At 34.6% G+C, this 72089-nt stretch overlaps 4 protein-coding genes and 2 long non-coding RNA genes across 9 annotated transcripts in view; 2 read left to right on the forward strand and 4 right to left on the reverse strand.

The window, feature by feature from the left end:
- Positions 1–300: 300 nt before the first annotated feature.
- LOC117683966 (uncharacterized) lies at positions 301–1907 on the reverse strand. Its single transcript, XR_010714417.1, has 2 exons — positions 1443–1907; positions 301–975 (listed from the first exon to the last, which is right to left on the reverse strand). It is a non-coding gene; the product is annotated as an uncharacterized lncRNA (long non-coding RNA).
- A 23105-nt stretch (positions 1908–25012) lies between these two features.
- On the reverse strand, positions 25013–41584 carry LOC136275731 (uncharacterized). The gene is made up of 3 exons (XR_010714233.1): positions 41489–41584; positions 40883–41002; positions 25013–25194 (listed from the first exon to the last, which is right to left on the reverse strand). It is a non-coding gene; the product is annotated as an uncharacterized lncRNA (long non-coding RNA).
- Positions 29568–37920, reverse strand: LOC136275332 (uncharacterized). The gene is made up of 2 exons (XM_066084159.1): positions 36366–37920; positions 29568–29969 (listed from the first exon to the last, which is right to left on the reverse strand). Exons 1-2 carry the CDS (start codon positions 37497–37499, stop codon positions 29568–29570), a joined length of 1536 nt encoding a protein of 511 aa, XP_065940231.1. The 5' UTR covers positions 37500–37920.
- LOC117690164 (ATP-dependent DNA helicase RecQ) lies at positions 41450–43805 on the forward strand. The gene is given in 3 exon segments (XM_034473532.2): positions 41450–42059; positions 42062–42215; positions 42525–43805. Coding segments are annotated over 3 exon segments (1533 nt in total). The 5' UTR covers positions 41450–41782; the 3' UTR covers positions 43627–43805.
- Positions 43806–45561: 1756 nt separating this feature from the next.
- On the reverse strand, positions 45562–51391 carry LOC117690163 (uncharacterized). The gene is made up of 6 exons (XM_066085213.1): positions 50065–51391; positions 49156–49605; positions 47960–48784; positions 47209–47324; positions 46757–46974; positions 45562–46635 (listed from the first exon to the last, which is right to left on the reverse strand). Exons 1-6 carry the CDS (start codon positions 50575–50577, stop codon positions 45791–45793), a joined length of 2967 nt encoding a protein of 988 aa, XP_065941285.1. The 5' UTR covers positions 50578–51391; the 3' UTR covers positions 45562–45790.
- Positions 51392–68656: 17265 nt separating this feature from the next.
- Positions 68657–72089, forward strand: part of LOC105320355 (nuclear apoptosis-inducing factor 1) — an 11295-nt gene continuing 7862 nt past the window's right edge. Inside the window, exons 1-5 of one of the 4 annotated variants that reach the window (XR_010714012.1) lie at positions 68657–68806; positions 69174–69819; positions 70232–70378; positions 70947–71021; positions 71788–72089. The exon at positions 71788–72089 is cut by the window's right edge and continues 1423 nt beyond it. Coding sequence is in view for 2 of the 4 variants with exons in the window: in XM_066084727.1 (XP_065940799.1) it covers positions 68931–69130; positions 69749–69819; positions 70232–70323 (363 nt within the window). In the remaining 2 variants the exon portion in view is untranslated. Of the gene's footprint in view, positions 68807–68827; positions 69131–69173; positions 69820–70231; positions 70379–70946; positions 71022–71787 lie in introns of those variants that run through there. The other 3 variants (XR_010714013.1, XM_066084726.1, XM_066084727.1) reach the window with 3 other exon arrangements.

The following is a 72089-nucleotide window of genomic DNA, read 5'->3' on the forward strand; positions in this document are numbered from 1 at the left end:
GGTTCAGAATTCGTATGCAAATTAGCTTCTGGCAAACTGTTTGCAGCAAAGTTGCGGCAAGTTCAGAATTCGTATGCAAATTAGCTTCTGGGAGACTTTTTGCGGCAAATTTGCCGCAAGTTCAGAATTCGTATGCAAATAAGCTTCTGGCAAACTGTTTGCGGCAAATTTGCAGCAAGTTCAGAATTCGTATGCAAATTAGCTTCTGGCAAACTGTTTGCGGCAAATTTGCCGCAAGCTTACAGATAAACATAGCAACTTTAAGATATTACAACATTACAACAAGAAAAACAATTAATAAACACTAATAATCATTTAATTATGAGTTACTAATACATGTACTATGCTTTTCAATCAATTAACAATTAACTTCTACTGGTAATTAACAAAGATGTTTAACTTAAACAGTTGCAGCAAAATTAGAGATAAAGGACACAAGTAATTAACTTTAAATTTTACACATTTTATAAATTTTAAAAATAAACACAAAAATGATGAACAAACCATAATAAAATTTGACAAATAGTACTCAACCGATAGGTGATGATTTGTTGCTGCAGATCGATAAACTTGAATGCAGTTTGATCACAACATGCATGCACAGATGGACTTGTACAAAAGTTCGCAATGAGCGAAGTTCAAACTATATAGTTCACAATTAAGCTCTGCACGGTCACTGGTCATGTTACAATTAATCACGGGTTCTTTAAGGCATTCTCGATGTCTTTTTTATGACAGTCTGCTGTACGTGCTCTCCGATTTAATTTCACACAAATAGCTGAATATCGCAATAATGCCCAAAATGGAATTGTCAGACTTCATCACTGTTGTTTATATATGCTTTTCCACGTAAGTCTTACACAAATTCTGTCTTCACTCTTTTTTGGTTGCATCATTTGATCATAAAATCAGTGAGTAAGTTGTTCATGCATGGTTTTCTTTAGGTCTGTGTAACCCAGTCACCAGGGCAGACACCTATTGGGAAGATAAATGGATTTCATATAAGCACAATTGTTTTTAAATTTAAAGCAGTTTCTAAGAAAAACAAATTAGCCTATCATATACTTACTCAATCTATTATAAATCTATATAGATCTACAAATTTGCACTAGGCCTACTATAACTCTGACTATGTGAGTAGAACATGAATTCTTTTATTTAAGTAATAAAAACGTAAATCATATAAAATGTACTAATTATACACTATGTAATGATAATTTCCTAAATTTGGCGTTGTTTAAATAAATTTCAAATTTAAATTATTTGTTCATGCATCACAACGATGTCAATAACGAGCGTTTTGCTTGATTCGACACCCCACATCGTCATAGGGACGGCCTTATATTGTTAAACTCATTATAAAAGATCACAGTCTTTCGTTTTATATTCCAATAACTGTTTAAACTGCCATTCAACTAATATATTTTCATTACTTCACTTACTTTTTCAAAACCGTGCTCATGATCATGCAGATGGTGCATGCAGTGGCCTTGGGTGTTGAGACTCGATTCATTCACTTATATTTGTCCTCTGTTTAGCCGTGGATTTTCCAAAAGTAAACACTCCATTGAGAATGTTTCTTTTACCTTGTGCACAGCCTTATTCCCTTATTTTCATTCATTTTACCATCTCGGTGATGGCAGACAACATGGCAGCATCGAATGTGAAAATTGGCGGCTAGCTATTGATCGACCAATCAGCGCGCGCGTAGCTAACATTGAAACAAAAGTAAAAGTAGAAACAAACACTGAACAGCAAAACGGTACGGGAAATTCTTCAATCTACATGTTTCAACATCAAGCGGTTTAGATACTCAAATCCAAGTTGACTGATATTTGAACGTAGGAAAAAAGAATATGGCATAACAAAAGAACAGACAGGTTGGTGTTCACGTAATACGTGGGGGTCGGGGGGGGGGGGGTCATTATGAAGCATCATGCGATTAAAGTTGATCTTATTTTCGTAATAATAAAGATTTTTATCGAGACTATCTTAGAATAAAACTTAAATCCGAAAATATTAATTAAATTAATTTTTTCTCTATACAAATGTACAAAATTATAAAAGCAATTCATTATATAAATTGACAGTCTTAAACTGTTAAAGTTGTGCTGAATGTGTATGAAATTGTATAAGTCTTATTTCTGGTAAAGCTTTGGCAAGCTCAGCAAGTAAAAAAAAAGAGAAAAAAGAAATGTTTGTAGTAAACTTCTGGCAAATTTTTAGGAGTTTGCCAAAAGTTTGTCACTACTGGCGAAGAAGCTGCAAACATAATTGGGTGTCTGGTAAACTTCTGGCAAAATATAAGAGGTTTACCAGAAGTTTGCTACTACTGGCAAAGATCGGCAAACAAGTTCTAAAGTTTTCTGGTAAACTAATCAGCTTGCCGAAAATTTGCGGCAAGTTTCCTGCAAATTTGCCGCAAACAATTCATTTTGGTAAGGGTTATAACCCAATCAATCGAAGTAAAACATTTCAGTTTCTCATCATATCATTGCACCCTTTCTCTCGTTTGATATTTAGAAGTAAAATATACGATTATATTTAAGATCGTTCAATTCTAACGGTATTAATTTATTCCCTTCCTCTACAAAATTAAGTCAAGATTGGTCAGTTAGTTTCCTGGGAGGAGCTTTATCATATATGATAATACATGACAAAATTAGAGTTCCAAACCGGCGTACTTTCACTCAAATGTATTCTGACGTGTTCTGTGAAAAATGTTAATGTCATAACGTCGAAGTCAAAACTGTAGATAAGCATCGTTTAGATAAAAAAGATTAGAGGTATTCCGAAATCCGTGTAAAAGGTGTAACAAATGGTGAAATAAATGGTGATGACACAGGATTGTTATGAAGGCGCGTGCCTTTGTTCAATACAGGGGTGAAAAAAACATGTATTTTACTCTATGTATTGATATTTGCCATAATTATCTTTTATTATGAGAAATTCATATCACATCAGTTATTGCAAATTATTGCCACGAATGGTCCGCCTTAAACACGACCGGAATGTAAAAAAGGGGGAAAATGTACTATATAGTAGGTTTTCCGTGGGGGTGATCTGGCTATAAAAAGGGGGAAAACCCACTATATAGTCAGCTTTCCGTGGGGGAAAAACTGCTATATAGCCATTTTTCCGGGGGGAAAAACTGCTATATAGCCATTTTTCCGGGGGGAAAGATGGCTAGGGGGAAAAGGCACTATATAACACCGGTAATTGGAGTATTAAATCATTCATTTCCTTGTAATTGATAACGTCGATATGTATGTATATTACTAGTTCACTGGTTGTCTCACACCAAGACAATAAGGATAAGGTGAGCATTGTGACCCATGGGACTCGTAATATTTTTATGATACATGAACATTACTACATGCATCTATTGAGTTGAATTCTTTAAACATCTTCCCATCCACACAAATTTATATTTTTTTTTATTCGTGAGTTGTGTCAATGTAAAAGTGATTTTCTTGTGGTTGAGAGGAGGAGACGAGTATTGATGTCATCGTAAAACCAACCTCGATGTCTGTTATTGATTAAACCCACACATCCAATGTAGATTTAGGCCATTCAATTCACAGCTTCCACATCTGAGCATGTCTGTGTTCCAACAAATCGATACAGTTTACACATGCACTACATTTCAGCATCAGCTATAGCATGTTTTCCTCTTTCTGTACACAAGATAAATCAATCATCAACATATTTCATCAAATCGTTACTTACACACAAAAGTTAACATAAAAAAATAATATTAATACTTACTTACTTACTTACTTATATCTTCTTCTTTCAAACAACCATTTTTGTAAATACATATATCTCATTTATTTTACATTAACAATTTAACAAAGCAATTGACGTTTTCATATGAAGTAGCATCATTTTTACTCTTTATTAATTTTAAAATTAAGGTTTAATATTATTTTGTCATGTAATAAAAATTAGTAAAGAAGATTTACAAACGCTAGGAAGACAAACGATTGAATGTACACACGAGTTTATAAAAGCTGAAAAGAATGCATAAAATGTCTGTTGAATGTAGCTTCCTAAAATATTTAAAAAGAAGACTGACAAAAATAATGAAAATAGCTATCTATCATTAAAACTTGTTTTAACATAGGTTATTGCACAATACCTTTGTAGAACAGATGAAATCTATAATACAACGCTTTCCTTATCTGTACTTTCTTTTACTCGTGCAATTTGAAATCCTTATAATGATCTATAAACGTATAATAGAACAATGCGGAAAATTTGATCAATTGTCCATTTCCGTGTCATGCAAACCCTCTTAAGCAATGTCCTAAAGCTTGTGGAAATAAACAATTGGTAATGAAGTGCTAATTTTGTTTTATCAATTGAATGAATTTTTACTTCAAACCGAATTGTTGATGGTTTGATAAAGCGAGCTATTCCACTCTTATCCAGCGGGTAAGTGTATGTATGGAATCTCGAAATAACATAATGTTTGATAAACACAAATGCCTTTGAGAGTAGAAATTTTATGTACTGCATAATTAAAATATGCATAATATTTTACAACCACCGTCAATAATAATAAATGAGGGAAGGAATGCTGCATATGTTGTTTGACAATTTCCCTTATATATATATATATATATATATATATATATATATATATATATATATATATATATATATATATATATATATATATATATATATATATATATATATAATTTAAACATGATACATAATGTCCTTCCTAGTATAAATTACTTTAACAAATAAAACTAGATGCGGTCATTAGACAGTAATACCCGCACCAAGTGTTTGCCCCTAAATAACACTGTTTTGTACCAGTTTAATTAAAAATGAAGGCCACATGCAAGCTCCGGTAATACATATAATCAAAGTACTGAAGAAGTGACTGGAGTTGATTTTGTCGATGTTTATTTATTTTAAAATCAATGATATGTTTTTTTGCATGACAAGTACACGTATACGTAGTTTCTAATTTGAATTACGCATATCTTTATAATATGAATTTTTGAACTTTTTCGACTAGAATGTCGAGAAACCTCCATATGAATCGTGTTAAATAATATTTAAAGATAAAATTAATTAAATCAAAGTATGTATCAGTGGTAGAAATATTTCTCGAAAATTGTATGGATCCTAGCAATATTGAACTATAGTCTCGTTCAACCAAACGCTCGGCTGACACCGTAAATCTCCGACAAGGGTTTACGGAGACAGCCGAGCGTCGAGTTGAACGAGAGTATATTGAACTCTGGCGTAGAAATACATACGACTACAAAAAATATTTAAATTGTTTGTACCATTTAAAATCTGACTATTTTTAAGGTATTTGTAAATAAGTTTCCTTGAAAAACAATGCCTTAGCATACATCACATCGAATTCATCAATTATTTTCAAGAACTAAGTCTTGTCAGGAGCAATGATTTGTGCTGAGGTCCAAACACTGTTTCACTTTCGGTTTGTCCGAGTGACTGCATAGGAGAGTTGATTAAAAATCAACTCCCAAAAATTATAATTTTCATAACTGAAGGATGAGATCCCTTCCCATATGATAATACACATGAGCAGCACTTTATGTGCAATTTGGGGTTGAACTGTTTGCAGTGAATTTTCAGTTAATCAATAATCTTAACATTTCATCGGGTACTAGTTTTACCCAGCTCTTCGATTAGATGGGTTCACGTGTATACATAAATGTCTGTGTTTTCCATATGCAGAAAAGGATTAGTTAAGATCAGCTAAAGGAATTCATTATTGTGTTTTAATTGGATTATCATTATGATGTTGATCAATATAGGTAAGCATAATACATGTAGTAGCACAATATAATGAGATGCCAGCATACATAGGTTCTACTTTCACTTTCTAAATGTGATCTCCCTTTGACAGCATACTATATCATCATCTTTTGATATTTAAATAAGCTTATCATCGTTACCTATCCCATCGCATTTGTAAAGTTTCGGTCATTTTAGTTGCAAAAGTTATTTTTTTCATTTGTCAGACTTGCGCTATTGAGTTGACCCCATATTGACCCTGTATAAACAATTTCTTATTAAATTTGTGTATTACATGTAAGTAAGTGTACTAGACACTTATCATTTTTATATGAGATATAATAGGAAGGAAGGAGTATTTCTTTCTTAATGAATTATAATGCATCAAATACGATGTAGGTCATGACCTAATGGGACTGTTCTGGTCATGAAGCGATCAGGAAAATACAAAATATCTTCTAATGTCATTATGATGCATCAAATGGTGTAAAGTACTCTAATGATCCCCAGGTGTTGTCTTTAACCCCCCCCCCCTCCCTTTATGAAATAGGAAATGATGATACACTGTATATTTTGTTAACTTCTGAGATCTGATATCCTCATCCCTAAACCATATAATTTATTCTTGTTCTTTGTGTCATTGCGCGTAAAATTGTATATAGAGTATGCCCCCTTTGGGACACCCTGACATTCTTGAACTAGAAATAATATTCATATGCTACATAGTGTTTGATCCATGTGGGTAATTCCTAGCCTAATGATGTCACTGCTTTGTTTAGGAGACTTTTCAATTACCCCAAATAGGCGAATACACATGCATATAACATTTTGTTTATAAATCTTAAAAATTGAATTAAGCAATTTCCAAAATGTTAATGTGCTCCAGGAGAGAAAAAGCAATCAAGAAATAATTTAAAATTTGCTACTGCACACACGTCAGAATGTATTAAGAAGACTGAATCTTTAGAACCAGGTTAGATTGGGGGGGGGGGGGGGGGGGTGTGAGGGGGGGGGGGGGTGTGAATGTGGAGAATAAAAACTTTTATAATTTGAATCATTTATTGTTTTTAATTTTAACTTGTCAATGAATACTAGTTATTGATCCCCAGGTAGAAATATGACCTCTGATCATATCTCAATAGATCATTTGTCAATTATGCAAGGTGTATGAATAGTATAGAACAAAACACAAACTAATACATGTATATATACATAGGAAGTATTACAAAACATAGATGATTGATCTATATCTGGGTTCTTAAATTGAATCATATATCATGTACATATTATATTATTGTTTCTTTGTTCAAGGCATTTCAGATGGTATGTAGGTCTTGATCCCAAGTGTTCTTCCTGAAATTATCAAATATCATAAAAACCATTGAGATCCCCACCTTAATCGTAAGATATTATTCCTCCTTAGGTCATGGCGCATATCAGATCATTATGGCATGTAAGTCATGACCCTAAGGGGTCATCCTGACCCCCTTAGAATCAGAAATTGTCAATAATCTTTAAATTATTGATGTTTGATGACCCTATCTCTATTTAATCTTTATTATTAAGTCTCCCGAAATTTGGAGACTTATTGTTTTTGTATGGTTCTTAATACATGTATTATTATTCTTCGTCTTCTTTTTCTTCTTTCCCGCTCTGAATTTACTTGTTTCTCAGAGATGGCTGAACAGAATTGTACAAAACTCAAGGATATGATAGGCCTGCATATCTAGTTGTGCACCTGGTTTGATTTTTCTCGTTTTGGGTTAGACAACAACTTTTCGGGGAAGGGGTATCAAAAGGGTGTGGGGTCTAACATTGAACCTTGTAGAAAGAATCGTAGACTCTATTGTAAATGGTAACTTGAAAACAGACAAAGATAATAATATAGGGTTTTCATAATCATATATTGACTGTTACTTGCAATATATAGGGTTTATTAGATCTTAGATATGACGTGTCTATCCATTAAATCATAAAAGGAGTTCTAGGATCTATGTTTTTTTTAAGTGATTAACGTCAATTTTCTGCTACTTTTTGACTCCCTGGATGAAATTTAGATTTTTAAAACCTTACTGCACATCTATAGAACAGTCCCTATCATATCCCAAGATATGATGGGTCTATCCATTAAATCATAGGAGGAGCTTTTGGATCTATGTTTTTTTTTTAGTGATAAACGTCAATTTTCTGCTACTATTTGACTCCCCGGATGAAATTTAGATTTTATTGCACATCTATAGGACAGCCCCAATTAATCCCAAAAGATGACGTAGCTACTCCAAAAGTTGTAAGATGAGTTCTGGGAACCATACTTTTTTTGCAAAAAAAACGTCATTTTAAGTTGCCCACTGATCACCTATAAATAAATAAAAAAATTCTGGAACCTGATCACACCTCAATATGACACCCCAATCATATTCTAAAAGATCATTTGGCTACTGCCAAAAAAAGGACGTTTTTGAAACCAGTTTTTTTGTAAAAAAAAAAACAAAAAAAAAAAACACGTCATTTTTCAGCCATTAAATGACCCCCAGGACAAAATTGAAAATTCCGAAACCTTATTGCGCATCTATAGGATACCCTAAAACATATTCCAAAAGATGATTTGTCTACTGTTGAAAATGTAGGAGGAGTTCGAGGAAGAAGGTTTTTTGTGAAAAAAACGTCATTTTTTTTACCAATTATTTGACCCCCAGGACTAACAGAGAATTTTTGAAACCTTTTTACAAAACAACATGATACCTCAAATCAAACTCCAAGAGTTCAGTTTGCTGGTTTATAAGATGTAAGAGCAGTTTGAGAAAGTAAAACGTGACAGACGGAGGGACGGACGGATTAGGGTAACAACAATATACTCGAACTTTCTTTAGAAAGTGCGGGTATAATAAATGCAATGCATGACTGCCCAAACCTAAAATGCGTCAAAATATTAATGTTGTGTATTTTATTTGTTTGAGGAGATAATATCAGGAAGTTGAATGTACATGTCTCTAACTTGGAACGTCTTGCAAAATACGTTCCAACGAGAAATCCATAAAAACAAACATTGCATTTTAATAAATTCATGTTCTCCAATTTCCACCATACCATACCATACCATTCAAGAGAAATTGATAGTCACATAAGAATTCAGTGTCTTCTCCCACATAAATCAGGTAAGACAATGAACATTAAACTATAATGTTCGACATTTAAAATTCTATGATACAAAGCGTTTTGATGCAGAAATATATTTGTAAACTGTCTAGCAATTATCTTCAGATTGCTATTTGAGCGCCATTAAGGCACCATTTTAATTTTTTACTTCTTCACATTTCAAAACCTCACCGTAAATTAGATGCATTTCTAAGAAAAATAAAGAATGATTTAGTTCAAAGGGAAAAGTGGAGAAAAGTTATGACATTCTTTAATCGGAGCTAGTGATAAATGAGAAAAAAAATTCATCATGCAGTCAAATTATCTCTACATCATTCGAGCTTGACGTTAAATGAGACTTTCACATGAATAGCATTCGGAGACATTTACACTTTGCGGATCACCAAATACACAACACTTTAGTCCTGATTGATAAGAGGGTTGCTCCAAAAGTAGTGTCACGGTTGCAATAAAATCATGAAAACTCGCTGTAATGACAAAATTTTGAATTGTATTATATTTACATATATTTATCTCTAATGTAAGAGATAGAAATGCATTGCATTCCCTTGAGAAGATATTTCTTTTAACAACAATAATTTATAAGATCTATTTATGGTTTTTTTTATCTCCACTTGTATATCTTAACTTCTCTCTCAATTTTCTTTGACAATATTAAAATGAAAACTAATGTTTAGGGAATATCTGAGTGATTCGAGACAGTTAGTGCAATTTACATGTACAAATATTTTAAACAAAAATTAACTTCCTAGTATTTTTTTTTCTGTCCATATGTCAAATTCCGTATGTTATTCTTTTTAAAGGGGCGTGGTCACGATTTCGTTCAAAAATTATTTTTCAGATTTTAATGTATACAATACTTCATTAAGGCAATTTTGATAGGCAGCCAAAATTCGAGTGCCATTCGTTAAGTTATCAGCGATTTACTGAGCTTACAATTCTTTGCTATGTAAACAAATATTTTGTTTACATTCTTAATGTCGAAGACCTAAAATGAATGTGTTAAATATTAGAAACTTTTTTCTGTTGTTGTTAAAATAAATATTAAGAAGATAGAATAAGCCATACTTATCCCGTAAAGTTGCTTTTTAGTGCTCAAATTAATCAAATATTACACATGAATATTTAGTTATGGAGAGAGACACATCATCATGATGGAAACACCAGGAGAGAGAGAGAGAGAGAGAGAGGAGAGAGAGAGAGAGAGAGAGAGAGAGAGAGAGAGAGAGAGAGAGAGAGAGAAAGCGCATATCATGTAATGGTTCGGGCTGGGTGGTTGGGTTGATTATGGGTGCTGAATCTAATATGTTAATATGTTAATCAAAGTAACAGAAATTATAAAAATACATGTATACATGGATAATTAAAAAGATAAATTAATTGGTATTGTCCTTAACTTTGGGACTTAAAATTGAATTAAAATTAAAACTCTCGAAATTAAAAAGATAGAAATGAAATGTATACCCCGGACCTTTTATGTTAGGCGGACCTCTTCTTATATTTATACGGGCCGGACCCTTTTATAGCAAAGGCGGATCTTAAATGTTAAAATTAAAGGTCCGGTCGGACCCTTTTTCGGGGGTAGACCTTTAATTATACGATACCGGCTCCGACCGATCTCATTTTTTTTGTAGTACAATTTATTTTTCACGCAAAAATGGGCGAACGGTAAGAATGGTCAAAAACGCTTTAATCAAAAACATGTAAACTAAGATACATATTAAGTATAACTTATCAAAGTATCTTGTAAGGAAAGTTGTTATATGGAATGACAGAACCAAAACAATATGCCCCGATATTTAATCTCAAGGCCATAAATATAATATCGAAATAAAAAAAATTATAGACGTGAACAATGCCCAAATTGATTTTAAGTTTACAATTCGTTTGAAAATTAATCATCCCTCTGCAATTTCTAGTCCATTCGTTTCCACATCAATGAGAAGTCTTTTAAAATGCTACAAGTAAATAATGTAGTAGATCAATTAAACATAGCAGCCATTTATATATATATATATATATATATATATATATATATATATATATATATATATATATATATATATATATATATATATATATATATATATATATATATATATAAAACATTTAAAAAAAAAGGTATAGAATAGCACTGAAAAACAAAACACACATCTGTTCAATCAGGTGTCGTATTGCTAGATGCATCCGACTTCGTGCTTTTATCGATCGCAAACTTTTCAAGTTTGTGTTTAGTTGTTATCATGTGCTTACAATGACCAATTTTGTTGTGTAATATCAGTAAGAGAGAAGAAAGAGTCTGTATATTTCAATATCCCAACTCTCCGAAGGGACTATATTACGTTCTCAGTAAAAACTGTAAAACAGGATGCAATCGTTAAAAATATTATTTTCGAATGTAGCCTGTATAGATAGATTTTCAGAGTTGTCTACAGATAATCCTAATGGACCCACTGCATTGTATCCACTGTAATGAAATTTTTTACACAGAGTAACCATAGAAATATCTCGGTCAAGTATAATTTTGGGTACAATCGAGAAATATTTGACGGAGTTATGCTCCTTGGACTTCGAAAAATTCTAATTATTTGCAGTTTCTGTTTATTTTCTTCGCAGAGGTTGCACCTACTGTAAAGAAATTTAGTATACAGATTGATCATAAGAATATCTAAGCCAAATTTGATTTTGGGTACAATCGAGACATTATGTCCCTTGGACTTCTAAATTCCAATAATTTGTAGTTCCTCAGTTCATTTCTTGGCAAAGGTTGCATAGATTGGTATGAAATTCGAAATACAGATTTACTATAAGAATATCTAGGTCAAGTTCAATTTTGGGTATGATCGAGAAATTTTCAGAAATCTTATAGAGTAATCTCCCGTAGTATGAGCTCATTTTGAATAGAATGCAAAAAAGGCAGTGTTGAGATAAACAAAATCTAAAAACGAAGCGATATCATTCAACGATCAGGCTAAATGGGCCTCAGAACAGAGAAGAATAAATTCCTATTTGGCAAACAATGTGAGAAAGATTAAATGACCAAGACCTACCGCAATATCTTCAACACATTGACAAGTAAAATAATAAAAAGGATAAACCAAACATTAATTAACGCCGATACTCTTAAAGCAAAACGTCTGGTTCATTTATTTTGATACCTTTTGTTTTGACATCATTATTGTACAATACACAAACATCTGCAAGAATATATTATATGGAGAAACTATATTTATAGCTACTATGCTTAGTGGGCAATGAGATTATTTTCATATTGAAATGACACCATAGCAAAGTCAGAACTATCATTATCTGACATTTTAATTATTAATTCATAAAAGAGACAATAGAAATGGTGTATGAGTACGTGTGAAGGCTAACTAGTAATAACAAATTATTAGAACCTTTCTTGATACCTTAGAGATTATGTGTTGTTAAAGTTGCTTTCTACAATGATCTTTATTATTTGATTTTTTATTTAACTCTTAAATAGGAAATAACATGTTGAAGTTCACACTTTTTTGTATATATTGGTCCTATACTTTATTTTAGTTGGATATTATACATAATCGATTTACAATAAATTGTTTCATTTAATTTATAATCACATATCTCACTCATTAAAAAATTGTTTGTTTTTTTTAATTTTAATTACTGCGACTTATTCCTTGCATTATGAAGTTCATATTTTTGAATGCTTTCACTTAAGTGATACTTTGGTTTCATTGATATTCAAGGGTATCAATTTTCGTGGATAAAGTGAAAATCACAGTTTCAAGGATACGTAAATTCGTGGCCAATGACCCTATCAATACAAAATATTAGTAGGAATTGCAGTTCAATGAATATTTAATTTCAAGGATAAACTTAACAACGAAATCAACGAAAACTGGTATTCAACGAATATTGATGAAACCACAGTAGCTTTTTTATGCAAATAGAAGATTTTAAAAGATTTTTTCCCTTTATATTTCTATATAAAAATAATAATATTATTATGGTCCCAATCTTCCCTCAGGACATCCATCGATCATGATTTGAAGAAACTTGAATCAACACTACCTGAAGATGCTTTCACACAAGTCTAAGCTTTTCTGGCTTATAGGTTTTTGAGAATAATATTTTTAAAGATTTTTCATTTTATATTACTATGTAAAAGTCGACTACCATTATGACCCCACCCCCGGGGAGGGGTCATGATTTGGACAAAATTTGAATGCACAATACATGAATATATCCTTCCACACAAGTTTCTGCTTTTCCTACCAATTGGTTTTTAAGAAGATTTTAAAAGATTTATTTCTATACAATCTTATGTTAAAATTTGATTCCTCATGGTCGCTTCACCCTTCCTTTTTGGAATATTACTTAAACAAACTTAAGAATTTTATTTACCTGAATATGTTTCAACACAAGTTTCAGCTTTTTAGGCCTGACAACCGGTTTTTAAGAAGATTTATATGATTTTTTATGTGAAAATTCAATCGTCCTCCATTGGGTTCCACCTTAACAAAGTTGAATGTTAACTACCTGCGGATGCTTCCACACATATTTCAGCTGTTCAATTGATTTTTGAAAAGAAAACTTTTAAAACTTTTTTTTTCTATATATTCCAATATAGAAATTAGACCCATATTGTACCCCACCTTAACATCGGGGATTATGATTTTTAATTTACACTACTTGGTGATGCTTCAACACAAGATTTAGCTTTGGGGGTAGCTTTTAGCTTCAGATGGTTTTTGGGATGAATATTTTTGAAAAATGTCAACAAACTTCCAATCATTTTTAATTATCTCCCTTTGAAAAAGGGTGAAGCCCTTCATATAAACAAGCTTGAATTATCTCTACCAAATAATGCTTTGTGCTAATTTTGAATAAAATTAGTCCAGTGGTTCTGGAGAAGAAATCGCAAATGTAACAGTTTTATTGACAGACAGAGACAGACAGACAGACAGACAGACAGCGGACGAAAAAGCGATAAGAAAAGCTCACTAAGCTTGAACTTAAACTTGAACTACCGCATATCATTTACATGTACCACATCCGCCACCACAATTTATTTTTTATTTTTTATATATGAATCATCATTTCATCTAAATGCTCCTATTCTAAATTTGAACAACGAGTGCCCTGTTATACTTCCAGAAACTTGCTTGTGAACTCATATAATGGTTTGTTGTTCTCCATTATCCCATCCTTGGTTATGTGACTACGAGCGATCTTTAATGTATATGTTATATTTATGAATTATGAATTTATGAATTATAGTTATGAATTAAACAAATATCACTTTAAACGACTCGAAAAAAACTAACATATTAAGTTTTCTATTTTTATATTAGTTATTTAATTAGAATATGTACTATAAGCGTGTTTTGAACTATCTATATAAAATCGGGCTCGTTATTCGGAATTACTAAAACGAGCATCCAAGAAAAATATCCTGATTTGCTGCGACATTCTTTACGCACTTGTCTCGTCAATATTTATACAAAAAATGAACCCTACTATTTATTACTACAATTTTTTATAATTTAACACTTTGTGGACAATATTATTTTATACGACTTAACACTTTTATCAATTCATGCCTCATTTGAAAGCAGCATAATTCGTGTTTTTATCATGTGCATAGCATTAAATTATGTGTTTAATAATTAAGTTAGGCTCGGGATTTACGTAGATTCATCATCACGTTTCTGTGTTCCCGCCAAAAATCTCTAAACCATGGCAAAAAGCAAACGCCAGAAGAAAATGGTTAGAAGATGAAGTTGAAAGATATCTCCATGATGCATCTCCTATCAAATAACAGTTACTTTGTTAAAAAGCTGCAAACAGATACAAATGTGTTTCGGAAAATGGTTTATTTCAACCACAATGAACACAAGCTTTAGCTGCCAAGACTCCGGTTAAAATCTCAAGTGTAAGAAAGGTACATAGTCGAGAGGACAGCTTAAAAGTCGACGTCCTGGTAAATACAAAGTATCGGTTACATTTTAAATTAGTAAGAAGTCTAACTTTTCAACACCATGCGGATTATGATTGATGATGAAAACAAACCGTTGCGGAGATCTTGCATATTCTAGAAAAGCAAGGTTTTGTTTATTATTGTAATACACAAGTCCTAACAGCAATGCTGAATGTTGAATTATTATACAAACTATAATTGCGTGTGATAAACGTACCGCACAAACACATATTCCCAAAAACTAAAAGTGGAATGGGGGGGGGGTGCTAGGCTAGACTTTTCCTAAATTTTGACAAGCCAAAAAAAAATATGAAAAATCCATTCTCGTCTATCTTTGAAACCCTAATTGAGTTTGGGTGGGGGTGGTTTTGGTAAAATCACGTTGCGTAGTTTAATTTTAAATTTAAAAGTAGTCGCGCAAGTACGTGGCGCCAGTGTTCGGCAAGAGGCATATCCCTGGTAGTGGTTCAAGATAGGGTTAAAATGATGTATTCAAAGTTAGACAATTGTAATATATTTTCTTCAGATTATACTAAAAGTGAATAAAATTACAAAAATTTTAAAGGTTTTTAGATATAAGACCTACAGTAATCCAATAAAAATTCTCTGCCTTTAAAATTATTTTCTTTTTCTTTTACCGAGGAACAGCGGTAAATCAGTTTTTTAAAAATGGGAGGTTGTAAATGCAAATGAAATGGTAATTTTTTCAGAAACTGCACACGAGCTTCAGAAAATGTTAAATACATTAAATGTATATACTTATACTTTTGTTTGGGGTCTTACTGTAAATGTACAAAAAACCAAAATTGTCATTTTTAGACACAGAGGTAAAATTCACAATAATGAAAGGTGGCATCAATTGAGATTGCGAATAGCTTTACATATCTTGGCATTTTGTTACGTTTAACAATACACAGAAACATTTGGCGAGCCAAGGGAGTTAAGCCATGTTTTCTTTGAAGTCAAAAACAAGTCAATTGTATCTGAACACAGAAACAATGCTGGCAATTTTTGATACTTATATTGCTAGTATATTAAATTATGGCTTTGAGATATGGGGCATGCTTGCTGCAAATGATATAGAAAAAGTACATTTAGAATACATTAAATCTGTGTTTAGTGCGAAGAAGAATACAAACACGGCAATTGCAAAGTCAGAATTGTATTTTGCAGTCCTGTTACAAAATGCTGTATAATGTGTGTGAATTGTTTTGGCACCTGATCAAAATTGGGTTAGTTTAATTAAAAATAAACTTTTTGAATTTGGCCTAGGACATACATGTATATGGCATGAGCAAGAATATATACATTGTGCAACCTATTTTCCTATAATTAGGCAAAGAATCATTAATCGGTTTTTTTCAACATCTTTTAGAACAGATTAATTCCTCATCTCAATGTTATTTTTACATGCGTATTATTGATCAGTTTTCATTACAATATCATCTAACAAAATCAGTACATTCTACGTATAAGAAACACATTGCAAGAATTAGATTGTTATCTCATACTCTTGCAATTAAAAGTGGACGACACACGAGTGTACCAAAGGAAAGACGTTTATGTAAATGTTGTTCTGATATTGAAGATGAATTCCATTTTGTTTTGATATGTCAACAGTTTGGAGAAATCCGAGTAAAATATATTAAAAATCAAAGTACTGAAGTACTGACGGGAGTTGATTTTATCGATTATCATTTATTTTGAAATCAACTTATCTTACATAGCAATTAGTTTCTAGTCTGTATTTAAATTACGCACTTTTTTATTATATGAATTTTAGACTTTTCCGACAAAAATTTCGAGAAACCCCATATAAATCATGTTGTGTAATATTTAAAGATAGATTTCAAACTATTTATAAGTAATCGAAGCAATTCTAAAAATTTTATGGATCCAAGCACAATTGATATCGAACTCTAGTCTCGTTCAACCAGACGCTTGGCTATCTCCGTTAATCTCCGACAAGCAAGAGAGCCTTTCTACTTCTCGGAGATTTATGGAGACAGTCGAGCGTTTGGTTGAACGAGGCTTTATTAAACTCTGGCGTAGGAATACATGACTATAAAAATAGCTTAGTTGTTCGTAATATATAAGATCTGACTATTTTCAAAGTGTTTATTGATAAGTGTCCTTGAAAAAACAATGCTTCAGCATACATTACATAGACTTTTTCTATCATTTTCAAGAACTGAGTCTTGTCAGCGGTGATGATTTGTGCTTAGGTCCAAACACTGTTTCACTTTCGGTTTGCCAGAGTAACTGCATAGGGGAGTTGATTAAAATCAACTCCCAAAAATTATTGGAAAAAACGTTCTGTATATTTACACAATAATTGTTTAAAAATTTTAAGAACTGTGGAATTTGGGAAAGTACCTCCACCTTTTAAAATCCATGATAACTGAAAAATATCCTTTGAGTTTTTTTTACCTGTTAGTAAAAATTTATTGTATATACATTGTCAATGTACTTTACATATGTAAATATACCATACCATCATTTTAATATTGCTTTTTAATTATTTATAATAAACTTTGCCAGAAGATGAATGTCTTGTGCAAATGAAGAATGAAATGAAACAAGTGAAATGCTGTCAATGTGACAACAAACCGGGTTTTCTTTTATGTGAACTGTATCCATAATCCATGTCAACCCTGAATTGATAAACACTACCTACCGTATCCAGTGAAATGGAGTACCCTATATGCAATATTTTGCCGAAAAATGACTAAGTTCAAAAGCTGGTATTTTTTCATTAATTATCATGAATAAAAATCCAAGCAATATGCACACCTCTGATATATGTTATATTGATCTGCAAAAGAACAACTTCATATCTTAAAAACTGTAGGAGGAGTTATCCGTGCAATGAGGGTACCCTATTTGCAATATTTTGCTGAAAAATGATTATGTTAAAAAAAGCTGGGTTTTTTCCCCATAAATTATCAGAAATCAAAATCCTAGCAATATGCACACCTCTGATATATGTACAATTGATCTGCAAATGAACACTGTAGGAGGAGTTATCCGTACAATGAGGGTACCCTTTTGGCAGCCGCCCGCTCGCCATTTTAACCATTTAAATAATCGGATTTTTCCGTTGGAAAACTGGTTAAAAATGAAGTTAAAAAAATAAACATGCCAGCTTGTATTATAACAAGACACCTAGAAGCCCTGACGGCCAACTGAGTACCATAGCCCTTAAACTGAAATGTAAGAGAGTATCTTAGAGAGTTGCATTTTAAGCTTTATTTTGAAGTCTAAACCTTAATGCGAGACTCCTCTGACTGTAAAACCCCGCTTTTATTATTTAATGTTTGACAAACATTCATAAATGAAAATAGTTGGTAGGGTGTTCAAGAGCCGGAGGAATCTCGGATTATATAATAATATATCTTAGCTCCAGGGGCCAAAAAAAATGTAAACTTTTGGTAATAAGAGACCTGGATGCCTTTAAGGGTCATTTTTTTCCTTGTAACTAGACTTTGACTCGTGCGTGCACGGGTTGACATTGCATATGATATCGGGCATTTACAAAATAGATACATCGAAACACCGTATATTGTTGACATTTGCATAACCAAACTTCAAGTCTACAATAATGCTTTTAATTTCATTACACTCTGCTGAGTTAGAATAATCTGCACCACAGTTAAAATGTCTTTCATATACCCGTAATGTAGCAGAAAATTGCAAAATCGCTCCAAAACTATTTTGGAAAAAATTAACAAAGTTGAATTGAAAATAACAGTCAAACTGTTCCTAACAAACCACTTTGAAGCTGTAAATACATTTCTTCGAAAAGTTTAATTCTATAATTGCAGAATTCAACATATTTCAACACAATCGCAACTCCTCGGGCCTTTCCGGCAAGCTCGGAAAAACACCTCGAATGCATTAACATCACCGGATGTTAGAATTTTATACAAAATGGAGTCGCTTCCCATTAAAATAAGTATCGGCTAGACAGTCTTGTATGCCGCTTCTGTGTTATATTTTAGTGTATATCGTTTACTTTAATGAAGTATAGCTCACATCTCAACAGATCGTAAAATGTATTCTACTTATTTCAAGTTTTACAAAAAGGGGGGGTTGTCATGGACGCCTAGGTAATACATTCGAGGTGTTTCTCCGAGCTTGCCGGAAAGTCCCGAGAAGTTGCGATTGATTTCAACAACGTTTTTACACAACATGTTGACATTCGAAACTCTCGGGATTTTTTAAAATAGTAAATGCCTTGTGTTAGAGTTATCTCCCGTATTTTCTTTGATGAACAGAAAAAAAATCCAATGAAAATTAACACGCATTTGTTTTATCGTTTCCAAGTTAATCCATGCAAATGTTATATTGTGGAAACACAAAAATAAAGAGCTCCCCGTGATTTAGCGTGAATGTAATGCGCATGCGCAAGAATGTAAAATCCAAAAAATTCCGATGATTTCCGGAATTTTTTGAGAAATTTTCATTGATTATTAATTAGCGAAGCTTGATTGAGAAAAAATAAGAACAAATTGGTAATCTTCAAGTACCAATGATGTTTAAAATATATAAAACAAAAGACAGTACTCTTCCGATTTATCGACATTAAAGCTAAAAAATTCGAGTCAATTATTCTAATATAGTAGTATAAATATTCCCAGTTTCATTCATGAGGCATACAAAATGCATACAGCCTTTTTCTACAAGTACAAAATGCACAGGTTATTAAAGTAGATCTCCTAAAATAGAACACATATTTAATTCAATATTGCCAATTGACAATTCATCACGTAGTTTTCAAGATGAAGTAATTAGTTAAAATTGTTAATTGATGACACAAAGCAATAATCTAAATAAAAATAAATGTTCAATATATGGCCATATGTATTACCACCCACCTCCCCGAACAAAAACCCTATGGAATGGGCAGGGAATTTCACAATTTAACATTATGAACATAATAACAATACATGGTCACGATTTTGGTCGAATTTTATCTCTATTTTATATTGTTAACAATGCTTTGGTAATGCAATTCTAATGGTCAACCAAAATGTGAATGTCAGTTGTACTGATGTAAGCTAAATACAGAGCTCACAATTCTTTACTATAGTCTGTCCCAAGATATCTTGGATTCACATTTTGCTTAATTGCTTGATATTTATAAATACCTCAGGGTTTAAACGATGTTCATTCAAAAGTATAAAAAAAATTCTCAGTCGAAACGGCCCTGATATCTTATCAGGTTTCAATACAATCATGCTAAAAAATGTGATGTCTACGGATATTTTGTATTGCAGCAAGCCCGGATGATACCTTTGAAACATTGCGCGATGTATTCCGAGTGTATTCCGAAAGGAGAACATATGTAAACATTCCCCATTATAAATCTCCGTAAGGAATCAGTATTCGTTCCTGTGAATTTTTCTGAGTGACTGTTGAAAATGTGTCAATGAAATTATCTTGGAAATTATACCTTTCAACTATTTCAAATGCACTTCTTTCACAGATATGTGTATTTTTTTTTTTAAAAATCGTCCAAATGTGCTGCATAAATATCTTGGGACAGACTATATATATGTAAGCAAGGCTCGTGCCATGTTTGTGTTTACATTGGTTCAATAAACCAGGAAATCTCTTTTTAAGCTTATTTTTTTATTTGCTCATTTGTTTTGAACAAACATAACCCCATCTTTGACACTTTTTTGTAAATAGAAATTGCCATGTCATGTCTTATGATCTGTTTATTCTAGTCACAATACAGTGTTATTTATCTATGTTTATATATGCAGGATTAAAATATTGTTCCTTTGGTTAACAGTATTGTATTTTTTGAACTTAACATTGTGGCATCTTTATGTTGTATTTTGTACTTTGTCATTTATTATATTATTCAATAAATGACCATTCATATTACTTGATTATTGTCTTTAGTTGTATTGTGTCAAACCAAGCACCACCATATCAGTTATCCATAAAAACAGTTCTTCGTGTTTTTCAAATTCATTTTAGGTCTTTACCTGGAATTTTCTTGTCAACATTTATATTGTAAACAATAACATGACCTGAGCTTTGTTTACATAACAAAAGATTGGGATCTTCTGTATCTCGCTTATAATTCGACAACTGACACCCAAATTTTGGTTGCATATAAGAAATGCCTTAATGAAGCAATGTAAACCTCAAAAATGAGAAAATAAATTTTGACCAAAATCGTGAATACGCCCCTTTAAAAACCATTTCACTTGGTGTTTCTACAAAGGCAATTGTTTTCTCTTGTAACGTGTCACATAAGATGAAGGAATGGGTTGTTCAAGACTTTTAAAAAATTAAAACTTTGAGTTTAATTTTGTCTTTTGGTTGGTTATAATGTGTGACGTCACGTAGCTTACTTTTTATCGGCGACATTTTTCAATACTTTGTAGCTTACACACCAATCATTTTAATGTTAAGAGAATTTTAGATCTATAAGTTTATAAGTGTAAATTTTAAAAAATGTTATAAAACGTAAATATTTGATATAATATTTCCATTTTTGAAAAGTAAATCCAATCCTTAGAGTCACGTATCACTTGTGCAAGTTTATATTAATTTTATAAGATATTTTTTCACGTGTACTGAAAGGTACAACTGAAGAGCGCAGATCCACTGCAGACCCCACTGGACTTGTTATATCTTCAAAGGAAACGCACCTCTTCTAGATCTTGTTCTCGATTGTTTGAAAAGTCAAAGAAGACTAAAATACATGCAATTGTTCACGGTAATTACATGTACGTTATACATGGATTTATGCATGTCTTGGTTGAAGTGAATGGTCATTGAAAAACTCTAGACTTATTTGGAAGACACTTTGGAGTAAATTTGCAGTAATCCTTAACATGATAATTGATAAAGTAACTTAACTGTTTTTTAAAGATTTTCTTAATGCTAAGTTATTTAAAAAATCATGAATCTTTCTTTTATATCAGGAATTATTTGCAATATCGTATTGTAAAGAGTGATTCTATGCTTTTTACGAGCTAGAACTGATTCGTATTATGGAATTATCAGACACTTTATGTTAGAGAGGCGCAATAAAGCAATGTATGATTTTACGTTATAAAATGATAACTGGTGTTCTGTATGCAAACTGTTTTATGTTTCCTCATGCTGCACAACCTCACCGCAGCTCAGTTTTTGCTGTCTGATAAATGAACTCAACACTTGTGCATGATGAAATATGTCATTTATTAAAAATGACGAAAGTAAAGAAAAATATAGACAACATAGTAGGGGATCAGACCCAAAGCTGTTCACACAAAATGTTAAATAACTTATCAATATGCTGATTCCCTTAAAATACAGAAAAACAATATTTTGTTCAAAATTATATACAATATATACAAAACCAGCAAAAAGATGGCACCTCAAAAATAAAATATGCCATATGCAAAATAACAATATTTTGTACATGTATGCAACTTTCGAATATTGGAGTGGTGAAACGGGGATGGTGGTGGGTGTATCAAAACATTACTCGTGCTAACACTCTCAGAGATGAAGACAGAATGACCCTAATCTCACCGGTCAGATACTGACTGCATCAAACCACGTGACCGTATCGCTTAATTTGATTGGCTATTAAATTAAATTTGGGTAGAATTTCACCATTGGATTTTTAACAATTACATAATAGGTCACTGGGAGGTTTTTAGACTAAGAATTTGGGCTAAATATAGACATGGACAGTGACCACTGCAGGGAAATTACATAATATGGCCAACGACCACTACAAGGCCTGGGAAAGAAATGCAACTTATCTAATCAAACATAAACATGAAAAATACAATAAATAAGCAAATAAAATTATAGCATTCAACACATAAATACAATTATTAACATAATTGTTGTTTTTAAAGCCTTTGTATATAGAATGAACACTTTTATTGTATTCCAGATTAGAATGTCTACACATCTGAGAATTCTGGTCCTGAAGAACAGGTATGGAAATGAAAGGCGGATACAATGCCATAGAGAAGTTTTCAACATGTACTCCTAAACGAACAATTACATGAATGATTTTGGCTTGGTATATAAAGAACAATAAATTCTTTACATCAATTCCACCAGATCCATTGGTCAAAACCTTGGTTTTACAGAGCGTTTTAAATCAAGAAACATGATGTACACAATCCAGCCCTAGTAGGTCAGATATCCAGCATCATCTGACACTTCATCACTACCATCATCATTTAATTCAGCATCATCAAAAACATCGCCTAGATCCGAATCCCCTATTACGTGTAGTGAAAATAGCTCCAGCAAACATATTTGGAAGGCTGAAGGAGAAGACGTATTGGTAAATCTGATGCATGCTAGGAAAGACAAGCATAAAGAACAAGGAATTCAATTGTTTCGTTTATACCCCCATCTGTGTTCTAATAAATTCCATATTATATGTTGTACATGATTTGTCATCTAAATTGTTATCGATTTATGTATTCATCGGGAATATCCCCATCATCAGTCTAGACGGGACTCCCAAAACAGAGTCTTTGGCTCCATCATGCATTGCGGTAAAATGGCATTTCTAATGTAAACAACGTATGAGTTATGCCCCTTAGTTCTAAATAAATCTCTAAAATTGGCCAAAAAACACGACAAAAATTAATTTTAAACTTTCAAAAACATTTCTGAACTTTTATTTGTCATATTTATGTCAAATGTTCATAACTGTTTACTTGTATTACGTAAGATTAATTTTTAAAATGAAAAATTCACCCATATCTTCGATCGCGCATAACTATAACTTTTTAGAAATAAATTAAATGCTTGGATATGATTATTTATCATTGTTTGTTGAAATATAGTCTCATTTACATCATTTTCAGGTTAATTACTTAATTAACTTGAATAATTATGCATTTAATATGGTTAACTAACATCGGAAAGGCCGCGAGCGATTATAATTGTTTTGATGATAATTATCTGTTTAATTTAAAGAGTTATTGTATCTAGAATGACAATTTGTTTAATTTTCTAGGTTTTTAAACTAACAATTCTATTTTTCCAATCCAAAAAAGACGTTTTTAATCATCGCTAGAGCAGCCAGTTTTTGTTAGTAGTCGGGGCCCTTTTCGTTTATGCACTTATCAATTTGTGTGTTTGGTGACTTTAAATTGTAACACAATACGAAGAAAGTACAATTTAATGCAACTTACCTTTAAGTAACGATAAAATTCCATGAAAAACACAAACATATCACTTTTTAAGCATCGTCCAAACATCCAACTTCGGAGATAAACAACTTTCTTAAGTGCAAATAAACACCTATTTCGTGCAAGTACGATCGATAGTAAATTATATCCTGGGTCTTTTAAAACATGTTAGAAGTCTGCCAACACATGCAGCACTTTGCAAGATGATTTCTTGTGGACCCGATGTTTTCATCGAAAAATCGCCATTTTTTGTATAAGTGCGCATGCGTAGACTCCCAAAATGGAGTCCTAAATACTTGCAGAAATTCACTTCCGTTGACTTCGGCTAGACTGATCATACCATAAATCATTGTTTACGTTGGTATATACAAGTGGGGTAACCTGAATTTCCTCTATTACGAAAATAGATCACCCACACAAGTATACGTTTTAGCTTATAATCCTTTCCCTTACCTTTATTTACTACGGCATCATTATCAAGTCCTTTCCATGATTTATTTCACATCCGTCAAGTCATAATACTCCTTTTCCAATAATTTCTATTCCTTGACCGAACGTCTGTAAATTCATACCTTTGGGTGACATATAAAGACCTGTACTCCTTTATATTATATATCCATGTGCCCCATAGACCTGTATACCTTTATAGATATCAGGGTGACCCATAATTTATCATCTTTAATTGTTATTTGTTGTTGCTTTATATTGAACTCTAAATAAATGTTATAAATTTGAATCCTGACTTTGTATTTTGTCTGGGTAGAATTCAGAAACAAGAGACCCACAAAAGTATTCATTGTTACAAACTCTGAAAGAGGTTGAAACGTTACAATTTGGTGTCAGAGGTGGGATTTTTATCAATTGCAAATCTTGTTTTGACCCGAATAATGAAAAAATCAAATCCTTCATATTTTTGTAAATTTTATTTGCCAATTTTAATATTTTATCCCCTGAGCAAAGTTTTTTTTATCATGGATACTGAGGAAAGTTTTGAAATTTCCTTCAAACCACTCCAATCTTCACCCAAAATCCCTCAAAGTCCACATGATAGTCGAGAAGTCCAGAGTCCCCATTCCTTGTCGGCATCAAATTCAGTGCTACATGTACCTGTAAGAGACAATAATGTTGATGTAATTCTGTTAATGCTACGAGACATCAAAATGAAATTTGAACAAGATATGCATGAAATGAGAGTTCAATTTCAACATGTTGAAAAGCAAAATGAACTAGTGGGTATTGTTTTTTTATACAAAAAAACACGTCTCCCCTTCTCCCAAAGGATTGTAATATGGGGCAAATTTAATAAGTGAAAAAGAATGAAGTCAGCTATATGTTCGATATCATCCATATATGATACAGTTTAGAAAATGAATTAACATGAGACACAAGATTGGTGAAGGTCAAAAATTATGGAGGCGTGCACTCCTTCTCAATACCATCTACCTATGTTCCAAGTTTGAAGCCTTAATGTCAAAAGCTATCCAAGTTACCACCCAGACAAAATTTAATTATTTTTTTTTTAATTTGACCTTGAGTAAAACAAGGTCAAGGTCAAATATTAATCAATAGTACACCTCAGTGTATTATAATTAATCTTTGTGTAAAGTTTGAAGTCCTTCTGTCAAAGAATATTTAGGAGGTGAAAAATGAAGTTTTTTTCTAATTTGACCTTGAAATATAATTTTTAGGTCAAGGTCAAAAATTTTGGTAAGGTTAAACTGGACTATATACCATCTATGTATGATACAAGTTAAAAGATTGTATGATTAAGGAGTCTTGTGTTATGGTCTGGACTATATTTTTTATAAAACGCTTGACCTTGAAGAAGATAATAGGTCAAGGTCAAAAATTTTGATGGCCTGCACTTTTTCTTAATACCACCTACCTACGTTCCAAGTTTAAAGTCTTAATGTCAAAAGGTATCTAAGGTACCACCCAGACAAAATTTAATTATTTTTTCTCAAGTTGACCTTGAGTAAAACAAGGTCAAGGTCAAATATTTATCAATAGTACACCTCAGTGTATTATAATTGTTCTTTGTGTAAAGTTTGAAGTCCTTCTGTCAAAGAATATTTAGGAGGTGAACAATGAAGTTATTTCTGATTTGACCTTGAAATAAAATTTTAAGGTCAAGGTCAAAAATTTTGGTAAGGTTCAACTGGACTATATACCATCTATCTATGATACAAGTTAAAAGTTTGTATATTTAAGGAATCTTGTGTTATAGTCCAAACTATATTTTTTATAAAACGCTTGATCTTGAAAAAGAAAATAGGTCAAGGTCAAAAATTTTGGTGGCGTGCACTCCTTCTCAATACCATCTACCTATGTTCTAAGTTTGAAGTCTTAATGTCAAAGGGTATTTAAGTTACGGCTTGGACAAATTTGGATGAAGAATAAGAAGAATAAGAAGAACTAGACACGATCTCGTTGCGAGCAACGAATGGGTCTTCCGTCCGATTTTTTAATAGATTAGATCAAACTTATTAATTCAAAGATAAAATCGTAGACCTAAGCGAAAAATAGTAAAAAAAAAAATTGCGGCACTCGGGGCTTGAACCCGGGTCGCCTGGGCCATGTCCACGACTCTATCGACTGAGCTACTCAGACTCTCCCTTCAGAACTTTGACGCTTAGTTTCTCGAGATTGCCTTGATTGATTTTAAAACAAATTACATATTCTGAATCAGTGAAAGGGTAACTATAAACCCTATGGAAAAATATCAAAAAAGGAAAAAGTTGAAAAAATCGATTTTTTGTCTTTCCTTCCGGTGACAACCGGAAGTGACGGACGTTAACCATTTAATCTAAGGGCATCCTTCCAAAGATAGATCTATCATCGCTGAAAATTTCAAGTTTCTATCTTCAACCATTATTTAAATATTCGCTGGACAAAATGAATTTTTTAAAAAAGTAAACTTAACGACGTTGACGAACGGAAGTGACGCCATATTCGAAAAGATACGTATGCATAGCTATATTTACTGTCTTCTATCTGTGAAAATTTCGAGAAAATCCGTCGAATCGTTTTTGAAATATTCGGTTTTAAAAAATTTGGTGCAGGAAAAAAAACAAGAAAAATAATAGGTCAAAAGAAACCTAACGAAAACAATAAGGTCTTCCGTTGGAAACGGAAGACCTTAATAAGAAAGTCGACAAAAACAATATGTCTCCCCTTTGAAAGGGGAGACATAAATCTTTCAGAAAGATAATCCTGAATTAAGAAAATTGTACAGTGATAGGGGAGACGATCATCACAGCCCAATTGCTACTTTATCTAGACCCAATCCCCATACCTACAATGTGAATGAGTCTAACTGCCCCTCCAATGGTTTATATGGGTCTATACAATGCCCGTCAGCGGTATCAATGCATGACTGCCCAATAAATGAGTTTTCTCACAATAATGGAAACATGCCCCCATGTTACCCAACCCCCAAATCCAATGTGCCTGTAAAATTGAAAGGTTTTGATGGGTCAGAAGATTTGAATGACTTCCTTGCCCATTTTGAAATCTTTGTAACCTTGCATGGCTGGGACTATAGAACAAAATCCCTTTTCTTGGCTAGAAGTCTTGCTAGTAGCGCCCAAGCTTTACATAAAGAGTTAAATGAAACACAGAGAATGGATTACAAATCCTTGGTTGACATATAAGACCGGCGTTTCGGATCTGTAGAGAGAGAGCAGAACTTTTCCGAGCCCAGCTTAAAACTAGGGTAAAGGGAAACAATGAAACAATTTCTGAACTAGCTCAGTCTGTCATGAAATTGACCCGGCAAGCATACCCCACCACCGACCATAGTGTGTTAAATATCTTAGCCCCAGAACAGTTCATTGATGCCCTTTCTGACCCTTATATACGCCTCCGCTTACAAGAGGCAAGAGCTAAAGATATTAACGAGGCTGAAATCATTGCTATTCGTCTTGAAACCCACCGAATAGCTGATGCCCAAAGATCTGCTTCCACCCTATCCATGAGCCTGATTCAAAGTAATGAATTTGAAAGCATACGGGAAGAATTGTTTGATATCAAAATAGTGATGAGCAATAGGAACCCAAAACCTACTTATCCTCCTGTAGGTCCACCCGAAAACCAGAATAAAACCCCAGGTTCTAATTTCAGGTATCAAAGACATCAACCCCAAAGAGTTATGTCCCCTGAACAAAACAGTTTTTGGGCAAGATCAAATTCATCCCCAGACAATTTTGACAGAAATAAAAATTAGCAAAATAGCCGCAGAAACCCTGAAACGAATCGATTCAGATCCAATGGACAGGGAAACCTGCCCGTGTCGAATTCAGGAGTCAGAACTCAGCGGGGCAGGCCCCAACCATTCTCAATAAACCACAAACTCCTCCCACAAGATGTTAGGCAAAACCCGGAATCTGAGATATTGATTGATGTATCAAAGACAAATGATGTGCAAGAAATTGAAATTATCAACCCCCAGCCTAACTCAATAAAATCTAAAGAAATCTTAGTGGGAGATATTAAGGGGTGAAATGAAGGCATTTTTGTAAAAGGAAGGGAGAATTAGGAAATTAAACGAGACTTACCTTGGTAAAGGCGAAATTTGATTCCAATTATTGGAGTAAATAAAAGGCACTGTAGAGATAAGGTGAATAGCACTGCGCAGCCGCGAAATCATTGCTTCAAAGTTTAAAAAAATTTTGGGTAGATACATTCCACATATTAATTCTGTTCATGTTTGCTCAACTAACACCACCTGCAGGGTGGGAGGGATGCACCAACTGCATTTGAATACTTGTCATTATTGACAACAGGTTTATCATAAAACTTTCGGAAGGTTTCAACATTGGACCATCCTACTTTTGTCAAAATATCATCAACAGGAACAAAGTTCCCTTTTGCTTTGGACACAGAAGCAGCTCGAACACTGTGAGCCTTAAACATAGTGGTATCAACTCCAGCTGCACACATAACAGTTCTAATCCAACGTGTAATAGTGTCTCTTGATACCTCCTTATGAGGCTGTACATAACTAATGAACAATGAATCACATTTCTTTCTTAATCTTGCAGTCCGAGATATATACTCACATAAAACAAGGTAAACACAAAGCCTCCTATCTGGAGGATAAGTTTTTAAAACCATGTCAGACATGCTACTGTTAGGTCTACATGTTTTCAAAAGGTCACTAAAAGTTAAGACAAAACTGTTCTTCCTTTTTGTCATATTACTAAGTTTCATACATGAAATAGTTTGCACTAGTACTCTACTTGCACAAATTAAACTAATCAACATAACTAACTTCAATGTCAATTTTTTCAAACTCAAAAATTTAACAGGTGACAATTTTCTCAGGTACTTTAAAACAGTAGATGCATCCCATGTATGTACATATCTTGATTTTGATGGTCTCAGGTTAAAAACACCTTTCATAAATCTTATAACCAATGGATGACATCCAACAGAAAAACCATCAAAAATCAAACCAACTGAAGATAAAGCCCCTCGGGCTATGCTAAAACTTCAACAACAGTTTCTATAGTTGTACAAAATGGATCAACCGATTTTTCACCACAGTACTGAAACCATCTCTTATAAAATGTTTTATATTGTTTCTTGGTTCCGGACTTCCATGATGCCAATAGGATGGAGGCTGCTTGGCGAGAAATTCCTCGTTTTTGGAACTGCAACCGGACAACCGACATGCCATCAGCACTAACGAGTCCTTCAGAGGATGATGCACATCCGTGCCCGGAAGAGTCAACAGATTGTTTGTCACTGGTAAAATTACTGGATGATCCACCAATATCTCTAGTACTCGGTTGAACCATGGCTGTGTAGGCCAAACTGGAGTCACAAGAACGCACTCTGCCTGGTCCTGACAAATCTTCCTCACCACACGTCCAATGAGACTGAAAGGAGGATTGATATAACCATACATATTTGTCCAAGAAAAACTAAATGCATTGACATAACGAGCATCTGGGTCAGGATGCCAAGAACAATATATATCAATTTGCTTATTCAATCGTGTGGCAAATAAATCAATTTCAGGTTGTTTCCATTTTGACATAATTCTGTTGAACACAGATTTACTTAACATCCATTCTATCTGATCATCAAATTTGCGCGACAATTTGTCCGCTGTCAAGTTATCTTTACCAGGTATATGCCATGCACTCAACCACAAGTCCCTTTTCATACACCAGAACCAGATTTCTTTTGCAAGTTTGTCACATTTTATTGAGGTAATACCCCCCCCCATGTTATTGATGTATGATATAGCTGTAGTGTTATCCATAAATAATCTAATATTCTTTTTCGTCACAGCAGAGCAAAACGATTTAAGTCCAAAAAACCAAGCTAGCAGTTCTAAATAATTGATATGATTTCTAGCTTCCTCAATGGTCCATCTACCCCCTGATTTTAAATCATTCATTACTGCACCCCATCCAAGGTGAGAAGCATCAGAGGTAATAATGATTTCATATGGTTCATGTACAATTCGTCTTACTGCTGTAGAAATATTAGAAAGCCACCAATCTAATTCTATTTTAATTTCTCTTGTTTTACTCATTGAAGCATTATAGTCATACTGTGAGTGTACAAGTGCATCAGTCTTTGCCCTTTCCATGTCACGATAAAACAACTGACCAAATTCTACTGCCGAGAAGCCAGCCACTAACAATCCAATAACTTTGGCAACTTCCATAATTTTTTCGTTTGTTCTTTTCTTTAATTTTTTGCATGCCTCTAAAATAGACAACTTTCTTTCGTCTGTAAGAAAAACTATCATCAATTCAGAATCAATTACATTTCCTAAGAAAGTGATTTTAGTACTTGGTGCTAGAACAGATTTTTCATAATTGACTACAAACCTGTCATATACAACGCATGTGTGTGTAGACTGTTTATTATATTCAGCTTCAATAATATGTTTTACATAATAGTACATTTTACCATATAATAAAACATTTGGTTGACAGTGATTATGTAATTAACTTGTACTTTAAATATGTCACATCTCCCTTTCTTTCAAGAATTTAGTTTAAGCCAATCTACATACAATTATATTAAACGAAAAGAATTTCGAATTTTACTTTAAAAGTCTAATAAATGAAAATTTACTATTCTGTAAATTGTTCTGCTGTCATAGGTTCCATCTCTGAATCCTTATGAATCAATACACAAGTTGCACCGATGCTCTGTCTGAGCCACTACAACTTTCACTGATAATTTTAAATAAAGAAATAAAATATTAAACACATTATCACTGATTTCACAACTAATCACGGAATCTTGATGGAAGTTTGATTTCACGTCCCGACCTGGTCTTCACTGGACTCTGAATCTTTTGAGGCGCGTCCTTCTGTATCTCCTCTGTGTTACCAATAGTAGGTTTTCTCTCGGGTTTCCTATCCACACGATCCATCGATCCATGTTGGGCGGCATGATCCAGGAATGGTGTAATTTCCAGGTTTTCTTCTTTTTCCCTCACTTCTGCAGGATTAGAGTTCGTTGGCCTTAAGTCCCTTCTATTTCTGCGATATTTCCTGCCATTGTTTCCCTTAACTACATATGAACGTGGCAATTCATGTTTCTCTGCAACTGATCCATGTATCCACTGATCATTGTGTTTGCTCAGAACCTTTTCTCCTGGAATCAATGGTTTCAAGTCAGATTTTGGAACATGTTTATCAAATTTCCTCTTCTGCTTGGCCTGGCGAGTCTTTAAGCTTTCTTTGACAAATTCAGCGTTTTGTGGTTTCAAAAGTGTTGCTGATACAGGTAACTTTGTCCTTAATCGTCTCGCTAGAAATAACTGAGCTGGCGATAATCCAAGTTCTTCAAAAGGTGTGTTCCTATAATCCAAGATTGCCAGGTAAGGATCCTTTGCTTTTTCGAGTAAGTGTTTGATTGTTTGAACCATTCGTTCCACTTGTCCATTTGATTGGGGAAAATGGGGACTAGACGTCAAGTGGCGAAATTCATACTCTTGGGCAAATTTCCTAAATTCAGCACTAGCAAACTGAGGTCCATTATCAGACAAGGCTTTATCAGGAATACCATATCGTGCGAACAGGCTCTTTAGATGTTGAATCACACAACTGGAGTTAGGCTGTTCCAGTTTCGCTATCTCTGGCCATTTTGAATAAAAGTCTACTGACAGGAGATACTGGTGTCCATTGAATTCAAACAAATCCATGGCTATTTTAGACCAAGGTCGGTCTGGTATTTTATGAGGAATAAGACTTTCTCTTGGATTTTGTCGTTGATGGGTAGCACAAATGCTGCATTTGGAGATAATATCTTCAATGTGACTTCCCATTGATGGCCAAAACATGACTTCACGTGCCATTGCTTTGCATTTTACAATGCCTAAATGAGATTCGTGTATCCTCGCTAACATTTCCTTACGACAGGTTTGTGGTATCACTAGTCTAAGACCTTTGTAGATCAAGCCATCTATGCATGCAAGTTCATCTCTGTAATTCCAGTAGGTGCGTATTTCCACGGGAAGGTGATCGCGACTCTCTGGCCATCCTTCTAGAATAGCTTTACTGAGTAGAATCATTTCAAGATCTGCGGAAGCTGATTTTTGTAGTTCTGCAATCTTTCCAGGTGATAGGGGTAAGTAAGACAAAGCATTGACGGAGAATTCATCAACTAACTTCTCTGTTGTCTCTTTCAAGTAATTTCTGGATAGATGATCAGCTACAACAAGAGTATTCCCAGGTTTGTATGTTACATCCAAGTCATAACATTGTAATGTAAGAACCATTTTCTGCAGTCGGGCTGGAATGTCATGAAATGGTTTACGGAAGATAGACTGAAGAGGTTTGTGGTCAGTTTCAACTTGAATTCGTCTTCCATAGACATACTGGTGAAATTTCTGACAGCCATAAACTATAGCTAGGGTCTCCTTTTCCAACTGTGAGTACTTCTGCTGTGTTGTAGTCAAAGCTCTGGATCCAAATGCAATTGGTTTACCATCTTGAATTATTGCTGCTCCAAGACCTGTTGAGCTGCTGTCCACGGTAAGTAAGACTGGTTTTTCAGGATCAAAATATGTCAAAACTGGAGTATTGGTTACCATCTCCTTCAGTTTCTGGAAACTTTTCTGCTTGTTTCCATCCCAATGCCATGCAACATCCTTAGAGAGTAATTGTCTTAAGGGTGCCGATTCCTGAGACAAGTTTGGAAGAAATTTTGCAAGATACTGAATGAATCCCATGAATTTCCTTAGGTCCTTTTTGTTAGTTGGCGGTGTCATTTCTGTCACGGCCCGGATCTTCTCTGGATCTGCCTTGAGTCCCTCACTACGGCGAACATGTCCAACATAGGTCACATCCTTTCTGCGGAATTCACATTTTGCGGAATTCACATTTTTCGGAATTCAATTTCAAATTATAGTCTTTTGCTCGTTCTAAGACTTTCTTTAATCTTTCGTCATGTTCTTTTAGAGTTTCACCCCACACAAGAATATCGTCAACGATGACTTCAGCACCATCAATGTCTTCCACCATTCGTGACATCACACTTTGGTATATTTCCGATGCACAGTTTAGACCAAATGGCATCCTTAAGAACCTGAATCTTCCAAGTGGTGAGTTAAATGTACAAAGTTTGGAACTGTCCTCGTCCAGCTGAATCTGCCAAAAACCGGAAGTTGCATCCAACTTGGAGAAGTACTTGGCATTTGGCATGCGAGAGACTATTTCCTCAATTGTAAGCATAGGATAATGGGGTCTTCTTATGGCTTTGTTGAGATCTCTAGGATCAAGGCAAAGTCTCACTGAACCATTGGGTTTTATGATTGTAACAAGACTGTTGACCCACTCAGTTGGCTCTATCTGCCGAATAATGATTCCGTCTTTCTCCATGGTTCTAAGTTTGTCCTTCACTTTTTGACGAAGTGCTACTGAGATACGTCTCGGTGGATGGACGACTGGTTGCACATCCTCCTTCAAGTGTATCTTGTGTTTGCCAGGTAAACGACCAACACCAATGAATAAATCTGAATAGTTCTTGCGTATCAACTGTTCGGTAAGGTTTTGTGAGGCCTGTGTTTCAAATTGTGCCACACTAAACATCTTCTGAACTAGTCCTATCTGTTGACTTGTCTCTGATCCAAGTATTGTTGGAGTTTTGATGTCTACAACTTCAAATGGAATGTTGAATGTTTCATGGTGAAATATGCATGGAAGTACTACTAATCCTGTGGATTTCATGGTATGTCCACTGAAACTTTTCAATACGGCTTCTGATCTCTGTATTGTTTCACTGAATTTCAGGCGCTGTAGAACATTCCGGCTAACGACATTACATTTGGCTCCAGTGTCCACATGCATTGTTACACTATGGTCATTCACTTTACAGTTTACTGTCCAGTCTGATTCTGGATTTACAGAGTTAACTTCATGTATTATGCCCATAAATATTTCAGCAGATGTATCACTTTCTTCGTCACTTTCACTGTCTGTATCTGATGATATTTCTTGTACCATATTCACTTTCTTCTTCTGTTTATGATATTCTTTGGTTTTAACATGCTTGTGGGAGTATGACTGTGTTTTAGTTTTGCACATACTTGCGAAATGGTCACGCTTCTTACACAAATTACACAACTGACCAATAGCAGGACATCTATCTTTATAGAAATGTTCGTATCCACATCGGGAACACTTCTTCTGTTTTGCCTTGAATGCGCGAAGTTTAACTGCTTGTGGCTTCTTCTTTACAATCACATTCACATTAGGGTCTTCCCCTGATGAATTCATAGATTTCAATTGCTTTTGTGACAGCTCAAATGTTCTTACAATGTCTGTACATTTCTGTAGGGTCAGCTCTGATCCTTCACTAATGAGTTTTTCACGAACTTTCTTTGATTTAACACCAAACACAATGTGATCTCTCAACATCTCATCCTCAATATCAGGATTATAACCACAGTCATTGAACAACACTTTCAAATCGGTATAAAACTGTTCAAAAGTTTCTTCTTCATCTTGAGTGCGACACTTGAACTTGTAACGTGCATATATCACGTTAGATTTAGGCTTGCAATATTGTTCAAAACGGTCAAAATAAACTTTTAAAGTTTTCTTGTCATCACCCTGCAGATTCCAAGTCGAATAAATGTTTCTGCCCTTTTCACCTACCCATAACATCAGGTAATTGCACTGTTGTTCCTCCGATTTCCCTTTGAGAGGTCCACCAAACATAAATTCACAGTGAGCTTTGAATGACTTCAATGCACTCGGGAGGTCCTGAGATTCCCAGGCCATCTTCGGATTTGGCTCCTTGTCTAATGCCATCTTTTCAAAATGACATGAAATATGACTTCAAATGGTCACTGTAAATGTCGAACACTTAATTTCCTTGAAGGATGTTTTCGTTTGGTCTGGGTTTCTGGCCGATTTTGGCAGCCACTTCTGACACCATGTCATATACAACGCATGTGTGTGTAGACTGTTTATTATATTCAGCTTCAATAATATGTTTTACATTATAGTACATTTTACCATATAATAAAACATTTGGTTGACAGTGATTATGTAATTAACTTGTACTTTAAATATGTCACAAAACCCTAGTCTTTCTACTAGGGCCACAGTTTCAGAGACATGATCTGAACACTCTTGCACAGAACTCCCCAACAGTAACGAGTCATCGATATACCCAATAATGACATGTCCTAATCTTCTGAGTGTTGCAAACACAGGTTTCAGTAATTTTGTAAAAATTCTAGGTGCACTAGTCAACCCCTGGGCGAGACAGGTATACTGATAAACTTTATTTCTCCAAATAAATCTCAAGAACTTTCTGTGTTCTTCTGCCACACACACACACTATAGTATGCATTACTAAAGTCAACACTAGCAAAATAACAACCTTGAGTTACTAATTCAAGAGCACTTTCAAAAGTGTCCCATTTTAAAATGATGATACACAATATTTTTGTTAAACTCTTTTAAGTTTAATATAACTCTATAACTACCATTCCTTTTGGGTCTAGTGAAAATGGTGGAAATGAAACCATCACTTAAGTCAGCATATTCAGACAACTCCTCAATTACATTCATTTCTAATAACAATTTAACTTCATTGTCTATCACACATGATTCAGCTGCACTAAAACATGGTTCGAAAGGTTTTGAAATTTGTACAGGATCTATATTATTCTCAAACTCTAAGTGACAACCTTTCACGATATCCAAAATAATTTTGTCTGATGTTAACTGTTCCCATTCAGAAATAAAGTTCTTTAGTACACCTGCTCTAAACTTATTTCTAGAGGTACATACCTGCTCAACTACTTCTGGAGGCGACTCTGCAGGCCTCTTCGTTGGTAGTTTTTTTGCATCAGATGAGTATGCTGACGAACTAGAGTAGGGTCCACGACCTCTTGCAGCACTTCGTACAAATCGTCCTCTTGCTCGACCTCGAGTTGAACGGCCACGAAACCCTCCTCTATAGCCAATTCCAATTTTGTTACTAATTTTAGAACAATCAGTAATGTCTTTGACTGTCTTTGGTACATCATCACCAAACAAATAGTCAGTGTACTTTAAATTATGACTACAAAGGTGAGTATATTTACCTTTCATGTCCGGTTTCATCGACTCCCTGCGTAACATACACAACTGTCTATTAGCATGTCCAAGTAATGCCAATGATTCCATGGCATTTCCCAGCAGATCCAATATCTCGGGATTATCACACTTGCCAAGTAAATATGTAAGTTTCGTTAGTGCACATGCACCTTTCACTAAAGAAGTTTGAATACTCTGCATCTTCTTGTCAGAAGACTTAGTCATTGGGCTCAAAAAATCCCACACCATTTGGTTTGTCTTGACCGTAACTAACGCAAGACAGTTTTCAGGGCGATTTATCGCTTTGAGTAATTCACCATACCGTTCTTCTTCGATTCCCTCGCGGAACCAATCTGTCACTAGATTAGCAAGTTCGTCATCGATAGGTTTATCACACGTTTCTTTGACTTTAAGTTTTTTGCCTGCATTGACATACCTGTTGTCAGTACATGCATCAACATCTTTAGATGCGCGCTTCCTCGAAGCAGGCTCATATTTACCGGAAGTTCCCGGGTCGTCATTAAAATCACCGTAATCATCATAGTCATCTTGATACTGATAGTCACAACACATGTTCTCTATTTTAGCCATTCTATCATCTTGTTTCTTTTGATTCTCTTGAATTGTTCTCAATATACTGAGTATCTCGGCGTTTGGGGCACTGTCATGTCCACCGCCATTGCTGCTATGATCACTATGCACACGAGAACTCGTGGATGCGGAATTCGAAGCAGAACGTGTACTGCTCGTCTTCGACGAAGACGCACCTTTACTTGGGACTTTCTTTTTCTCTTTCGCAGCTTTCTCATCTACGCGAGATTCTAAGGCCATATTAGCGTCCGCCATGACGCACGTGGTTTCGGTACAACACCACGAGATTTTGACCACGTCAAAAACACAATATAAGCCAATTGATTCACAAATCAATTTTCTGACCACGTCCGAATTCGTTTATATACTATAAAAAGTATATAAATATTGACCTCGTCAATATAAAACACACAATAAGTATAAGAAGCAGAGCGATCAAGACCACGTCTTGTCACTTCGACTGCTCGCAATTCAATGATTTCGCGGCTGCGCAGTGCTATTCACCTTATCTCGGAAGTGACATTTACGAAAAATAATTGAAGATGTAGAAACAAGAATGTTAGTAGATACAGGTGCTAGTGTTACAATCATTAGTTGCCAATTTTATCAAACCTTAAAGGGCAATGAAAAACCCCAAATCAACCTAGTACCCATTAAACTCGTATCTGCAAGTAGGAACCCCATTTCAGTCCAGGGAGAATGTTCTATTGAACTTTTGATTGAAAACTTTAAAACAACCCAAAAAGTCATAGTGGCCGATATTAATACTCCAAGTATTTTAGGGCTAGATTTTTTTTAGTAAAAACTCATGTGACCTCTACCTTAAGAAGATGAAGTTAAAGACTCAGGGCCTAGAAATAGCTTGCTTTAACAAATCTGATACAGAGGTTTCTTGTTGCAAGATAAGTCTTGCTGAGGATATAATTATCCCTCCCCATTGTGAATATGAAGGCACATCGAGGATTACAAATCCTCTACTTGAATCTAAAATTCGTTTGATTGAACCCTTAGGTAAGTTTGTCCAGAAACATGAAATATTGATACCCAAAATCATTACTCAGGTGCATGGAACAGAGATTCCAGTACGATATTTGAATATGAAAGATGAGAGTGTGAAGTTATATAAGAACACCAAAATTGGCACTTTAGAAAATGTTGAAGAATGATGAAAATGTAGAAATACCTGACGACCTCATCTAAACTTTTGCCCTCAATTCCATTCATTCAAACGATTTGCCCATATAACCTACCTATTTGCAGAATATCATGGAAAAACTCCCTAATGAACTAACCCAAGAGCAAAGACAAAAGTTAGAATCTTTGCTACTAGAGTATCAAGGTAGTTTATCTGCATCATCAACTGACAAAGGCTTAACAGACTTAGTTGAGCATAAAATAAACACCGGCCATGCCCCTCCTATAAAACAACCCCCACGTAAAATACCTTTGGCTAAAATGCAAGAAGTTGAAAATGAAATAAATGACATGTTATAGAAAGGTGACATAGAAAATGGAGCTCCCCAATTGTGTTGGTTAGAAAGAAAGATGGGTCAATCAGATTCTGTATTGACTACAGAAAATTAAATGATCTAACCCTCAAAGACAGTTACCCCATACCAAGAATTGATAAAACCCTTGATGCCCCATCAGGATCAAAATGGTTTTCCACCATCGACCTAAAAAGTGGTTACTGGCAAGTCAAAATGGCCCCTGAAGACAAACCAAAAATGCTTTCTCCATACCCGGAGGAGGTCACTGGCAATTGCTGAATATGCCCTTCGGACTGTGTAATGCAGGTGCAACTTTTGAGCGACTCATGGAAAAGGTCCTCTCAAACCTGTCGTGGAAGATATGTATGATCTATTTAGATGATATTATCATCCTGTCAAAAACATTTGAGGAGCACATTGAAAATCTAAGACAAGTATTTAAAAGGTTAAAATCCGCCAATCTGAAAATGAATCTTAAAAAATGTTGCATCTTACAGAAACAAGTGTCTTTCCTTGGACATGTTGTTAGTGAAAACGGCATATCCACTGACCCCTCAAAACTTGAATCAATCAAAAACTGGCCAGTCCCTAAACTGTTAAAGATATCCGAAGTTTCCTACGGTTATGTTCATACTATAGAAAGTTTGTCCCAAAATTTGCAGATATTGCCAGACCTCTCCATAAACTCACAGAGTCTAAAGCAGAATTTTTATGGAATAGTGACTGCCAACAAGCCTTTGATAAACTGAAACGAGCCCTCACTAGCTCTCCCATCCTTTCTTACCCAAACAATGAAGAATTATTCATCCTTGATACCGATGCCTCCAATCGCGGCTTAGGTGCAGTTGTACAGAACGGCACTGAGAAAGTGATAAGTTATTACAGTAAGACCTTTAGTGCATCTGAAGGGCGTTATGTAACCCGTCGAGAATTATTGGCAATTGTAAATACATAAAAAATTTACATCATCTTTATGGCCGAAAATTTAAGGTTCGGACAGATCACGGTTGATTGACCAGGCTCCTAAATTTTAGGAACCCAGAAGGTCAAATTGCTAGATGGTTAGAGTTTCTTTCACAGTATGTGAACAAAGAACTGGTCGAATCCATAACAATGCTGATGCTCTGTCTCGCAGACCCTGCCCCAGAAATTGTAGTCACTGCAATAAGGCAGAAGAGAAATCAGGGTTGTCTCTAAAAATTGAAGCATATGGAAGAAATAAAAAAGTAGAAGGGGGTCTAGGGGTTTAGCTTATAGCTTCATTGTGTTTGAAATGCAATAATAGCCGGGTAATTAAGGCATTATAGGCGGGGAAATTCCCCGCCCCCCGGGTCTTAGAGACAACCCTGGAAATCCAGTTAGTCCATAACACTCCCCATATCTGTTGTGACAACAAGGTCATGTAAAAACACAGTTCCTAATAAAGAGGATAACATTGTTGATCCTACCCAAGTCCCTGACCCTGACCAGTTCTTAAATATAATTAGGTGCGAATTATGCAAGATATCCTCTATCATAAATGGGAAGACACCCAAATGAAATATCAAATAGTGTTTCCCGAGTCTCTAAGAACTCTAGTCCTAAAACAACTACATAATGGTATTACTGGAGGTCATCTTGGTTTCAAAAAGACTTTATCCAAAATAAGAGACAGATATTTCTGGCATCACATCTCAAAAGATGTTAAAGAGTTCTGTAAGCAATGCGAAATATGTGAGTCACGAAATTCCGTAATAAGCTACCCAAAGCACCATTACAAAAATATGTAGTGGGAGCTCCCTTAGAACGGTTGGCTATTGACATCATGGGACCCCTTCCCCTCACCAAGAAAAAGAACAGCTATCTTATGGTAGCTGGGGACTATTTTACAAAATGGATTGATGCCATTCCCATCAAGAATCAAAAAGCCCATACAATTGTCCAGAAACTTATTACCATATTTGGAGTCCCTATGGAAATTCATTCAGATTAGGGAAGGTCCTTCGAGTCGAAAATATTCAAAGAAATGTGCCAAATCCTGGGGATAGAAAAGACACGAACTACCTCTTATAGGCTCCAATCAGACGGCATGATTGAAAGAGCCAACATAACAAAATATGCTCGCAGCATTCGTTGATCAAAATCAACAAAACTGGGATGAAATCATACCCTATTTGATAATGGGATATCGTTCCTCTGTACACGAGTCTACAGGCGTCAGTCCTGCTGAAATGGTCTTTGGACGTCCCATCAATCTCCCCATTGATCTAATCCTTGGTACCCCCACTCCTGAAATAAATGAAACATATGTTCAGAATATTCAGAACAACTTCGAAAGAAAATTAAAGCAATTCATAATTTTCCCCGGAATAAATTACAACTTTCCTCTAAAAATTTGGTTAAAGAGTATAGCAGAAAGATACGCCATAACAAGTACAATGTTGGTGACTTTGTCTGGTTTTATTCTCCCAAATACCACTTACATGGTCGAAAACTGTGTAGACCTTGGACGGGTCTATTCACTGTCGTTTAGAGACTGAATGACGTGATATACAAAATAAAGGCCCAAAAACAGTGCACCATAATCTATTGAAACCTTACCATGGTGTACAAAACCCCCATTAACTCTGTGATGATTGCGCTCGCCCACTATACTTAACCAACATTCTAATGCTCACTTTCATTAAGACTTTCCCTTACCCCAGATATTTTTTTCATTTTTTTAATAGGTGCAGATATACAAGTGTGGTATGTGCGACTCAGAATTTGCCTTACCTAGCCATTGCGAAAGACACATTGCAGCTGCCCATTCCGGTTTCAGCCATCTATGTTCGAGCTGCAGTTTAGTTTTAGCTAGGAAAGATCCCAAGCCATCTTCGCTAGCCAAGGGTTTTCGGTCCACTTTGCTCCCCATAAACCCTTGGCGGATTTCATTACGAAAACTCGGTGATGCGGTCACGCCATCTAGCGAATAACTAGAGTTGCGCCCCTTGCACCTTCCTATTATTTATCCAATGAAATAACAGGTTACATATACGTTACGGCAAGAGGAAAACAAAAAGTGAAAACATGTTGACCGATGAATCTCGAAAAAGAATTCACGACGTCTTTAAAGTCGAATTACGAGAAAATCAAGAGAAAGCAATTAATGCTGTATTATGCGATCGAGATGTGTTTGTTGGTACCCGTACTGGTAGCGGAAAGTCAATGATTTACGAATGCATTCCAGTAATAAAACCAGGTATCGTCATCATCGTGGCACCTCTCCTGTCTATAATGAAAGAACAAGTTGAGAAATTAAATAAATTTGGACTTTCAGCCACTTACATTGGGAAGAATAGTGAGGAGATCAACGAATAGAGACTGGGCAGTATGAATTTGTATTTGGAAGCCCCGAGAGACTGGTTGGCGAGAGTCGGTGGAGGGAGATGTTGAAATCGTCGGAGTATAGGAGGCGGCTTCAATTGCTAGTCGTAGATGAGGCTCATACAGTCACGCTTTGGTAACTAATTATTTCATATTTCTATATTATAACATATTATTCATTTAACCATAACATTTAACATTCATATATATCCATGTTTTATACAAATGGAAGTCCTACCCTATCGAAACTTCTATTGTCTTGATAACAGTCTATTCAGCTATATAGGTATCTTAAAATTCGCATCCCACCGGACAATGATATTTTACTTTCACAGGACCACAATAGTACATAAAAGTCAAAATATTATCAAACATCTAACACAAAATGAAAGAGAATCTTACATGTAATGGAAATTGTTCATGTATTTTGTATTTAATTTTTCAGGGGAGAGGGAAGAATGAATGAAGATCCTTTCAGGGAATGGTTTTCAAAAATTCAGGAATTACGATCTTTGTGCCCAAATGTCCCTGTCCTTGCCCTTACTGCAACTGCTGGACCAACTCAGAGGAGGAAAATTTTGAAATACCTCTGCTTCCGACCAGGTTATGAACTTGTTCTCGATTCGCCTGATAGAAGGAACATTAAGATTACTGTGAAATCTATTAAAAACAATGACAATGTTGAAAAAGTGTTTGGTTGGCTAATTAAAGATTTGAGACACCACAGAGAACAATTACCTAGGCATGTGGTTTTTTGTAATAGTATCAATGATGTAACTAAGATTTATTTTGCCTTTATCAAAACATGCAAACAGTACAGACAAAACTTTGATATGTTTCATAGCAAAACTGATGATGAAATCAAAGATAAAATCAGAGAAGATATGTCTGATGAAGGAAAAATTAGAATACTTATATGTACAAATGCAGCAGGAATGGGTGTAAACTTCCACCAAGTACATAATGTGGTGCACTATGGGGTACCCAGGGAATTGGAGACCTTTGTGCAACAAATGGGTAGGGGAGGGAGGGATGGAAAACCTTCACATGAACTAGTTTTATTTAAGATGCACAAAGGTTACTTAAAACATGTAGAACCAGAACTTGTACGCATTGTGAAAGATAGTGTATGTCGGAGAAGTATGTTGTGTGCTGCTTTTCAGACAAAGCATTGTGAACTTACACCTTTACATGCATGTTGTGACATTTGTGAAAAGAAGTGTACATGTGACTGTGATGACTGCCCACAATCACATGCTGCGGTGAAAGACAGTGATGATGCTGAATCTTCTGAAGATGAGATGATACGAGATGTATCATCTGAAGAAAGACTATTGCTAAACCAAAAGTTGGAAACATTACAATTTTCATTATCGGACAGAGCAAGTGGTGGACTTATTAATCCTGAAGTGGTTCATGGATTTACAAAAGAAATAGTGAAAGATATTGTTGCTAAATGTCAGGTTTTATTTACTGCAGAAGACATTATGGAAAAATTTCCGATTTGGTCTTTCGGTATAGCTCAGGCATGGGGTAATCGTAATTGAGTAATCGTAATCGATTGTAATGATTATTCTTTTTCAAGTAATCGACAGTAATCTGTAATCGAAGAGATTTTCGATTACTTGTAATCGTAATTTAATCGATTACAGCTAAAAAGTTCAGTGTAATTATAATTACTTTTTCGATTACTTTCAATTACTCTTGACATAATCATATTGCAATGTGATGCACTTTTTGTATGAAAAAATACTCTTCAAGTGTTGTTTATAATACAATTCATAGAATAAAATTGTTTATATTCATTGTTTATGATTTTCCACTTTCACTTAAAATATAAATATTGGTTCACATGTCATTGAGTATATAATCAGTTTACCGGTACTCCGTGTTTCACAATTCTTTGCAAAATGTTTTAATTATTTAACATAGAGATTTTGTGTCTATTTTGCCAGAGAAAAAAGCAAAAGGGTAAATGTCACTAAGTGTGTTTGTCCTTGTCAGGTAATGAATCCACAAAGCAGTTAATGAGGTGTGACCACTCTAATCATGTTTAGATAACAATTAAAATACTCCCAACAAGGATCTATTTTAAAAATCAAAACAATTACAAGCTCCAAACACAATTCATTCAAATTATAAAGCAAGGCTGCCTAAAAGTTCTTTGCATATTTCCAATGATATTTTTAAAAATTATGAAATTTCAATCAAATTCCAATTCTCGAGATATAACCAATAACAACTGATTAATTAAATATGATGGCAAAAGGTGCAAGGTCAAGATTTCATCTAAACTCGTTAACCTCCAAGAAAAAAAAACTTGTTTACATGACAGAGCTTTATATATTTGCTTATAATTTGACATTTGAATAAGTAGTAGAAGTTTGAAGATTGAAATAGGAAGTTTCAAATTTTCATATCATTCATAATGAAAATACCCCTTTAACTCTAAAAACCAAATTCTCTAAGAGTTTTTATATTATATGTTCAGAACAGGTACCATGCACATTCTAATGAAATTATTTCTAAAGTATTCGATTATTAATCGATTACATGTTATAAAGTAATTGATTACAATCGATTACTGGACAAAAATGAGTGTAATCGATTAATAATCGATTACACAAAATTCCCCTATGTAATCGATTATTAATCGATTACATTTTTGAGTAATCGTGCCCATGCCTGGTATAGCTCAAGAGATTTGTAAAATAATCCTTGATGTATTTGGAGATGAAACTATGTACAATTTAGTTGAGAGTGATAGTTCCACATCAGAAGATTAACTGCTGAAAATGCAATTAGACATTTATGAATCAGTGCCAGCAAATTGTGTTATGTGCAATTACTTACACATTGGTGTTTTTTGTTTTTATGTTAAAATATTAATAAATTGCATCTAAAGTTTTGGTTTTTTCTTTTAAAAAAATTCAGTCTGTATTCTAGAAGAAAAATGTAGAGGTGTAACGATAAAGGGATATATCGGTTGTATTGATCGTGAGGGCCCATGATGTGCATATTGTATTCTGACATGTGTATTGTGATACACTGTATGAGCTTTATTGATTTTCTAGAATAGTTACATAGTATACATTACATGAAGACATTATGAAATTTCAATCTTAAGTTACAAATCATTTGTTCATTTTGTTCTAATCAATTGAACTTTATTATTCTACAGTAAGAATTGGTTATTTGATTTTCTAAATAGTTGACATGTTGTCTTCATGCTATTATTTTCCTTATTGAAATGGGCAACATAGAAACCAGTTCATTTATAGTTGATAACTATATCGTGATAGGCTTCATTTCGAGAGGTCGTTGGCAAGACTCAAAGCATGAAAAATGTATAGAAAAATGTATTATAAATACCTAATCTTGAATGTTTACACTTTAATATTTGGTGTAAATGCGGGTTTTTTTTGGAAATAGAGAGCAAACAAACTGTCTGAACAACTTTCTCAATTAAAAAAAGAATCAAATAACATATACAACATTTTTAATAAATGTTTGGGTTTAAGATACACAACTAATAGCTGTCAAACAAGAATATACATATACACATTCTACATACATGTAATGCAAGTAGAAGCGAATTACATATGTAATACATGTATTCAAGTAGATTGATTGATTGTTCAATATGCATGTATTTGCAATAAAATAACAGTTTTTGGTTGTATACTCAAGCTAACAATCTGATTTTCTAACTTAGAACTTCATACGAGAGTCTCTCTCTGTTTTCTGTGATCCAGGCATGCAAATCAACAACTTTAATACGCGAGAAAAAGTCGATAAAACCTGGAAAACTATTAAATTCTCTACCAGGAATGTAGTCAAATATTTTTTGGCATTGTTGAGTTCAGTGACCATTTCCAAAATGTCAGATGTTTTATTTGCGTCGGGTCTTCTTGATCCTGATTGTTTCTTGTTGCACTGGGTTTGCAGATTCTGCTTAATTTCTTCTTGAATTTGAGTCGTGAGTGCAGCTCTCTGAACACTGGTGTAAGTTGCATTGGCTCCTTGGGAGTAAATTTTTTTCTTCACAGTTTGTACCATAATTTCTAGTAAATTGTCATTTGGAATATTTTTTCCGATACCACCTTGCAAATTTGCACTGCAGTTCCACATGTACTCGTACGCCATTTTTGGTGATAGGGTGCATTTGATGTAGGCCAAATACCTAAACAGCCATAACTGATACTTGTTGTGTTTTCCAACACGAGAGAGAAGCATCTGAAATTTTGCGTTTGTTGTTACTCTGTTCCCATCTCCCATTTTATATGCATCATTTGTGTCTCGAAGTAGCAATGCACATTTCATAAACGATGCTCTGTATATCGCAACGTGGTCCTTTTCAGAAGTAGGCAGTTGGTCTTCAGTATCAAAAGAGAACTTGTGTACCTTTTTCAAATGTCTCTTTATACCACCACTTGTCTTGTACTGCTTGTTGCAATTTGGGCACATATACTTCATTTCATCACTGTCAAAGAGGTCCTTCATTTGATTTGCTTCTGCATCAAGAGCGCATGTCTTCTCTCTGATTTCATCAACATCTAGAAATAGACAAATATATTTTTGTATCAAAATACAAGTCTTCTTCTCTTTTAAAAATACTATCCTGGCATAAACCAACAAATAATTAGAAAACAAATCAGTTTATTATATGTTATGTACCATCTGCAATCTTTACATATTTGTCGAGAATATCTTTTGCTACTCCATGGATGTAAGTGTACTTGTCCTGATCAGATAGAAGATGGAACAAAGGTTGATGGTTGACAGGTTCATCTTGTAGATCCTTGATGCCCATCAGATCCATGTAAGCACCCAAGATGAAAGAATCCAAACAGTCATCCATCCACGCATAATTGGGATCTGCAATATATGTATATTAAAATAAAAATACAGTAAAACACGGTTATAGCGAACACGCTTACGTAATGAATTGACGCCTTTAGCGAAGTGATTTTCATTCCCCATGATTTTATTTCATGTTGTAAACTTGACAGATACAATGAATTACGCTTGTAGAGAGGTAAAATAGTTCATCCCTTGTACTTCGTTATAGGCATGTTGTACTGTAAAAATAAAACAATTGATAATCCAAATAATTTTACTACCTGTACTTTTGGATAACTTCTTCAGGGCCATGGACATCAATTCTCCGTACTGTGTTTCTCAGGTGACTGAGTGTACCCGGCTCTCCTGCTGATGACACTTTGTAAAACTGTTCATAGATGAACTGTAAATAACCAACAACAACAAATTATTTCTTAAAATTCAGTAATACATTGTTATTTAACAATTACTGCAACAAATTTTATGCAACATTGGAAAACGTAAACTCAGTCTTAGATAAAGTTTAAAGTATAAAACAATGCTATATCATAAAATATTTCTCAAAATTATTAATAATTTCGGAATAAAAAGCTCTTGTTCAAAAATGATTGAAAAACATGCACTGAAGTTTCAAAATTATTTGTTAAACACAAATTTTAGTTCAATTTCTTAAGTTGTTTGTCAAAAAAGTTCATCATAGGAATATATAAATCCCGGTACATATTCTTAGATAAAATCATTGGTTATGTGCTAAAGTAACCTTGTTACAGTGACAAGAACTAAATCCACAAAAATTATGCTTACTGAATAATGTTGAAACTTCAGTTGATATTAGTAACAAATTTCAATCAACATTAGGCTAATAGTGATTAGATAAGTAAATAAACAAAAACAAAGCCGAAACTGTAATGAATGCTAAAAAATAAATTTACTAAAATAAATGAATTGAAATGAAATAAACTCTTGTACCCTTTAATTCAATTGAACAGTAACAGGAAAAGAGCTGTATCTGCAGCTGGATGATTGAAGGAGTCATGCTCTACCATTTGGTAACTGGAACTTAACCAAACACATTGATACCAGTAAAAGATTCATCATCCTGTGTAACCCTTCTGGTCGATGAATGACACACTGAAGTTTACTGAATTCCGTCATACCATTGTGAAGTGCTAGCTGGGCTGAATACGCTCTCTCATTGGTTAATACGTCACCTCCAAATACCCTTTTCAGACTTGAAAGGGTATCATGATCATTATCTGAATCTGACCTTGCAATACATTTTTCATGAATATACTGGAGTATATCAATCATTTCCTCTGACTTATTTTCACTTTTGTCCAAGAGGTCAATAATTGCATAGTCAGATTTTTGACAGCTCATGTTAAGGTGGGGATGAGAAATGTATTCTAGAATACATAATTTGTATTTTTTAAGACTGTCAACATATTTGACAAGAACCTGCATAATATGGTGAATGAAATTGCCTTCAAGAAAAGCAGACTCCTCCAAGTTTGGAATAAATAAACTGTTTTCCACTTGACTGATGTCAGCAATAGGGTGTGTATCATCCAGTGTAGGATCTTGAACTCTTTTTTCTAATGCCACAAGCAAAAACCAGTGCCAGCTTTGTCGCCTTCTGTCAACACTCATTTGAGATGGACTACGGGTTATATCAATATTGTCACCTATAATGTCGCTCGACTTACTTAGTTGATGTGTACCAGTAATTTGCTCATCCTCCATCACTGGCTCTGTAAGGAGTCTCTTGATATGCTGCTGTTGTCTGCTCAGTAGGTGGTGTTTTCTTTTTGCTGATGAAGATGCTGTCACACACATGCCCATCTTTGACAAAGTATCTATAGTCTTTTAAAAAGAAAAAAGTTTTCAGTCCATATATGTTGAACAGTGTACCAAATATTCAGTTAGCAAAGATGATCAGACTAAAGCAGTCCACATATGTTGAACAGTGTACCAAATATTCAGTTAGCAAAGATGATCAGTATCAGTATCAAAATTTAATCCTACCCCAATCATTTATTTATGAATTTTATTTAGGTTGTCAAATTTAAAAAATTTCACATAGTCATCTCATAAAATAAATTATATATTGAATATGATTATCAAATTTAAGTTGTACATATTTTACATAAAACATGCAATTGAGTCCAGCAAAGTTTATATTCAAAAAAGTATTTGAAAAGGTAAATTAGAGTAAAGCACTAGATTGTTCTTACATCATCAGTAGCTCCACCATGGTCTAGAATCTGGCCTATGATGTGTTGTAAAGCAGACATGTGTTTGTTGTTATATTTAAGCATTACACATGCAGCTACTGTAGCCCCCATTAGGTTATTGTTGCTAAGCGTCAACATGCACTGGTGGAACAAAGGTGCCCATATCTGTATTTCTTCATTTACTCTGTCGATACTGAATGTAGCCAAACTTTTGCTGTCAATTTGCCTTAGCAAAGAACGATTCACACTTGAAGTTAATTTTCCAATTTCTTGCTTTAGTTCTGTCATTATATGGTTGTTGATAACATCTTTTAGCGGCGTATTGTACATGGCTCGAATTGTCCTCTTTGGAGCATTGTGAATTGCTATACTTCTGACAAGTTCACCTAATTGACAATCTTTTACCAGTTTGGTTCTTATTTTCTTTGTTTTCTTTGTTTTGTACACAACCTGCAAATGATAGAATGATATATACATGTATTCAATACTTAGCATAACTCACACATATAACTCTATAATACAAATGAAGTTACAAATTTAAAAGAAAATACACTTGATATGAACTATTATTTCTCCACTGACCAATAGTACATTTATTTAAAATGATGTTTAGTTTGTTTATAAATATGTGTAAAAATCTATCAAACCACAATCAATAAACTTACTTATTTGCCTCTAAATGTGGTAACCCCCCCCCCCCCCCATCCTCCCCCCACCCTTTTTATAGACCCCTCAATTCTAAACTACATCATTATGACACAAATAAAGAAGAAAATAAAAAACAATGCAGAAAATCTGCTCATAAAACATAATTTTCCAATTGCTTATATGTCCAACAACCTTTTTACACCATTTACACAGATATGATGTCAGAATATCACAGTTGTATAATGAAAAGTCAACAATTACCTTAATTTTACTTGGTGTAAAGGACTTAATGGTAATTGGTTTCATGGTTTCCATTGGCGTAGCTAGGACGAGTCTCTGGTTATCTTCTTGCATAGTCTGACCCTCTGGCTCTATGTGTTCCTTCCGTGGGGTTGTAAACAGTGTTTTCTTTGTCTTCCTTGGTGTTGGCGAGTGTACTATACTTCTCTTGTCTTTTGACTTTGGATTTCTCGCTATATTTAATAGCAAAGCTTTTGCGTGTTTATCGCGTAAGCTTCCCAAAACCTCACCCTTTTCTCTTCGTAGAGCGTCCATTTTATGTAACAACTCCATGTCAATTTTATGGAGCTTATTAAGTTTTGTGAAACAATAACCACACACGTATTTTGACATACCATCGTTGGGGGAGGCATTGTAATCAATAACTTGTGTCAGCTGATTGAAAACACAGAACGATTCACTAAAAATAACACGCCTGTGTTTCTTCGGAAGATCGCAATTACATATGCGACATACTTCTATGGGCGCCGCCATATTTGTTTATAAGGTCATGTCACAAACGTTGCGATTGGATCAGCTACTCATAGCTGCAACCAATCAGAGAACAGAGTGTATGACCGAGTTTTCGTAATGAAATCCGCCAAGGGTTTATGGGGAGCAAAGCGGACCGAAAACCCTTGGCTAGCGAAGATGATCCCAAGCATGGATGCAAAAACTATTCGTTACAAATTGTGAAGAGGTCTTCTCGTACCTTTACTGGGGAGGAAGCCATTGAGTTCGAGAATTTCCAGAAATCCAGATCAACATTTTGCATCCCATTCAGTAATAACAGTTTATTCCATAAATCAGCCAAAAGAGCCATTCTTACAGACCCCTTGATCCCCAAAAAGAAGAGGAGATATTCTCCAAGACCTCAGATCCCTGCTCTTATGGAATTAGAACTTTCAATAACAAATACAGTTACTGTAATATCATCTCAGGAAGATAAGGATGTGCAACCCACGCCTTTTCCCTCGTCTTCCCCTCAAAATGGGCCAAGGGGAAATGATGATACCACCGTGCCAGTCGACCAACCTGAATCTCTCCCTGAACTCCCAGTAGATTGTGAAGACAAGCAGGAAGAATCCAATCCTCTGGAAAAGTTAGCTAAGGATCTCCACCTAAGTGAATCAACGGAATGGAGACAGGACGACGAAATCTCACTCCTAACTGATGGCATAATTAATCAGGACGAAACACCCAGCACCCATTATGATAGATCAAACCAACCCAAAGCTGTTGTCAAGCCACCGAAGGCCCCGTCATTGGAAACTCCGGTACTAACAATGGACAAAAAGGCAGTTAAAATGCTAGCTGCAGATCTGTAGCTCTCTGGTTGAAAAAATTCGGATAGACAAACCAGAGAGCTACAGTTCCAAGCGTTGTAAAAACCTCCGATTTACGCCGCCGTTTTTATGTCGCTCGCTTCGGGAATTATATCCGACTTTAAAAGCATTCAACCGCCTAAAAAATTGGATTTATTAATTAAACATATAGTTTACCCTAACTCTGCTAACTTTGTTTTCCTTTCAATGGTTCACAACGGCCATCCTTCGCCTTGGAATGTCATCGTTTTAAAAAACTCGCCTTATGACAACCATGTTTACCTAGTAGCGAGATCTCGGGTGCGTCGATCTACCTAAATGGACCCAAATGAACCCAAATGGCGATTAAAGTGGAAAACAGTTATAACAAAATCCTTATTACTAATATTATCACTTGTTTTAGTCATTTCATAGGGTTGTTAGCCGTTATTAAGAAAAATAAAGACCCAAATGGCGATTCAAACAATAATTAAAATTATTTCAGTATATCTTTAAAAATGGTTTTTGAAAAATAAAGATGAGCATTCTATCTCGATTTGTAAAAGTATATAATGTATGTAATTATATTCAAATAATATAAATATATATATTATATAAAAATAAAACAACTTTTTAAAATAATTCTAATTATTGTTATGGACCTTCGGCTTTTATTTTTCCAAATTTCCCTAAATTATGAGGATTTTATTATAATTATTTTCCGCTTGAATCACAGGGGCTCGTCACGAAGTTTTTTCAACCTTTTATATATACCACCTCTATACTATAAAATACACAAGGGAGGAATCAAAACTCGGAAAAATCGCTACCTCCCGATTTCGGTCGCCTCGTATTAATTCTTCTCGGACGTTAAACCCTGCACTCTAGGTATCATTAGATCGGGAAAGGACCATAGTTTTTAGGAATACCTGCAAAATTTAAACATCGGCAACAATTTTAGAAGTCTTCACGCATATTCTTCCAGTTTACTCTCCGGTGACACTTTCTTCGATCAGATGTTGCGCTCTCATTGGTCAATTCAATGTAGCTCAAGATAACTCGTACGCGGACTTGTATTTTAGAGGGATTTTCAAACGATATTCAAACTTGCTTTGATGCAAGAAATACATAGTCACGTCCTACCGAATGTCCGATGTATGGTTAAAATATTTCTACATAAATATGAAAATTAATACATATGGTAATAAGAACTTCTTCACTCACCATTTGAATATCCCTCTAAAATACGAGTCAACGTACGATTTATCATGATCAACAAAATTAACCAATGAGAGCGCATGAATAAATTTGGTGCGCAACATCTGATCGAAGAAAGTGTCACCGGAGAGTAATCTGGAAGAAAATGCGTGAAAACTTCTAAAATTGTTGCCGATGTTTAAATTTTGCAGGTATTCCTAAAAACTATGGTCCTTTCCCGATCTAATGATACATAGAGTGCAGGGTTTAACGTCCGAGAAGAATTAATACGAGGCGACCGAAATCGGGAGGTAGCGATTTTTCCGAGTTTTGATTCCTCCCTTGTGTATTTTATAGTATAGAGGTGGTATATATAAAAGGTTGAAAAAACTTCGTGACGAGCCCCTGTGCTTGAATCGCCATTTGGGTCTTTATTTTTCTTAATAACGGCTAACAACCCCACGAAATGACTAAAACAAGTGATAATATTAGTAATAAGGATTTTATTATAATTGTTTTCCACTTTAATCGCCATTTGGGTTCATTTGGGTAAATCGACGCACCCGAGATCTCGCTACTAGGTAAACATGGTTGTCATAAGGCGAGTATTTTAAAACGATGACATTCCAAGGCGAAGGATGGCCGTTGTGAACCATTGAAAGGAAAACAAAGTTAGCAGAGTTAGGGTAAACTATATGTTTAATTAATAAATCCAATTTTTTAGGCGGTTGAATGCTTTTAAAGTCGGATATAATTCCCGAAGCGAGCGACACAAAAACGGCGGCGTAAATCGGAGGTTTTTATAACGCTTGGAACTGTAGCTCTCTGGTTTGTCTATCCGAATTTTTTCAACCAGAGAGCTACAGATCTGCAGCTATTAAAATGCTAGCCTTGCAATCTCAACAACAGGAACTTGTGACCCTCAATGTTGGTGTAATATTATTTCAAACCACCAAGACCACTCTCCAGGCGGATCCTTCTTCGATTTTGGCATGTATAACATCAAGCTGTAAGCATGGACCATCAGGCAAGAATTTTGACTTTTTCCTCGACAGAAACCGAGGCATTATGGATGTATCCTGACTATCTGCGAAACATCTGCAAGATCATCCCTTCCGCCCTTCCACGCGATGTTCCTACACTCAACGAAATCCGCAACGAAGCCAAATTCCTGGAACTTGACGAACTAAGTAAGACACTTGAAGTAAATGGAATTTTCTATATTGTGTGCGTGACCGAGTCTATCTGATTTCGGGGAAATCTCTTTAAAAACTGTGTGGATGCATTATTCACAAATGGACTGATAAAACCGATATAACATTAAGTGATTATTTGTTTGTATATAAAAAAAAGTAAAGGTGTGTCTTGAATTGTATTATTTTTTTTATCAATGTTTTCATGTTCATTTACAGATATATATTATCATACATATGTACTCATTGAATTGAATGTATTGTTTTTTATATAACTTGTTACATTATTGCCTATTGTATAAAATGTTGTTCTGTGAAATTGATCTAGGTGATATTCCCTAAACCTTGTTGTTATATATGTCATTCTGGACGAATGTTCCAAAGAAGGGGGGCTCTGTTACGTTTATACCCCTATCTGTGTTACAATAAATTCCATATTATATGTTGTACATGATTTGTCATCTATATTGTTGTCGATTTATGTATTCATCGGGAATATCACCATCATACCATAAATCATTGTTTACGTTGGTATATACAAGTGGGGTAACCTGAATTTTCTCTATTACGAAAAATAGATCACCCACACTATTAAATGTTTTACCTTATAATCCTTCCCCTTACCTTTATTTACTATGGCATCATTCACAAGTCCTTTCCATGATTTATTTTACATCCGTCAAGTCATAATACTCCTTTTACGATAATTTCTATTCCTTGGCCGAATGTCTGTGTATTCTCAAACATGGCGCTAAATCGGGCGATACCGCTCGATTCGCGCGTGGCCATATTCGGCCCTAGAGACCAAACCCTTTATATACGGCCGTTTTAGACCTAACGTCACTTTTCACCCCCTGCTTATCCCCAACGATCCAACCCAGATTTTTCTCTAGATTTTCCAGACCCATTATTGACCCAAAGATTATTATGGAAAATCAGGACCCAAACAAAAAGGTAAATATTACTTACTATCTGTTATAAACCCATTTCATCATCATTATGTATTAGCTTGAATTTGATGCCATTTGCCCAACTCCCAGTAAATAATTAATTCTGTAAATTCATACCTTTGGGTGACCCATAAAGACCAGTACTCCTTTATATTATATATCCGTGTACCCCATAGACCTGTATACCTTTATATATATCTGGGTGAGCCATAATTTATCATCTAATTGTTATTTTTTGTTGCTTTATATTGAACTCTTAATAAATGTTATAAATTTGAATCCTGACTTTGTATTTTGTCTGGGTAGAATTCAGAAACAAGAGACCCACAAAAGTATTCATTGTAACAAACTCTAAAAGAGGTTGAAACGTTACACAATTACAAAATGGTACAGAGACGCATGCACGGATGAAAGACTAGACAGAATTTTTAATCTCTGTGAATAAAAATTGAAACAAAGCAAAGCTTCAATAAATATGTTTATTTTTTAATATTGTTTTCATTTACGCACATTTAACTAAAAATAAATAATTTGAAATTTTAGTTGAACACTTTAGTCAATTGACGAGTTGATGTGCAGACATTGATTCCAGATGAACTTTTGTGATAAACAAGCTGTTCTGGGGTTTTCTTGTACATATCAAGACAAGAATTATTGCATATTGGTTAAAATTATCCATGTAAAACAGTTAAAATATTGTTACATAATGTATAGTTTACTTTATGCTAAATATATAAATGGTAAAGAATTCAAATGGCTAAAGAACTTAAAATCAATTTTAGATGTAAGTGGATATAGTAATATTTGGATGATTAATAAAGAAGTTAATGGTGACTGGCTAATTAAAAGTTTAAAACAAAGCTAACAGATCAAGTTCAACAAAACTGGGAATCAATCTGCAATAATTCATCAAAAGGTGTAATATAAGTTGTTGACTAATTTAGACTTTAGATGCCAACCATAAATTCATAAGTATTGTTAACGAGAAGGCTAAACCTCTTGGTTATTAATTCCTATTTATTTATCTAGTACATAAACAAGAGATGTTTGTGAAACACTAATGCCCCCCTCCCTTGGAAACATCCACAAAGAAAATGAACGTAAAATGTAAATTTTTGGAATTTTTCTAAGTTCAAGAGGCATAACTCTGTCGGAAATTGCTCCATCATACGTAAAATCAAACTTGACCTAGTTATTATTAGTCCCCTACCGGTTTCACCGGAGGGGACTATAGCTTTCCTCTGCGTCCGTCAGTCCGTCCGTCTGTCTGTCCCACTTCAGTTTTCCACACTTTTTTTATGCATTTGAGGAGTAATATGAAACTAACTGAACAGCTTCAAAATGTCAAACTACAGATCAAGTTTACACTTTTATAGCGTTTGGTTGACATATTTTCGAGAAAATTAATTTTTTTATATTCCAATTTTTAATGTTCGGGTTCGTAATCAGGTTCGGTGTGTATTGAATAAACGAGGCCAGTGTGAAGTTAGAAATAATATCGTGCGTTACTTGTACCATTCCTTTTATCATTTCTAACAAACATATAAATTCTGTAAAAGAGTGCCAAACATTGTGTTGTATATTTAATCGGCAGGGTTTTTTTTGTATTATAACAATCGGGTTCGTTGTCGGGTACAGCTGTTTAACTGATTGGTTTGATTCGGGATACAGAAGACGGTAAGAAATGATATTGTGCATAACAGTGCATCGTTTTCACAAATTTTTACCGGCGAATACTTAATGGACTTGGCGAAACTACATGAGATAAAATAAGGAGTATTATTATACTGACTTTGTATTTAACTTCTATATCAACTATAACGTTATAGTTTTAATTTCCTCAGAGTTTGTTCTTTTATCTCTGATTAAGGCATGACATCTTCTTTACAATAGTTCTGAAATAGTGCTTGGAAGCTTTCGTAGAATAATACAAACCGGTAGGGGACGCGTATTGCTTTTGCAATACTCTCAGAATGCTTGTTTAAATAAACCTGCATACCAAATTTCATATTAATATGTGCACCATCTGGGAAGAAAATGAGCGGAAACTGCAAATAACTCGAATTTTTCTAAGTCCAAGGGCCATAACTCTGTCGAAAATTGCTCGATCGTACCCAATATAGAACTTGACCTAGATATTATCGTGATAAACCTGTATACCAAATTGCATTTCAATATGTTTATCCTTTGCAAAGAAAATGAACGGAAACTGTTGGTGGACCGACCGACAGCAGCAAAGCAATATGCCCTCCCTTCTTCGAAGGAGGGCATAAAAAATTGTACATCTTTACTACATATATTTTGTAGACAACCATTATAATTGTTCTTTTTTTCTTCTACTCACGCATAAAGTGTTGAAACTGTTAAATTGTATTACAGAATACTTTCTACAGTGCCAAATAGCAATGTGTTGAAGTTTTGATATTCATTTTACAATGTTTTGATCATGAATGGAATATTAACAAAATGTTTATTTAAGCTGTTCATTTTGTTTATCCTGAAGGCATAGACACAAACATATTTTTTTCTTTGTATTGAATTAAATATAAACAAGCATTCTGAGAGTATTGCATAAGCAATACACGTCCCCTACCGGTTTGTATTATTCTATGAAAGCTTCCAAGCACACAACTATTTCAGAACTATTGTAAACGAGATGTCATGCTTCAATCAGAGATAAAAGAACAGAGGAAATTAAAACTATATAGTTGATATAGAAATTAAATAGGAAATATGTAAAATAATACTCTTTATTTCATTTCCTGTAATTTCGCCAAGTCTATTCTGTATTCGCTGGTAAAAAAATTGTGAAAACAATGCACTGTTATGCACAATATCATTTCTTACCGTCTTCTGTACCCCGAATCAAACCAAACAGTTAAACAGCCCAACCCGACAACGAACCCGATTGTAATAGCGAGCGCAGCGAGGCGGCGCAAAGCGCCGCTCGCGTAGCGAGCTCCATAGACAACGTGTACGAACGGAGGAAATTCGAGTTGAAATCTGCACATTGTTCAAAGAAAATTTTGTGGACCCGCGTGAAAACGTTCTACTATCCCAGTGATCCTTTGCGGTGCATAGCAACACGGTGGAACAGGAAGTGATTATACGGAAAATTCTTACCTCTAAATTGCATACATCATTTTCATTTAACAATAAAAAAAATCCTTTTAAAAACATTACAGTAAACAACACATAAGCTTACGTTAAAAAACTGAACTTTTGCTGACATATGACGTCATTTCCTTTCCCGAATTTGTCCGACAATTTACGAAAACTGTCGAGCGCAAAAGAAGGTTAACTATGACGTCACAAAGATCTCGCGTTACATTTAGAGGTGGATCAAACATATGTACTGAATCATGTAGGAAGTACTCAGTATCAGTGTTAACGGTGACTCTTTGGCTGATTAGTTTTGTTTTGATGATTTTTTTTTTTGCTTAGTAAATACACATGCAAGTTCCATGCTAAATTTATTGTCATATTGATCCAATCATATATGCATACGTTAGGTAGGTGACAAAAAATTATTAAGAAAGAAAAGTCTAATCATTATTAGATCTACGTGCAGCCACGTCATTTTGTAATGAATAGATAAAAGAAAAGAATTAAACTGTTAAAATATCTACCGGTACATGTATTTGTTATATATTTGCATATGTGGTCAAATAATATTGGATATCACACACTAAGAAAGGGGTGAGGGCACATGTCTACAACGCTTATATAGCGTACAAAAATTAAAAAGATTTAAAACAGAATTAATGTCACAGAGGAAAATAATTAAAACACAGGTTACAACAAGGAACAAAATGAGAAATAACAGACACAATTTATTTTTTACTGATTTTAATGATCATTATTAAAAGGTAAAGAAAAGATAAATCATAATTGTATCTACATAAAAAAAAACGGCGTTGTGTTTATCAAACTATTTTAATACAATGTAAGTCTGTTTAACATTTTATTAATGCTCAGTGGTAGTTTGTTTAAGTGTATAAGACTAGGAAGGGGCCATTGGAATAAAAGTTTGATAACTTCGGGTTCCTTGCGGTGGTAAAAGTTTTCGAGACAAAGCCAAATTTTTTTGGTTAGGGCAAGTCCACGGGTTGCATTTAACAATGATGACAGATGTGTGGTTCCTTCTGCGCTCGCCCCAACGGTCACACCGTAAAACATATTACCGAGCGCAGCGAGAGGCGGGCGAAGCCCGCCTCGCGAAGCGAGGATTAATGGTAACACGTATATATAAGAAAATCAGTGAAAAATGAAAGTTGAATCAGGGGTACTAAGGCCAAAAAAATTTTCTTCCAGCCCTGGGCGCCGCCATATTGGCAGCCATTTTGTTTTTAAAAAGTTAGTTTGATCATTGATTGACTGGAACTTATCGATGTTTATTGCCCCTAAATTCGATTAAATAAGTTCCAGTGTTTCAATAGAAGGTAATTTGAATTAAAAGAAATTAAAAAGGAAACCAGATAAGTTTCAATAGCGCTTCAATTAAGTAAACACGACTTGTTCTATGTTTGTCTTATCAAAATATCAGATGGAAAATAAAAACATTAACGTCAAGGAACTGATCTTCTTGATACTAAATAAAGTATTCAATTTTATTACATTGGCATTCATATGAATTAAATTGATGAACAATAAAAGAAGAAATAAAAAAAATCGGAATCACGTAACTCTCTTCGGCTATTTCCGAAAACAAAACTTGAACATTTTACGTCTGAAATATGACGTCATAATGTAGACTGGCACGCGACGTTTAGTTTAACTTTGACGAATGATTTGAGTAGGCAACCATGCTGGCGGATCCTACTTTTTGCGTTTTAAATAGATTTTACCAACGGTCACACCGTTTACATATTACCGAGCGCAGCGAGAGGCGGGCGAAGGCCGCCTCGCGAAGCGAGGATTAATGGTAAAACGTATATATAAGAAAATCAGTTAAAAATGAAAGTTGAATCAGGGGAACTAAGGCCAAAAATTTTTTTTTCCAGCCCTGGGCGCCGCCATATTGGCAGCCATTTTGTTTTTAAAAAGTTAGTTCGATCATTGATTGACTGGTACTTATCAATGTTTATTGCCCCTATACTCGATTAAAATGTTCTAGTGTTTCAATAAAAGGTAATTTGAATTAAAAGAAACAAGAATAGAATTCCAGGGTCCCCCGCCGGTCAAGCAATATACTAGTATACTGTATATTGGAATATTTTCAAACATTCAGGGCTGTTCCAGAATTAAATGTGTGGGGAGGTTGGGAGGAACATTTTTTTACCCCCACCACCCATTTTTTTTTCTATTTTTCCTGTCGCAAATATATCCAAAATACTACAATCTAAAAGAACTTGATTATTAGCGGTAAAAACATTTGGTATAAATTTAATAAAAATCTGTCAAAATTTGTAGGCATGAGAGCGCTTACAAGGTCACAAAGTCCCATAACTCCAACAAAAAGTATCGACCAATGCTAATTTTCGAACTTGACCAAGATAACAGTGGTATAAACATTTGGTATAAATTTAATGAAAATCCGTCAAAATTTGTAGGCATGAGAGCGCTTAAAAAAAAGTGTGATAAATCCGTCACAAAGTTCCATAACTCCTACAAAAAGTATCGACCAATGCTGATTTTCGAACTTGACCAAGGTAATAGTAGTATAAACATTTGGTATAAATTTAATGAAAATCCGTCAAAATTTGTAGGCATGAGAGCGCTTACAAGGTCAATTTTTTTTATAAAACGGAGTCGTTATTGTGGTCAAAGTCCCATAACTCCAACAAAAAGTATCGACCAATGCTGATTTTCGAACTTGACCAAGGTAATAGTAGTATAAACATTTGGTATAAATTTAATGAAAATCCGTCAAAATTTGTAGGTATGAGAGCGCTTACAAGGTCAATTTTTAGATAAAACAGTCATTATTGTGATCAAAGTCCTATAACTCCAACAAAAAGTATCGACCAATGCTGATTTTCGAACTTGACCAAGGTAATAGTAGTATAAACATTTGGTATAAATTTAATGAAAATCCGTCAAAATTTGTAGGTATGAGAGCGCTTACAAGGTCAATTTTTAGATAAAACAGTCATTATTGTGATCAAAGTCCTATAACTCCAACAAAAAGTATCGACCAATGCTGATTTTCGAACTTGACCAAAGTATTAGTAGTATAAACATTTGGTATAAATTTAATGAAAATCGGTCAAAATTTGTAGGCATGAGAGCGCTTACAAAAAAGTGTGACGGACGGACACACGGACGCACGGACACACGGACGCACGGACGGACGCCCGGCATTTCTATGTCCCCGCACCGCGTTGCGGCGGGGGACAATAAAAGAGGACACCAAGATAAGTTTCAATAGTGCTTCAATCAAGAAACACGACTAGTTCTATGTATATCTTATCAAATTATCAGATGGAAAATAAAAACATTAACATCAAGGAACTGATCTTTTAGATACTGAATAAAGTATTCAATTTTATTACCGCGGCATTTATTTGAAATAAATTGATAAACAATGAGAGAAGAAATTAAAAAAAAGTTCGGAATCACGTAACTCTCTTCGGCTATTTCGGAAGACAAAACGTGCACGTTTTACGTCTGAAACATGACGTCATAATGTAGACTGAGCACGCGACGTTTAGTTAAACTTTATCTAATGATCTGAGTAGGCAACCAGGCGGATCCTACTGTGTGCGTTTCAAATAAATTTTGTTCTACAAAAATCAAACTGCACTGTGTGAAATCTGTGCTCGGTCCAACGGTCACACCGTTTACATATAAATAATACAAAAAAAACCCTGCCGATTAAATTTACAACACAATGCTTGACACTATTTTATAGACTTTATTTGTTTGTTAGAAATGATAAAAGGAATGGTACAGGAAACGGAATGGTACAAGTAACGCACGATATTATTACTGACTACATACCATACTGACCTCGTTTATTCAGTTACACACCGAACCCGATAACGAACCCGAACATTAAAAAGTTGGAATATAAAAAATTAATTTCTCGAAAATATGTCAATCAGACGCTACAAAAGTGTAAACTTGATCTGTAGTTTGACATTTTGAAGCTGTTCAGCAAGTTTCATATTATTCCTCAAATGCATAAAGAAAAAAAGTGTGGAAAACTGAAGTGGGACAGACAGACGGACTGACGGACGGACAGACAGACGGACGGACGGACGGACAGACGGACGGACAGACAGACGCAGAGGAAAGCTATAGTCCCCTCCGGTGAAACCGGTAGGGGACTAATAATGAGTGGTCATGCTTTTTGTTGTTGATGGTTATAACTTTTAATATTGCATTTGACACAGAAATATATTAAAATTTCAATTTGCTTATTTTACAGCAATAGTGTACACATGTATGCAAAATACCTTGGTAAAATTAGTAATTTGCTTTTCTTCTGTTTAGTTTTAACCCTTCAAAAAGATACATCATCTGGCGTTTATTCAAACATCAGTGTACACATACCACACATCAGTATTTTTGGCTAGCCAATATTTACTTTATTGCCGTATAAAGGGTTATTTTCGCCCTTTATTTAATTCGCCATTCTACATTTGCACAACGGTTTCGCCCCATCTTAAATTCACCAAGAGATAACTTGGAACTTTAAAGGGGCATGGTCACGATTTTGGTCAAAAATTATTTTTCGATTTTAATTATACCATGCTGCAAAAAGGCAGTTTTAATAGGCAACAGAAATTTGACTCATTTGTTGAGTTATAAGCGAGTAACAGGGATTGAAATTCTTCGGTATGTAAACAAAGCTTTTGTTTTCATTTTGAATGTTGAATTAAAAATTCCAGTTTTAGACTTCAAATGCATTCGTTAATCGTTAGGAACTGTTTATTTATGCTTAAAATGAATAAGAAGACAAATCAGCTTGAAAAAGGTTTTATTGGTATATTGAACCTATGTAAACAAAAACAGGCAGGCGAGCGGCTGCCGAAGGGGTACCCTTCTTGTACGGATAACTCCTCCTACAGTTTCAAGATAGGAAAATGTTGTTTTGCAGATCATTTGTACATGTATCTAAGGTGTGCATAGTGTTAGGAGTTTGATTTCTGATAATTTATGAAAAAAAAATACCACCTGTTGAACTTAGTTATTTTTTGGCTAAATATTGCATATAGGGTACCCCCTATTGTACTGAAAACCCCTCCTACAATTTTCAAGATATGAAGTTATTTTGCAGATCAGTTGTACATATATCAGAGGTGTGCATTTTGCTAGAATTTTGATATCTAAATACTAATAATGGTTGCAGATGCAGTGCGAAGGAATTTATACAACACTTCATATTTTGCTTGGCTTAATATAGGATACTTTCGAGATTTGATGGTAAGCAAATCAATATTTTGAATTAAAAATCCCACCAAATTTTGATTCATCTTGTTTAGCAGTGAATCTTATATCTCATCATGCAGAGAATGTACACAAAACCCTACAGCTTATTTCGGAGCAATATAGTATGGATCGGTGGAGGATTATTCTTTGGGAACCGAAATGTTGTGATAGAGTATGAAAAACTTAACGAAAAAGCAGTATTATACTTTCTAGACTAGAAACTAATGAATTCTGACCAACAGGTTCTTTAACTATTATATAGTAAAGGTAGAAAAGCTCTCAAGCCTAAAATTGAACTTTAGCTTTACACTACAACAGGTGGGGAAAACCAATGTTCTATCTTGGATATTTATGCAGAAAAATTGTTAATTAATAAAACTAACGTTTAAGAATCCAGATGATTAGTTTTGTAGCAATGGGAAACACTTACGCAAGATTGGTTGACGTTCATAAGCAATGGGATACGTTTACAAAAAAATTGTGTTCACCTTTCGTTGGAAAAATCAGATTAATACGTAGCAATAAAAACATCTAAGCACTAACGCGTTTTAAATAATCAACTTTTTTTTCTCAAAATATACTTTTTTTTTCATTATCATAATTCATAAAAGAAACTTTGGTAAAAACTGAGTGACTTCTCTTAACCTTTGTCTTCTTCTCATGGCATTCAATGTACATTTATAAGAACTTGTGTCTAAACCTTTTCTACATTGTCTATAAATTAAATAGGTTCTATTAGGTTGCAACATTGAGAAGTTATAAATCTGAGAAAGCTAGTTTTTAAATAAACGGATTGACCTCTCACTCCTAAAAATGCAAAACTCAGGACCAAACGAAAACACTTTTTTCTCCTTCTTTACTGACAAAATCACATTAGACTAGAACATTTTAAGTCGATCCATTTAACCCATTTGAAGCAGTGTTTTGAGTAAGCCTGACAGCCCTGAACGTTCTCAAAAACCGCTGCACCAACATTGCCAAATACTGATATAAAAGATTCATTTATATAAAATCTGGCTCGTTAATCTGAATAACAAAAACGAGAAATCCGAGAACAATACATTAACCACCTAATTTCCAGCAAACTTGCTGAATGGGGTTGTTTAAGCACATCTTTCATGAAGATTCACCAAATTCCTGATTCCCCAAAACAAATCCCGCTTATTGTTCATACAATAAATTTCATTTTAATATTTTGTGGACAGCTTTATTTCATACGACTAAAACGAATTTATGCTTAACTTAAAACAGAGCAATTCGTGTTTTAATCATGGGTACAGCATTAAATCACGTGTTTAAGAAGTTGGGTTCGGGATTAAGGTAACCTTAAACAAATCTCGCTTCTTATTTCCCGCCAAAAAGCTCCAAATCATGGCCAAGTGCAAACGCAGGTTAGAAGAAGATGAAGTTGAAGGATGTCTCCACGGATTATCTTCCATCTTATTACAGTTACTTTTGTTGGAAAGCTGCAAACGGATACAGATGTTTCCAAAAATGGTTACTTCGGCCAAACTAAACACCTGTCCTTTCACGAAGCAACAGCCGCCAAGACCCCGATTAAAATCTCAAATATAAGAAAGGTACGGAGTCCAGAAGACAGCTCAAACGTCAACGTCCTGGTAAATGCAAAGTCTCAGTTAAATGTAGTAAGAATTCTAACGTTTCAATACCATGCGGATGATAGTATTGATGTTGGCAACAAAAATCTTGCAGATATATTGCACATTCCAAATAAAACAAAAAACAACAGAAGGTAATTGTGTTTTGTTAATAACCGTAATGCACAAGTTTTAACAGAAATGTTGAATTTTCACCCAAGCTTTTTCATGTGATAAGAATACCATACATGCACAGATTCACAGCAATTAAAAGTAGGAGCTAAGGGGGGGGGGGGGGGGTAGACTTATCCGAGATCTTGACAAGCAAAAAAGAGAAATAGTTAACATTGTTTTCCTTTTTTAAAAACAATTTTAACAAAAATACATATACCAATGAAAATGATGCAAGGGGATATGATTTCTTCATTGAAACTTTATCTATTTTTAACCCAAAAAGTTCATAAGAACATAATCAATTTTCTTACGCAGATATACGCGACTTTGACATCGTGTGTAATAGTGTCTAAATATGAGTAATGCTATGGCAAATAAAAAATAACCATGTGTACATTTTGTTCAATATTAGGTCTGAAGTTTTTTTGGGTTTACAATCGATGCATAACATGCGGGTTACATAAACCAAAACATTCGGGGGACGAAACCAAACGGTTTCCTTTACTAAACATTCCTATGAATGATGCATTTTGTTTTTTGGTATGCCCATAAATAAATTATTTTTATTTAATTTTAATATTTCTATTTTGGAAAGGAGACAGATTCTGCTGGTGTCAATAGGCGAAAGTTTGTAACTTTCTAAGATAATTGGTTTGTATGGAAAATTATTTGATACCATAATAGCAAATTAAAAAACAACTTCCCATGCAGCTTTAATGAGTTTGAATTTTTTTATTGCAGGTTAGTATTAGTACAACGTCCTTGAAGTAGAAGAAGAAGTAGACGCGGGGGTTGCAGAAACAAGATATTCTCATAGTCGATTTAACAGCGACAATGAAGATGTCTCTGTGGGATAATTTGGATAAGCTGGAAATACAATAGTCTTTTTAAAATCAAATAACCCTACACACTTGCTCAACAATGTAAAATTCCAACTTCTGATAAGGATACAACTGCAAAAAAAACCAAGAAATCTGTGATCTAATGCTCACTAGTAAAACCTCCGCTCTGCTGTGAAGAAACAAAGAGTGTATTAAAATTTCTTACATCTGTGAATAAAAATTAAAATAAAGATCCCACCATAGGGCTTGCCTAAACAAAGCACCGGCAAAAACTAGTTGCAGAGAAAAATGTGACAAATTTTTGTTACGGACAGACATACAGACACTCAAGAGTAAAACAATATACCGTCGTCTCTTTCGACAACTGCCGCAAAAAAAGCCACCTTGGACCAAACAACGATAATTTTACGTTGTAGCTTTGTGTCATGAAACAAAGAGTCTCTAGTACATGTAACATTACTACACTCCATGAAAATCTCAACATCACAGCTGTTGAAAGCTGAAAAAGGTTGCCATTTTCCATGCACAGCTTACCACTTTTTCATAAGACAAAATCTTGATAACTGATAGATGCATATTAAATAGTTGATTAAATGTTTTTCACAAAGTATTTAACATCAACATTGTTTGTATTGCATGTTGTAAACACTTAAAACACCAAATTCATGTTCGTTGCCATATGGTGTTGCTATGGTTACCACACGTTGTGACAAAGAATACAATATGAAACTTTGATATATTATCGCATAGCACCTTTGTTGCTAGGATACACATGTTCCATAGTAACATCCATTTTCGGTGCTTAAATGCCCATTACTGTCATGAATTTAGGAAATGTTAAGCAACATTTATTAATCTTGAAAACTATAATAACCATGTGTATTGTACAAGGAAGGTTTCAACAACAAAATCATTTTTATAATAACATCAACAGTGCGGTTGCCATGGTTAAATTGCTTAGTAACCGTTTTTTAGGTCACCTGAGTCACTCAGGTGATCTATTGCAATTGGTCTTCGTCCGTCGTCGTGCGTTAACAATTTTACATTTTTAACTTCTTCTTGAAAGCTACCAGGCCAATCGTTACCATTTTTGGTGTGAAGCATCTCTATGGTAAGAAGAATCTAAATTGTGAAATTCATGGCTCTACCACCCCTGGGGTGCCACGGGCGGGGCCAAATATGCAAAAAAAAGCCTAATTTTCAAAAATCTTCTTCTCTACTCCCACGCATGTGAGGAAAAAACTGGTTGCATGGTTATGATGTCCAAGAAGCCCTCTACCAAAATTGTAAAAATTTATGGCCCCTGGGTCAGGGGTTCTGGCTCTAGGGTGGGGCCAATATGGCCATATAGTAAAAATGTATTAAATCTTAGAAAATCTTCTCTACTCCCATTTATATATGTGTTAAAACCTAAATGCATGATTATGATGTCAGGGGTTCAGGCTCTAGGGTGGGGCCAATATGGCCAAATAGTAAAAATGTATTAAATCTTAGAAAATCTTCTATAATGTTTAAAATTCTTCTTCTCTATTTTCACACATCTGTATAAAAAAAACTGACTAATAATTATGTTTACCAGGAAGTCCTCTACTGAAATTTTAATTACCATCTCCCCTCAAGGATGGGGTTTTACTCTAGGGCAGGGCCAAAATGGATGTTAATGCATATAATGTTAAAAAAATTATCTTCTTTACTCTCACAAAGCTGAAAGGAAAACTGAATTCATGATTTTGTAGACCAGATCTTTTATTTTTTCACCAAAATTATAGGTTTCACAGTTCTTTTTGAAATGTGGTCGTCATTACAAATGTTACGGATTTTTCAGTGAATATAGCATCATGATTTTCCTTTCTATCTGTTCCTAAGTAACATGTAAAGCTTAATTTCTTCGTAAATACACCCTAGCTGTTAGGTTATTTACATCAAGGTAATGCATTGTATTTATATAAACTTGTATTGAATATTTGTTCCGTATGTATATCATGAACCAGAATTTCCTCAATGAGAGATCATCCGTACTATAAACGGAGTATTTACCGCAACAAGACTTACCTAAATGTTCAAGGCATAATTCTTTTACTTATCCAAGCAATTAATCATAAGCATAGTCCCATATTTACTCGTAAACACTACTTTGGTTGCAAAGATAATCTCAGTGTGATTCTCCTCATACATGGCGCCAATCCGTACGGTACCGTATGTTTTGCGCGTGAGGTGATTCGCACCTACCGACCAAAGTGTATATATACGAGCGCCCCGAGCAGACGACAGCAGTGCAGTGCAGTACAGCATTTACGTAACTCACTGTCGTTCAAATGGAGCCTTTAGCGCCCAGCAGAATTGTAAATATGTACTCACGACGTTTTGTGTCTTGCATTTAGGTTGGGTAAGTCTGATGCTGAATTTCGTACCCAGTATATTTGGGTCCCCCACAAATTCCCCATACTGTTTCATCGGGTAAATTGCCCATTTCCCATCGTATCTATTACCCATTATCCATCGTGTGATTTTGTTGTTTATTTACACCCATCTTGTGTTTTGACTGTTTAATGCAATTATCAATAAATTTATAGAAAACTATAAATTCTTTTATTTATTGGGTAAATTTCAGAAATAAGAGACCCACACAATTTATGTTACAACATTGTTTCAGTAACTATTAAAGCTACCAGACCCAATAACGTTACAACTGGTGTCAGAAGTGGGATATCCATTGTCTTATCTCTGTTTACCCATAAACGTATTAATAAGTAAACAACATATTTTTACTTGGGTGTATTTTTATTGACCAAATATTTTTATGTGTACCCATCCCATCCATCTACGCCCCACCATTTGGAGGCTGACAGGGTGGCTACACCCGCTCTCGATCCTTATTCCTCATATCAGGCTTCGGGGCCACCAACATGTAAAAATCTCAGCTCAAATCTCAGCCTCAAATCTTAAATTTCTAACTCTGGTGAGATTCTGCTAAAACGGCGTGCCACCAAACTTCCTCAGAGTCGCCTCACGAGAGTTTAGTTTTACGGAAAAATCTCAGCTTATTTTCGTTACCGCAAGCGGCCTCTCAGGAAAAATGGCGTCGATCGGGTAAGTCAACTCTACTTTCATTTTCTTGTTTATCGCTATATTTATGTAAATTACATGTGAAAATTATAACTGACGTCACATGTGATAGTCGTCTGCATGTAAATATTATTCATTACGTTCAGAAATGGCGAGCGAGTGTTCTGAAAGTGTCTCAGACGCCAGTTTAAAAATTAAAAAACCTAACTGGACCGAGTTAGAAAAGAAAATTTTGGTGGAAGAAGTGCATTTGAGGGAGGGTTCATTGTTTGGGAAATTTAAGGGTGCTGGGGGTGGGAAGATAGCGAAGGACGTTGCCTGGAGAGAGGTTGCACAGGCAGTGAACGGGTATGTTTATCTTCACCAGTTGAAATTGTTGTTTTTATTTTAGGGAATTCCCAAAGTGTCACATGGTTTTGACCGATAAATATAGAATAAACATGGATACTGATACTTCCATGCGGGTTCACAGAGTTGGATGGTTTTCCCCCAGATGCAAAACCAGTCTTCAACAAAAAAAAATGCGATAATTTTTGTTTTTATAGTCCTCTTGAGTGATATATTAATTGCTTAATGGCTTAATTTGAACTTGGTATAATACGTACGGTGCACTGCTCTATAAATCAAATGTGATTAGAAGAAGCAGGCCCCTTAATCATCTTAAATGTATAAGTGCAAGCCAAACAGTTTTTGTGATACATGTATATCTTGTTTTGATTTTGTACATTGCTCATTAGTTATTTGAATATCATTATGAAGAAAAAATTTTAAAGTACAGTACACAATGAAAAAAATGTTATATACTGTGAAAATTACTTCTTATTTAGGGGCATATAAATTATGGAAAACTTATCATTGTCAAGACAGTTAATTGGTTATGTTTTATAAATTGTATAATGATGTGCAACGTACACAGATTATTTATCCAAATTGAGTTTCACTGCATGACAGTAAATACTATTTTAGGAGCAGTGGTTCGGGAATACTGAGGACAAGTGGGGAGGCTGCCAAGCAGTACAGTAACTTGAAGCAGAGGGGTAGGTACATGTGGTATAACTGATTCATTTATACCGTGGACTCATTAGAATTTGTTATGGCTTAATTTCCGTGGTTTCTGTGGGAATGAGCACTTCCCCATGAATTTACAGCATAGGTAGAAATTAAATTCATTCCTTATAATAATATTCGAACTGAAATCAGAAAATAAGGCATATTGTTTGTTAAAATGACGATTCGTGTAAAATTTAAATTGTAATGTCAGGCAGATTATAACGTTTGGCATGCATGTTGTATCATGACGTTACTAAGCAAGTTATGTTATATGATATATATTATGAAATGTTTAGCCAATCAAATTAGGTGATATATTTGGTTTGCATAATGATGATTATTGTTGAATAATCTTCTTATCTTTAAATTTCACTAACAAGGAATGATGATCAATTGTAGCCAAAGGAAAGTTATCAGAATCAAAACGCCCAAAGACAGGAGGAGGTCCCAAGCCACCAAGCCCCACACCAGTTGAGCTTTCCATTTTGTAACAACTGGAAGGAAGGCCTTCCCTTGAAGGAATATGTGGAGGAATAGATACAGCGGGTAACTATATTGTGTTGTATATTGAAATATTTACTTTTGCAAATATGTTTCCCTATATGAACCTATAACTAAAATTAAAACATTTAATTCTGTATCAACTTTTTCATGATGTCAAAAAGTCATAGCACAGGCTTGAATAATTATTGTTAACATAACATCTCAGTATTCTAACAGTTCTAAACTATTTGCTTTTTTCAAATAATAAATATGCAGCAATGTTAAAAAGTTCAATGGGATATGAACTTGGTTGGTAAGTGATCAAATCTTCTGAGAAGCCCTTCTGAGAGTTTATGTTAACATGTATAGCCTGAAGGGCAGAGATTAAAAACAACAGTGTGGTGTTTCTATCACAATGTAAACCAGAGAAGATTTCATGGCACTGACCCACTTCTTTGTATATGATATAAAAAAAAAATGAACCAATTGTTGAATTTATGAGAAAGTTAAGTACAGGATATACTGGTATATCAAACCCCAACACTTATTTGTATGTGAAATTTCATGTCCAAAATGTTGCAAAAAAAATAGGAACAAGCATATTAAGAAACTCTGGCAATTTTTATTTAAGATCCAGTGGAAACTCAGCCTTCCACCTCTTCTTCAGCATCTTCAGATGTGCCTGCAAAGAAGAAGGACGTACAAGGTAAATAAATTCTTAAATCATATTTCGATAGAAACAATTATAGAAAGTACACAGGGCAATGAACTTAGTTGGTACATGATCAAATTCTCCGAGAAGCCCTTCTGGCTTCACATGTTTTGATCATGTGTAAACCAAGTCCATATCCATGTGATCATTCCAACATTACCCATATGATAAACCTTTGCTTTATCAAACGGGTGATGCTTTATCAAATACCTCCGGTCAGAACTTTTTTTGACACAGCCCTTCGCTTCAACACTTCAGTTACCTATTTTCGAAGATTTGCTAGTACTTTCAACGTAACTATATCTACCACAAAAATTGATATAGAATGGATTTTGTCCAAAATTTAAATTACAAGTTTGAACTTCAAGGAAAACACTTAACTGCGTAGCATATGCGTCAGAACCTAGGGGCTATTGGAAGAGGAGGGTTAGCCCCTCCCCCCACCACTTTTTGGGCAAAGTTGTACATAACCGTAACCAAAAGACCCTGTTTTCTTGTTTGTCAAGATTTTTTTTTGTAAGTTAAGCCCCCTTCAAACTTTCAAATTGCTTTGTGTAGTTTATAAAACTGCAATTTACATTAACTATCAAGAAGTTCATCCTGACGAAGCGATGAAAACAGATCGTTCTGGTTGTGTTGTGGTGGGGGTATCACTAGTGAGCATTAGCTCACAGATATCTTGCTATGGTTATTATTGCTCAGATGAGAAATGTGGCCCATGGGCTTTTTGTTTTATTTTGTTGTTGTTTTTATAATACAGATTCTGGTAAGAAAAAGAGGAAGCTTACCATCCTGGAGCTAGAGGAAAGGAACCTATCATTAGAGAATGATAAACTTCAGGAAGAAATAGAGAAGCTAAAAGACGAGAGACAGCTCATTGTGGCCAAGAAATCATATTATGACCTAAAATTCTAAATTTTATGTAATAATAATCCTGAGGTAGTAGCTCAAATATTGAAGACCAATGAATGTTGAAAGTTTTTACATAGAAATTTACGATAGGCAAGAGCTGATATATCAGCACATTTCTGGTGCCATATAATGACATTTTTACTCCTAATT

The sequence above is a fragment of the Magallana gigas genome, chromosome 5 (genome assembly GCF_963853765.1).
Source record: "Magallana gigas chromosome 5, xbMagGiga1.1, whole genome shotgun sequence".
NCBI classification, from domain to species: Eukaryota; Metazoa; Mollusca; class Bivalvia; order Ostreida; family Ostreidae; genus Magallana; species Magallana gigas.

What these genes read in the sequence shown, in the direction of transcription:
- LOC136275332 (XM_066084159.1), bottom strand. Translation starts at nt 37,499, where the DNA reads ATGGCGGACGCTAATATGGCCTTAGAATCTCGCGTAGATGAGAAAGCT. An exon ending in CTCCAGAAGTAGTTGAGCAG is followed by an intron (nt 29,970 to 36,365) that starts GTATGTACCTCT and finishes TCCTCCTTTCAG; the next exon opens with TCTCATTGGACGTGTGGTGA.
- LOC117690163 (XM_066085213.1), bottom strand. Translation starts at nt 50,577, where the DNA reads ATGGCGGCGCCCATAGAAGTATGTCGCATATGTAATTGCGATCTTCCG. An exon ending in TTACACCAAGTAAAATTAAG is followed by an intron (nt 49,606 to 50,064) that starts GTAATTGTTGAC and finishes TATCATTTGCAG; the next exon opens with GTTGTGTACAAAACAAAGAA. An exon ending in CCTGAAGAAGTTATCCAAAA is followed by an intron (nt 46,975 to 47,208) that starts GTACAGGTAGTA and finishes ATTTTTATTTTA; the next exon opens with ATATACATATATTGCAGATC.